Genomic DNA, 72,089 nt, shown 5'->3' on the forward strand with positions numbered 1-72,089 from the left:
TTTCATCATTCAACACTTTCACCATCACTCAAGAAATTATATTTTATTATTACATTGATGGGGAAGTGCTAAACTCAAGGGTAATACAATGGCTGATATTTTTTTTATTATCACACCGGCCGATTCCCACCAAGGCAGGGTGGCCCGAAAAAGAAAAACTTTCACCATCATTCACTCCATCACTGTCTTGCCAGAAGGGTGCTTTACACTACAGTTTTTAAACTGCAACATTAACACCCCTCCTTCAGAGTGCAGGCACTGTACTTCCCATCTCCAGGACTCAAGTCCGGCCTGCCGGTTTCCCTGAATCCCTTCATAAATGTTACTTTGCTCACACTCCAACAGCACGTCAAGTATTAAAAACCATTTGTCTCCATTCACTCCTATCAAACACGCTCACGCATGCCTGCTGGAAGTCCAAGCCCCTCGCACACAAAACCTCCTTTACCCCCTCCCTCCAACCCTTCCTAGGCCGACCCCTACCCCGCCTTCCTTCCACTACAGACTGATACACTCTTGAAGTCATTCTGTTTCGCTCCATTCTCTCTACATGTCCAACCCACCTCAACAACCCTTCCTCAGCCCTCTGGACAACAGTTTTGGTAATCCCGCACCTCCTCCTAACTTCCAAACTACGAATTCTCTGCATTATATTCACACCACACATTGCCCTCAGACATGACATCTCCACTGCCTCCAGCCTTCTCCTCGCTGCAACATTCATCACCCACGCTTCACACCCATATAAGAGCGTTGGTAAAACTATACTCTCATACATTCCCCTCTTTGCCTCCAAGGACAAAGTTCTTTGTTTCCACAGACTCCTAAGTGCACCACTCACTCTTTTTCCCTCATCAATTCTATGATTCACCTCATCTTTCATAGACCCATCCGCTGACACGTCCACTCCCAAATATCTGAATACGTTCACCTCCTCCATACTCTCTCCCTCCAATCTGATATTCAATCTTTCATCACCTAATCTTTTTGTTATCCTCATAACCTTACTCTTTCCTGTATTCACCTTTAATTTTCTTCTTTTGCACACCCTACCAAATTCATCCACCAATCTCTGCAACTTCTCTTCAGAATCTCCCAAGAGCACAGTGTCATCAGCAAAGAGCAGCTGTGACAACTCCCACTTTGTGTGTGATTCTTTATCTTTTAACTCCACGCCTCTTGCCAAAACCCTCGCATTTACTTCTCTTACAACCCCATCTATAAATATATTAAACAACCACAGTGACATCACACATCCTTGTCTAAGGCCTACTTTTACTGGGAAAAAAAATTTCCCTCTTTCCTACATACTCTAACTTGAGCCTCACTATCCTCGTAAAAACTCTTCACTGCTTTCAGTAACCTACCTCCTACACCATACACTTGCAACATCTGCCACATTGCCCCCCTATCCACCCTGTCATACGCCTTTTCCAAATCCATAAATGCCACAAAGACCTCTTTAGCCTTATCTAAATACTGTTCACTTATATGTTTCACTGTAAACACCTGGTCCACACACCCCCTACCTTTCCTAAAGCCTCCTTGTTCATCTGCTATCCTATTCTCCGTCTTACTCTTAATTCTTTCAATTATAACTCTACCATACACTTTACCAGGTACACTCAACAGACTTATCCCCCTATAATTTTTGCACTCTCTTTTATCCCCTTTGCCTTTATACAAAGGAACTATGCATGCTCTCTGCCAATCCCTAGGTACCTTACCCTCTTCCATACATTTATTAAATAATTGCACCAACCACTCCAAAACTATATCCCCACCTGCTTTTAACATTTCTATCTTTATCCCATCAATCCCGGCTGCCTTACCCCCTTTCATTTTACCTACTGCCTCACGAACTTCCCCCACACTCACAACTGGCTCTTCCTCACTCCTACAAGATGTTATTCCTCCTTGCCCTATACACGAAATCACAGCTTCCCTATCTTCATCAACATTTAACAATTCCTCAAAATATTCCTTCCATCTTCCCAATACCTCTAACTCTCCATTTAATAACTCTCCTCTCCTATTTTTAACTGACAAATCCATTTGTTCTCTAGGCTTTCTTAACTTGTTAATCTCACTCCAAAACTTTTTCTTATTTTCAACAAAATTTGTTGATAACATCTCACCCACTCTCTCATTTGCTCTCTTTTTACATTGCTTCACCACTCTCTTAACTTCTCTCTTTTTCTCCATATACTCTTCCCTCCTTGCATCACTTCTACTTTGTAAAAACTTCTCATATGCTAACTTTTTCTCCCTTACTACTCTCTTTACATCATCATTCCACCAATCGCTCCTCTTCCCTCCTGCACCCACTTTCCTGTAACCACAAACTTCTGCTGAACACTCTAACACTACATTTTTAAACCTACCCCATACCTCTTCGACCCCATTGCCTATGCTCTCATTAGCCCATCTATCCTCCAATAGCTGTTTATATCTTACCCTAACTGCCTCCTCTTTTAGTTTATAAACCTTCACCTCTCTCTTCCCTGATGCTTCTATTCTCCTTGTATCCCATCTACCTTTTACTCTCAGTATAGCTACAACTAGAAAGTGATCTGATATATCTGTGGCCCCTCTATAAACATGTACATCCTGAAGTCTACTCAACAGTCTTTTATCTACCAATACATAATCCAACAAACTACTGTCATTTCGCCCTACATCATATCGTGTATACTTATTTATCCTCTTTTTCTTAAAATATGTATTACCTATAACTAAACCCCTTTCTATACAAAGTTCAATCAAAGGGCTCCCATTATCATTTACACCTGGCACCCCAAACTTACCTACCACACCCTCTCTAAAAGTTTCTCCTACTTTAGCATTCAAGTCCCCTACCACAATTACTCTCTCACTTGGTTCAAAGGCTCCTATACATTCACTTAACATCTCCCAAAATCTCTCTCTCTCCTCTGCATTCCTCTCTTCTCCAGGTGCATACACGCTTATTATGACCCACTTCTCGCATCCAACCTTTACTTTAATCCACATAATTCTTGAATTTACACATTCATATTCTCTTTTCTCCTTCCATAACTGATCATTTAACATTACTGCTACCCCTTCCTTTGCTCTAACTCTCTCAGATACTCCAGATTTAATCCCATTTATTTCCCCCCACTGAAACTCTCCTACCCCCTTCAGCTTTGTTTCGCTTAGGGCCAGGACATCCAACTTCTTTTCATTCATAACATCAGCAATCATCTGTTTCTTGTCATCCGCACTACATCCACGCACATTTAAGCAACCCAGTTTTATAAAGTTTTTCTTCTTCTCTTTTTTAGTAATTGTATACAGGAGAAGGGGTTACTAGCCCATTGCTCCCGGCATTTTAGTCGCCTCATACGACACGCATGGCTTACGGAGGAAAGATTCTTTTCCACTTCCCCATGGACAATAGAAGAAATAAAAAAGAACAAGAGCTATTTAGAAAAAAGAGAAAAACCTAGATGTATGTATATATATATATGCATGTGCGTGTCTGTGAAGTGTGACCAAAGTGTAAGTAGGAGTAGCAAGATATCCCTGTTATCTTAGCGTGTTTATGAGACAGAAAAAGAAACCAGCAATCCTACCATCATGCAAAACAGTTACAGGTTTTTGTTTCACAGTCATCTGGCAGGACGGTAGTACTTCCCTGGGTGGTTGCTGTCTACCAACCTACTACTGTATAAAAAATTAAATGCAAAATTAGAGGTCATTCACTGTTCAAGCAAGCATAATTATGAGTAAATTCACAAGATAGCATTTCACCCATAGGGGTCAAGTAGTACCTGAGAAATAGAAGGTAATCAGGTTTCATTTAAGGAATGTAACTCCAATTCCCTAGATCAAGAGCCCTTCACTAACATCAAGGCACCCCCTTCCCTTTCCTTGATTCTGACAAACACAAGTGTACCCTTTCATTGTCAACATAAGATAAATCTTACAAGTTACCATGCAATCTAAAGTAATATCAGATCTGTTATTCTTTGGTGAATTATATATAATACAAGATCACATGATGTCCATTATTATAATAATTATGACGGAAAAGCTAAACTCGTAGGGATCATACCATGCTTGGAAATGGAAGGTAATCAGGTTTGACCTAGGTTAGATCCAACTCCCCATGTTATTATTTTCACAAAATGTGCTAAACCCATGTCCAGTCTCTGTTTAGGAGTTCTTCATGATGCAAAGTTTAAGAATAATTAATATACTATCCTATCTTATCCATCAGTTGTCGTATTCATTAGCAGTTATCATCTTGACTGTTACCTTCTCATGTGGCTCATATTTGATATGAACACATCCTTCACCAACAACACCTGCTAAAACACATCCTTCATCAACAACACCTGCTAAAACACATCCTTCATCAACAACACCTGCTAAAACACATCCTTCATCAACAACACCTGCTAAAACACATCCTTCATCAACAACACCTGCTAAAACACATCCTTCATCAACAACACCTGCTAAAACACATCCTTCATCAACAACACCTGCTAAAACACATCCTTCATCAACAACACCTACTCAAACACATCCTTCATCAACAACACCTGCTAAAACACATCCTTCATCAACACCTACTAACACATGAAACACCCAAGGCAGCTTAACTGGCTGACAATAGATCTAAATTTTGGTAAATGTTTTCCTAGAATTAAACTGTAATATGTATAAAACACAAGACAATGGTAGAACAAAATATAGTAAAAACATTTTATAATCAAAACTAAAAGTATTAAAATTCTGCTGCTGCTGTTTTTTTTTTTTATCAGTAACTACTGTAACTGTAAGTCTTAAGTCGGGAAACCATGGTAAACTGCTCCAAATGTGGTAAAAATGAAAATCTTGAAGGTAATGAAGGTTCATGCAGCTTATTTTTCATTTTTTTTAAATTACTTTATTGCATATAATACATACTTTTCAGCTTGTATGACTGTATTCTCCAGACAAATGGATTCAATAAACTAGTATTTTGAATTTGAATGCTCCTTGTGTTTTCCAGATTCTGTGGACTTTCAAGTCTAGTGGGTAATTTTGCTGTATATAAATTTGTTTTGGAGTAATAGCCAAAAAAGTTTGCCGACTTCTGCTGTAAGTTATAGGTACTGGCCAGTCAACTGATGGTTCTACCCTTGAATGACCACACTAACAAGGTCCCCATGAGAGTGAAGCACCAGACAGGCTGTGCCTCCACAGAATTAACATAGCCCTTCACTGGTTTCTAATTCAAATGCTTCAAAAGCTGCTGTTCTCTTGTCTCACTTTGATAAGTGTGAACAGTTACAATAGCCTAGCTAGCTACTAACTATATTTGATATTTCATGTATTTAATTGAAAATAAGTGTTAGACCTGTGGGCCTCACAGCACTGGCTACTAATTACAATACTCTCATTTTTATCAAAAAATAAATACAGCTTCTCCTCACTTAATGACTGAGTTCCGTTCCTAAGACCACGTCAGTAAACGAATTCATCGCTAAGCGAGGAGCATACTACAGTGGTACCTCAGTATACGTCCAGCTCCCAACTCGAACAATTAGTATGTACAGTGGACCCCCACTTAACGATCACCTCCCAATGCGACCAATTATGTAAGTGTATTTATGTAAGTGCGTTTGTACGTGTATGTTTGGGGGTCTGAAATGGACTAATCTACAGTGGACCCCCGCTTAACGATCACCTCCCAATGCGACCAATTATGTAAGTGTATTTATGTAAGTGCACTTGTACGTGTATGTTTGGGGGTCTGAAATGGACTAATCTACTTCACAATATTCCTTATAGGAACAAATTCGGTCAGTACTGGCACCTGAACATACTTCTGGAATGAAAAAATATCGTTAACAGGAGGTCCACTGTACTTCACAATATTCCTTATGGGAACAAATTCGGTCAGTACTGGCACCTGAACATACTTCTGGAATGAAAAAATATCGTTAACCAGGGGTCTACTGTAAGTGTATTTTTGTAAGTGCTTTTACAAGTGTATTTTTGGGGGTCTCAAATGGATTAATTATTTTACATTAGTCCTTATGGAAACAAATTCGTTCGGTACTCAAAAAGATCGGCACTTGAACAGCCTTCTGGAATTAATTAAGGTCGTATACCAAGGTACCACTGTAGTACAATGTTAGTGGGTTTGTATCAACCATCTTTGATACTGTTTTAATGTCACTTCTGCACCGGTTATAACATTTTTAGTATATTTTGTATGTTTACACAGTAGTGTACTGTATATTGCAATAAACAGAATAGAGAAAATCAGCTCTAATATACATTATTTTATGTATGCATACTGGTCAGAGAGCCCATCATAAGTCCGAGTTGTCAGTAAATGAGTACATATTGTTAAGTGAGGAGAGGCTGTAACTGTACTGGTTTTTAGGTAAGGTTCTACTTTAAAAAGTGCAAACACAAGCAGTGAACAAGGCAATAAAATATTATATGAGAACCACAGCCATTAATTGAAAGCAGCCTATGTATAAAAAACACACTAGACTCAAAATAATTTTTTTTTAACACACTGGCTGTCTTCCATTGAGGTAGGGTGACCCAAAAAGAAAACACACTTTCACCATCATTCAATTCTATCACTATCTTACCAGAACCATGTAGATGCTACAGTTTAGATGCTTCTCCAAACTGCAAATCTGTACAGTATATAAAAAAAAATTATGCAATAAAGATATTAAAATAGAAATAGTATTCATAAAAAATTGTGCAAAATTTTTTCCATGATTATTATTATTCTGTCATATTGGCTGGTAGGATGACTGGAGAAGAGCATGACGGTCAATATTGGATCTGAAATAGTCTTCTTGCACAAAGTGAAGTGGAACAAATGTTGCTGCAGACACACCTAGCAGCAGGTATGTCATCCACTCGTAACCTGCAATGAAAAAATAATCAAATTTGACAACACATACATATCTTTTGTATTTTTAAGAGGACTATTAAAAGGTTGTTAAAAGTAGATCTCCTGAGTTACTGTTTAAATAAAATATCCCACAAATAGATGGAAAATTAGGTTATAGCAGCTTTACCTTTAATACCAATATAATGCAGACATTACCCATAAATGACTTCAAGAGTGCATCAGTCTGTAGTGGAAGGAAGGCAGGGTCAGCCTAGAAAAGGTTGGAGGGAGGGGGTAAAGGAGGTTTTGTGTTCGAGGGGCTTGGACTTCCAGCGGGCATGCGCGAGCGTGTTTGATAGGAGTGAATGGAGACAAATGGTTTTTAATACTTGACATGCTGTTGGTGTGTGAGCAAAGTAACATTTATGAAGGGATTCAGGGAAACCGGCAGGCCAGACTTGAGTCCTGGAGATGGGAAGTACAGTGCCTGCACTCTGAAGGAGGGGTGTTAATGTTGCAGTTTAAAAACTGTAGTGTAAAGCACCCTTCTGGCAAGACAGTGATGGAGTGAATGATGGTGAAAGTTTTTCTTTTTCGGGCCACCCTGCCTTGATGGGAATCGGCCAGTGTGTTAATAAAAAAAAAAATATATTACCCATAGTACAATGCAGACACAAGTTCCAGAACCTGTAACTTGTCTATCAGTCAAGACTATGCCACAATACTGAATGACCAGATAATCCAAAACTAGCACAAAAATTAGATAAGAAAAGTGGACAATGCTTCAGATGATCCTCGGCCATTGTATGCGCTGTATGACCCTTATGACTTTGGCACTTGGTTGAGATTATAAAATTAATTCTAGGTCATTGTCAGGTCTTGAGTGAATTGAAAAAAGTCTATGACGGGTGGAAATTTAATCCAGCTTTCACTTCTAAAATGTAGGTTGGTTGTAAATTCTGAGCAAAGTAGTGCATTGTAAGAGTGGAAGCTGATCATGTCAGACAAGAGCACTGTAACACAACCTTTTTTTCACTTTCAAATGCATATGAAGGCCTGATAGCATTTTTACACTATCATATAGTAAGTGAGCAATAGAGCTAGGCCAAAAAATATTTTTGTCCTCAGCTTATAATGAGTGATGAATATATTTATTGTAGGAAGTCTGTATTAATGAAGAATATGTATAACTGAAAATCTCTGCATTAGTGAAGCACTGTCAAGCGGGGTCCACCTGTATTATTATCATTGCATCTCTCATTATTTAGTACTTATTACCTAACTTCTTTCTACCACCTCCAGCTTCAAGTGTCTAAACACTGCCACTGCACAAAATTCATTCATTAGATAAAGAATATCTGATATGATTCTTACCAATGTTGGGAATGAAGAATATGAAGAGGAATAAGAGCCCAATGAAATTATTGGTAGCAGTAAGGAGACCACCAACGATGACTTCTGAGCATGGATATGCACTCTCTACAGCCAGCTCGAAGAACAGGGGAACCGAGGCAAAGTTGAACGACAAGCCTCCCACCAAAGATATGTATATTTGCCCTAAAAAATTACACCATTATTAATAACAAATATATCAAGTATGGATTATTTTGTGACCCTATTCATGATATCTCAGTACTGTTCTTCTGAATGAAAGCTGTATTGCCAGTTCAGTACCAAAAGTTCAGATGGATTGGGCCAGAGGCATTCTGAACTTATGGTCCATCCTCCTTAACAGACTGAAAATTTAAAGGAATAATGTTCAATATAAAACATTACAGTACAAATCAAAGACCATGGTTGTGAATGAGTGCCAAAGCAATCTTTTAAAGCCTCTCAAGTACATTACTATTATAATCAAGGGGGCGTTAAACCCGTAGGATTATGCAGCTCTTAAGTACAGTATCAAATTATTTAGTTAAACTGACACATGCAAAATTCCAAGGCTTGACGAAGCTCCTGGCAAGTGAAACACCCTAAAAATATAATACTCAGAACATTTGTAAAGTAAAAGAACACAAGTGCAACTAATGTGACATTTTATTGTGGCAATGTTTCGCTCTCCAGGAACTTTGTTGCCACAGTAAAATGTCACATTAGTTGCACTTGTGTCCTTTTACTTTACATATTGTCAGTAATTCTACCAACATATATACACTCAGAACATCGCACATACATCTGTGTCAATATTTTTAAACCTTTCTTCTCAACAATATTTCATCTAGTGTTTATAATAATGACTTCTATCCAGTTACTAAACCAGTGAATAGACTACTTAAAAACTTGCACACCTACAAAATTGAAAGATGAAAATGCCCAAGGGCTGGACTGATGGGAAATCACTTCAACTCTCCTGCCATCTTGCACATAATTACATTTGAATAAATATTTCTTGCTCCAATATGCAAAGTTAACACCTCAACTCTATCATTCCATCTCTTATATTTGATAGCCTCCTGGTACCATACACCTTCTAAACAAATGAATAACAGAGTTATTGCAAGACAAGTTCCTTACATTAAGAGTTCAGGGTTGACATCACATTCACTTACATTTTGTGACAGTAATGGAGCCCCAGGTCAAGAGGAAGAACCAGTAAAAGCAAGTCAGGTTTCCAGTTAAGGTCACAATAAGTGACAGCTTCACATGACCGTATACCAGATCTGTCACCCGGCCAGATAACAGACCACTTAGTCCCGAAGCTAAAACACTCGTGACTCCTACCCATGCAGCTTCACCCTGGTGAAAAAACTGATACCTTAAATATTTAGCTTTATTTTTATATGCACATTATTCTCTTAAAACTCCATGGAGAAGTGGAAAAGAATCCTTTCATAAGCCATACATGTCATAAGAGATGACTAAAATGCCGGGAGCAAGGGGTTAGTAACCCCTTGCTCCCATTTATTTTTTTGTTCACCCTGCCTTGGTGGGAGATGGTGGTGCATTAAAAAAAAATTCTTATACTTATGTCCTACTCTTCCATAATATTTATAATAATTCTACAAGTAAAATGACCTTGTCATAGATACAAATTCATAAATGACCTTGCCATGGATACAAATTCATTGTGTGTAGACTTCACAGAAATCTGTATTAGAGGACAATGGCCAGTGACATTCACATCTTATGTATAATCTCTTATGATAGATCCCATTGGAAATAAGTCACTCTGACTTTTTTTTAGAGTATCCTAGGTTCTCTACACTTTTCTTTTTTTTAACAAGTTGGCCATCTCCCACCGAGGCAGGGTGACCCAAAAAGAAAGAAAATCCCCAAAAAGAAAATACTTTCATCATCATTCAACACTTTCACCTCACTCACACATAATTACTGTTTTTGCAGAGGTGCTCAGAATATAACAGTTTAGAAGTATATACGTATAAAGATACACAACATATCCCTCCAAACTGCCAATATCCCAAACCCCTCCTTTAAAGTGCAGGCATTGTACTTCCCATTTCCAGGACTCAAGTCCAGCTATATAAAAATAACTGGTTTCCCTGATTCCCTTCACTAAACATTACCCTGCTCACACTGCAACAGCTCGTCAGGTCCCAAATACCATTCGTCTCCATTCACTCCTATCTAACACGCTCATGCACGCTAGCTGGGAGTCCAAACCCCTCGCCCAAAAAACCTCCTTTAACCCCTCCCTCCAACCTTTTCGAGGACGACCCCTACCCCGCCTCTACATATATGCTGCTATATAATCTACGTAACTGTATTTGTGTATACTACCTGAATAAGCTTACTTACTAATAGGTTACAGGGAGCAACTATTCTATACATTATAGGCTATAATGTGCAATCTCTTTAGTTGTGAGAGTTAGATTAAACAGTAGCTAGTCTACACATTATACTGTAAATTAAAATGATTTGCAACATTCCAAATCCATGCATCATACCCACATAAAAGTGTTGGCATTTTTTTTTTTTTTTTTTTTTTTCAAAAAGTCGGCCGTCCCCCACCGAGGCAGGGTGACCCAAAAAAGAAAGAAAATCCCCAAAAAGAAAATACTTTCATCATCATTCAACACTTTCACCACACTCACACATTATCACTGCTTTTGCAGAGGTGCTCAGAATACAACAGTTTAGAAGCATATACGTATAAAGATACATAACATATCCCTCCAAACTGCCAATATCCCAAACCCCTCCTTTAAAGTGCAGGCATTGTACTTCCCATTTCCAGGACACATCCTTGTCTAAGGCCTACTTTTACTGGGAAAAAATTTCCCTCTTTCCTACATACTCTAACTTGAGCCTCACTATCCTCGTAAAAACTCTTCACTGCTTTCAGTAACCTACCTCCTACACCATACACTTGCAACATCTGCCACATTGCCCCCCTATCCACCCTGTCATATGCCTTTTCCAAATCCATAAATGCCACAAAGACCTCTTTAGCCTTATCTAAATACTGTTCACTTATATGTTTCACTGTAAACACCTGGTCCACACACCCCCTACCTTTCCTAAAGCCTCCTTGTTCATCTGCTATCCTATTCTCCGTCTTACTCTTAATTCTTTCAATTATAACTCTACCATACACTTAACCAGGTATACTCAACAGACTTATCCCCCTATAATTTTTGCACTCTCTTTTATCCCCTTTGCCTTTATACAAAGGAACTATGCATGCTCTCTGCCAATCCCTAGGTACCTTACCCTCTTCCATACATTTATTAAATAATTGCACCAACCACTCCAAAACTATATCCCCACCTGCTTTTAACATTTCTATCTTTATCCCATCAATCCCGGCTGCCTTACCCCCTTTCATTTTACCTACTGCCTCACGAACTTCCCCCACACTCACAACTGGCTCTTCCTCACTCCTACAAGATGTTATTCCTCCTTGCCCTATACACGAAATCACAGCTTCCCTATCTTTATCAACATTTAACAATTCCTCAAAATATTCCCTCCATCTTCCCAATACCTCTAACTCTCCATTTAATAACTCTCCTCTCCTATTTTTAACTGACAAATCCATTTGTTCTCTAGGCTTTCTTAACTTGTTAATCTCACTCCAAAACTTTTTCTTATTTTCAACAAAATTTGTTGATAACATCTCACCCACTCTCTCATTTGCTCTCTTTTTACATTGCTTCACCACTCTCTTAACCTCTCTCTTTTTCTCCATATACTCTTCCCTCCTTGCATCACTTCTACTTTGTAAAAACTTCTCATATGCTAACTTTTTCTCCCTTACTACTCTCTTTACATCATCATTCCACCAATCGCTCCTCTTCCCTCCTGCACCCACTTTCCTGTAACCACAAACTTCTGCTGAACACTCTAACACTACATTTTTAAACCTACCCCATACCTCTTCGACCCCATTGCCTATGCTCTCATTAGCCCATCTATCCTCCAATAGCTGTTTATATCTTACCCTAACTGCCTCCTCTTTTAGTTTATAAACCTTCACCTCTCTCTTCCCTGATGCTTCTATTCTCCTTGTATCCCATCTACCTTTTACTCTCAGTGTAGCTACAACTAGAAAGTGATCTGATATATCTGTGGCCCCTCTATAAACATGTACATCCTGAAGTCTACTCAACAGTCTTTTATCTACCAATACATAATCCAACAAACTATTGTCATTTCGCCCTACATCATATCTTGTATACTTATTTATCCTCTTTTTCTTAAAATATGTATTACCTATAACTAAACCCCTTTCTATACAAAGTTCAATCAAAGGGCTCCCATTATCATTTACACCTGGCACCCCAAACTTACCTACCACACCCTCTCTAAAAGTTTCTCCTACTTTAGCATTCAGGTCCCCTACCACAATTACTCTCTCACTTGGTTCAAAGGCTCCTATACATTCACTTAACATCTCCCAAAATCTCTCTCTCTCCTCTGCATTCCTCTCTTCTCCAGGTGCATACACGCTTATTATGACCCACTTCTCGCATCCAACCTTTACTTTAATCCACATAATTCTTGAATTTACACATTCATATTCTCTTTTCTCCTTCCATAACTGATCATTTAACATTATTGCTACCCCTTCCTTTGCTCTAACTCTCTCAGATACTCCAGATTTAATCCCATTTATTTCCCCCTACTGAAACTCTCCTACCCCCTTCAGCTTTGTTTCGCTTAGGGCCAGGACATCCAACTTCTTTTCATTCATAACATCAGCAATCATCTGTTTCTTGTCATCCGCACTACATCCACGCACATTTAAGCATCCCAGTTTTATAAAGTTTTTCTTTTTCTCTTTTTTAGTAAATGTCTACAGGAGAAAGGGTTACTAGCCCATTGCTCCTGGCATTTTAGTCGCCTCATACGACACGCATGGCTTACGGAGGAAAGATTCTTTTCCACTTCCCCATGGACAATAGAAGAAATAAAGAAGAACAAGAGCTATTTAGAAAAAGGAGAAAAACCTAGATGTATGTATATATATATATGCATGTGCGTGTCTGTGAAGTGTGACCAAAGTGTAAGTAGGAGTAGCAAGATATCCCTGTTATCTAGCATGTTTATGAGACAGAAAAAGAAACCAGCAATCCTACCATCATGCAAAACAGTTACAGGTTTCTGTTTCACAGTCATCTGGCAGGACGGTAGTACTTCCCTGGGTGGTTGCTGTCTACCAACCTACTACCTATTATTATTATTATTATTATTATTATTATTATTATTATTATTATTATTGTATTTATGGAGAAATAATAAGTAATACATATTTTATGAAAAAGAGGATAAATAAATATACAAGGTATGATATAGCACGTAATGAAAGTAGTTTGTTAGATTATGTATTGGTGGGTAGGCTTCAGGATGTACACGTTTATAGAGGGGCAACTGATATATCGGATCATTATCTAGCTGTAGCTACAGTTAGAGTAAGAGGTAGATGGGATAAGAGGAAAATGGCAACAACAAGTAAGAGGGAGGTGAAAGTGTATAAACTAAGGGAGGAGGAAGTTCAGGTGAGATATAAGCAACTATTGGCAGAAAGGTGGGCTGGTGCAAGTATGAGTAGTGGAGGGGTTGAAGAGGGTTGGAATAGTTTTAAAAATGCAGTATTAGAATGTGGGGCAGAAGTTTGTGGTTATAGGAGGGTGGGTGCAGGAGGGAAGAGGAGTAATTGGTGGAATGAAGAAGTAAAGGGTGTGATAAAAGAGAAAAAGTTAGCTTATGAGAGGCTTTTACAAAGCAGAAGTGTTATAAGAAGAGTAGAGTATATGGAGAGTAAAAAAAAGGTGAAGAGAGTGCAAAAGGAGAGCAGATGATAGAGTGGGAGAGGCACTGTCAAGAAATTTTAATGAAAATAAGAAAAAATATTGGAGTGAGTTAAACAAGTTAAGAAAACCTAGGGAACAAATGGATTTGTCAGTTAAAAATAGAGTAGGAGAGTTAGTAGATGGGGGAGATGGAGGTATTGGGTAGATGGCGAGAATACCTTGAGGAACTTTTAAATGTCAACGAAGACAGGGAGGCAGTAATTTTATGCACTGGCCAGGGAGGTATACCATCTTTTAGGAGTGAAGAAGAGCAGGATGTAAGTGTGGGGGAGGTGCATGAGGCATTACGTTGAATGAAAGGGGGTAAAGCAGCTGGAACTGATGGGATCATGACAGAAATGTTAAAAGCAGGGGGAGATATAGTGTTGGAGTGGTTGGTATTTTTGTTTAATAAATGGATGAAAGAGGGGAAGGTACCTAGGGATTGGCGGAGAGCATGTATAGTCCATTTATATAAAGGGAAGGGGGACAAAAGAGATTGTAAAAATTATAGACGAATTAGTTTACTGAGTATACTAGGAAAAGTGTACTGTAGGGTTATTATTGAAAGAATTAGAGGCAAGACAGAATGTAGGATTGCGGATGAGCAAGGAGGTTTTAGAGTGGGTAGGGGATGTGTAGATCAGGTGTTTACATTGAAGCATATATGTGAATAGTATTTAGATAAAGGTAGGGAAGTTTTTATTGCATTTATGGATTTAGAAAAGGCATATGATAGAGTGGATAGAGGAGCAATGTGGCAGATGTTGCAAGTATATGAAATAGGTGGTAAGTTACTAAATGTTGTCAAGAGTTTTTATGAGGATAGTGAGGCTCAGGTTAGGGTGTGTAGAAGAGAGGGAGACTACTTCCCGGTAAAAGTAGGTCTTAGACAGGGATGTGTAATGTCACCATGGTTGTTTAATATATTTATAGATGGGGTTGTAAAAGAAGTAAATGCTAGGGTGTTCGGGGAAAGGGGTGGGATTAAATTATGGGGAATCAAATACAAAATGGGAAGTGACACAGTTACTTTTTGCTGATGGTACTGTGCTTATGGGTGATTCTAAAGAAAAATTGCAGAGGTTAGTGGACAAATTTGGGAGTGTGTGTAATGGTAGAAAGTTGAAAGTGAACATAGAAAAGAGTAAGGTGATGAGGGTATCAAATGATTTAGATAGAGAAAAATTGGATATCAAATTGGGGAGGAGGAGTATGGAAGAAGTGAATGTTTTCAGATATTTTGGAGTTGACGTATCAGCTTATGGATTTATGAAGGATGAGGTTAATCATGGAATTGATGAGGAAAAAAAAGGTGAGTGGTGCGTTGAGGTATATGTGGAGACAAAGAACGTTATCTATAGAGGCAAAGAAGGGAATGTATGAAAGTATAGTAGTACCAACACTCTTATATGGGTGTGAAGCTTGGGTTGTAAATGCTGCAGTGAGGAGGCAGTTGGAGGCAGTGGAGATGTCCTGTCTAAGGGCAATGTGTGGTGTAAATATTATGCAGAAAATTCAGTGTGTGGAAATTAGGAGAAGGTGTGGAGTTAATAAAAGTATAAATCAGAAGGCTGAAGAGGGGTTGTTGAGGTGGTTTGGTCATTTAGAGAGAATGGATCAAAGTAGAATGAGATGGAGAGTTTATAAATCTGTAGGGGAAGGAAGGCGGGGTAGGGGTCATCCTCGAAAGGGTTGGAGGGATGAGGTAAAGGAGGTTTTGTGGGTAAGGGGCTTGGACTTCCAGCAAGCGTGCATGAGCGTGTTAGATAGGAGTGAATGGAGACAAATGGTATTTGGGACCTGACGAGCTGTTGGAGTGTGAGCAGGGTAATATTTAGTGAAGGGATTCAGGGAAACCAGTTATTTTATATAGCCGGACTTGAGTCCTGGAAATGGGAAGTACAATGCCTGCACTTTAAAGGAGGGGTTTGGGATATTGGCAGTTTGGAGGGATATGTTGTGTATCTTTATACATATACATGCACGTATACTTCTAAACTGTTGTATTCTGAACAACTCTGCAAAAACAGTGATTATGTGTGAGTGAGATGAGAGTGTTGAATGATGAAAGTATTTTCTTTTTGGGGATTTTCTTTCTTTTTGGGTCACCCTGCCTTGGTGGGAGATGGCCGACTTATTAAAAAAAAAAAATTTGGAGAAGTACTCATAAAGGTCACACACCACTTGGGAAATGGGAGGGGTGGAGGCTTATCAGATCTGGGCCAAGGAAGGAAAGAGTAATTCTGATTCCTTGGAAGAAGAGCCCTTGTCCAGCATCATAGCACCCACCCTGGCTGGGAAGCATATTAGAAACATTGGGGTATGTGGTGAAAAATAGTTACAAATAAAGGCACTAAAGCAATTTTTAAACACTGGTCGTTTCCCACTAAAGTATATAGGGTGACACATAAACCAGCAGCAAAGCATTATGAATATGTACAGATGGGTTTATGTTAGCTGTACTAAACTCAATCAGAACATCAACACTTGATTCCATATGAGTCTTCAGCATGTTTTGGAAACCATATATACAGGGTGTTCTATAACACTGGAACTATAGGTTACTGACACATGTAACCATCACTCCTAATACCACTTGCCGTGAACTTGTCGATTGGATATCTCAACTGCATTGATGTATTAATAATAACAGTGAATGTTAAATATGTCTTATGAATAAAAGTCTTCTTACTGCCATGTTTCTAATTTTTCCTCTTAGTTCCAGACTTACAGCACACCCTCCATATTGCTTATATGGAATTTATGATAGCAATCAGACTCGCGTTATTGCAATATTCACGAATCAGAAAAGGTACATCGCATAATGGCAAATTCACGTAAGAGAATTGGCACAAAATGAGGGGGGACTTGTACTAGAGCATCAATGATATGTATACCTGGTGCATGCCCAGATCATGGAGGGAATAGTTGAGCACGCTCATCCAGGCAGAAGGCATTCCAACACAGAGGCCATATGATAAGGTGACCAGCATGAGATCACGGTTCCTGAAACATGAAAGTCCTTAAAGAACAATTTATTTTTAATACAAAGGCCATTTCCCACCATGGCAGGGTGACCCAAAAAAGAATGAAAAAACACTTTATAAAGTTTTTCTCCCTTTTACATTTAGTAATACAGGAGAAGGGGTTATTAGCCCCTTGCTCCCGGCATTTCGGTTGCCTCTTACAACACACATGGCTTATGGAGGAAGGATTCTTTTCCACTTCCCCATGGAAATGAAAGAAGTAAATAAGAACTATTAAGAAAATTGATGAAAACTCAGATGGGTGTATACTGTACATATATTAGTACATGCATGTGTAGTGTGACCAAAGTGCAAGTCGAAGTAGCAAGATGTACCTGCTATCTTGTGTATTTATGACACAGAAAGAAAAGACACCAGCAATCCTACCATTTTCAAGAACAAATATTATTATTATTATTATAATATTCAGAAGCAGTGCCCATAGAACCCCCCTCAGTGAGGGGGGGGCTCCTCATCCAAGGAAATGGACCTGTCCTCCCTTTCCTTTGATCAAGCCCAAATACCTCCCATTTCCCAAAGTGCTATATGACCCCTATAGGTTTAGTGCTTCCCCATTAATGTAATAAATGTACCAGTAGGGGTCATGAAGGTCCAAGAACAAATATTAGAAAACAAGCCAACATATTGCAATGAAGGTACCATACAACCATCCATAGTTGCATTCTTCACCAGATATTTTTATTGTACCAGGTATATTCATTATTAAGCTCCTGTAAAGCTCCTGTATATACACAAATAACCCACACATAGGAGAGAGAGAAGCTTACAATGATGTTTTGGTTCGACCTGGACCATTTACAAGTAACAAGTGTATGTACACTTGACTTAAAGGGTTTAAGTCAGATCAAAATGTCGTTGTAAGCTTCTCCTATAAGTGGATTATCTGTGTGTTGTTCCAGTCATAGTATTGTGCCTTTTTGCTCCTCTACATAGTGTACTAACAGTCCTCTTAGGGCAATAGTAGGTAGTGATCCTATACATGGGATGTACAACCTAACCAGGAGTAAATTGAACCACCCATTCTTGTTATTTGTTTGCAATTGTGGTGTTAGGATTTCATTAGTCACTAACTGGGGTAAGCCAGCATATGCTTAGTCAGTCTTGGGTCACCATTTGACAGGCCTGCATCAGGAGACGCAGCCCTCTTCCCTGATGAACAAAATACCGCTACCTGTATGTCATACCTGAGCATCTTCCTTATACTAGACTTGAAATTAAGCCTTTCTACTGAGGAAGTGATAGAAGGTGGAGTGGGAGGCACAGTAGGGAAGTACACCAAGATTGCTGCCAGTATTGCTACTCCAACACCAGCATCTGAAGAGACATTATCTTCTAGAGCACACTCAATCAGTTAACATTTACAGAATGTAATCAGAGTATTTCTAATTAGATTAAGTATAATAAATATTACTGGATTATTATTATTATTATTATTATTATTATTATTATTATTATTATTATTATTATTATTATTATTATTATTATTATTATTATTATTATTATTATTATTGTACAATATTAAAATGAAGTGCTAAACTTGTGTGGGTTACTCAGCACAAGTTGTGATGGATGCTCAAACCTCCATCTGCTAATCACAAGACACACTACTACCTAAGCTAGCCAACATTAATTATTAGTTTCATATCTCACACAGAAGACTGAAAACTGATTTTAACTGGTATTCCATCACACAGATGTAGAAGTTACTCTTATCTAAAATGTATGTAAAGGAATGTCTCTCACAAAACTTTTAGTTTTATGAGAGACATTCACACAAAGTTTTTGTGAAATGTCATCTACACTATTTAACGGAAAGTGTGCATGTTGCAAATAGAAAATGACAAAAGTTAACATGAAGCCAATCATGGCAGAACACTTCCTTTAATACTCCAGTAAATGCCCTGAGCTGTACACAAGCATTCCTTTCCCCAGACTGTCAGTACCGTATTATCACACTATTTACAATCTAGAGGTAATAATTAAAATACCAATCAGTATAATTATATATTCATGGGGAAGTGCAAAACTTGTAAGCATCGTATAGTACCTACGAGATGGGAGATAATTAGGTTTGATCAGAGGAAAGGAAGCATATAGTACCTCCAATTCAATGGATCAAGAGTCCGTCACTAGCAACAAGCCCCCTACTCCCCTTGAAGGGCCTGAAAAGTACAATAACAAATGCGTATGTAAATTGTCACACGATGAAAAATTTACACTTTCAGTTACTTACATATAAGCTTACAACCACATTTAGTATTTACAATATTTAAAGGCTGTTGAGCCAAGTAAATAGAGCTACTTTCCTCTTTTTCAGATCAAACCCATTACCCCCACCCCTTACAGTCCCCAGATGCTGTAAGATCCTTACAGGTTTAACACTTTCCCATTAAAAAAATTTGATAATTCCCTTAAAACATCATTTTTTTTTTAGTACTACATATGCCATTTTAGTACTACATCTGCCCAAATATAAGGAAATGCATTCACCATCATTCATTCAACAGCTGTCTTGTCAGAAGTGAGAGAGTATCGCGATTCTTTTTTTTTTTTTTATCAGGCTGGCCATCTCTCACCAAGGCAGGGTGACCCAAAAATGAAACACTTTCACCATTAATCACACTATTACTGTCTTGCCAGAGGTGCACAGACATGGCAGTTCAGATGTTCCTCCAAACAGCAAATATTTACAATTCAAATAACTCTCCGAATTGCAACAGCACCATCCACCCTTCATTGGCCATATTGAAGGTACACAACAGCACAAGGACTGGAATTCCAAAATAATTTTAGGTTTCACCCCCACAGTGGTGCTTTATCAAGTTAGAGGGAGAGAGGTAAAGGAGGCTTCAAGTGCTAGGGGCTTCCACTTGCAATAGGTTTGTTTGACCACATTAGATTTGAGTGAATAGACATGTGGTTTTTATGATGTGATGTGCTTTTGGAGTGGAGCAAGGAAACTTTTCTGAGGGGATTTAGGGAAAACAGGTTAACCATACTTGAGTCCTGGAGGTGGGAAGTATAGTGCCTCCACTCTAAAGGAGGGGTGAAGATACTGCAGTTTGGAGGACCATCTGAACTGAGATTTTCAGCATGCTTCTGAGAAGGCAGTGATTGAATGACTAATTGTGAATATATTTGCTCTTTTTTGGGGGGTCATCCTACCTCAGTGGGAGATGGTCAGTATATTTAAAAAATGTACTGTACTCAATAAACTCTCCACTGTGACTGAATTAGCATTTGTACTCTTTTAATTTTCACATTTCCATGAACAGTTAGGTAGCGTGTGTCTCGCAAACAACAGGTGGAGGACCAAGCCTTCATCATTCATTATAGTGAAGGACTATCATAAGTTCAGTGCTCCATAATAACTGTTCTATAAATTCTTAAATGAACACTAAATACAAAATACTACTTACATATAAACATAAGTCTCTTAATGTCACTTCTGATCTCATCAGATGTGGTGCTGTTACTAGGAGAGCGCACCAAAAGAGGTTCTAGATAGCTGCCGGCTGAGCCAAGCTGGTTAAAGGCCTGGCTTATTACTGTAAGTAAGAGTTGTGGCATATAGCTTATGGGTTACTGCAAATTAGGCATACACACAAAAAAAACTATAGGTACAGTATATTTGGTGTAAAACACATGCATGTGTGGAAACATGCACATACAGGTGTCCCACACTTTATGCAATAGATGCATTTCAAACCTATGGAAGCCATATCAAGCTCAATAGAGCCCTCATCACTTGATTGCACATAACACAAAGCTTCAATGTGTTTTACAAAGTGCACTGATCACATACAGTGAATGCATATCATACATACAAAATTACCAATAGAAATGGTATACTGCATACCTTTATTAGCAAATTTGTTTAAGTGAATCTGTATAAAGCAAGGGAAAGCTGTGACCATGCCTGTGATTCGTGAGTCTATATTTATTATGTTTGTGTGAAACAACTAACTCTCCAAGGATCATAAAGTATCTGGGAAATGAGAGGTACTGTAATCAGGTTCAATCCAAGTAAGGGAAGGGTAGCTTCAATTCTTCAGACCAAGATATGAGAGTGCCATGTCCTTCAGGAATCAGAAGTGTTTTACCAGTATCTAGGCACATCCCCCCATCAACAGATATAAGACAATTGTGTATGATGAACAACAGTAGAAAAAAAAAAAAAGGATGACCTCTCTCTACACGAAACTATGAAGTCATATAACTGACATGTGTGGAGAACTGATCATTTCCCAGAGGTCAAATTCTTTGGCATAAAATTAAATTCTAGAGAACCTCCTCTGCTGAATGCACAATTAAGGCAGGATTCAGGACTACTCTGTTACTGTATATTAATTATTATTATTATTATTATTATACCTAGGTAGTAGGGTGCTAGACAGTAACCACCCAGGGAGATACTACCATCCTGCCAAGCGAGTGTAATTGTTTTACATGATGGTAGGATTGCTGGTGTCTTTTTTCTGTCGCATAAACATGCAAGATTTCAGGCACGTCTTGCTACTCCTACTTACATTTAGATCACAATACACATGCATGTACAAGCCTATATACACACACCCCTCTGGGTTTTCTTCTTCCTTACTACTTCTTTTTGATTATAATAATAATTCTTCCCTACTAGTTCTTGTTTATTTCCTCTTATCTCCATGGGGAAGTGGAACAGATTCTTCCTCCATAAGCCATACGTGTCGTAAGAGGCAACTAACATGCTGGGAGCAAGGGGCTAGTAACCCCTTCTCCTTTATACATTACTAAATTTAAAAAAAGAAACTTGCTTTTCTTTTTGGGCCACCGTGCCTCGGTGGGATGCGGCTGGTGCATTGAAAGAAAGATTATTATTATACATATTTGCAGAAAAAAAAATAAAAGTCATAAGGGTCAATCAGCACTAGGCTACTCTCTTAACCCCTTAACTGTCGCAACCCCCCAATCCTGAGGTGTCTCCTGGTGTCGCAAAATTTCAAAAAAAAAAAAAAAAAAAAAAAATTCTTATGAAATGACAGAGAATCTTTTCCCCGACTGTAATGACACCAAAAAAAATGAAATTTGATGGAAAACTGACGGAATTACGCTCTCGCGAAGTTAGCGACCTCAGCGATATTTACAAATCGGCGATTTCGCCCACTTTGAGCGCTATTTTCGGCTCATTCCATTGTTCCAATAGACCAAACTCATAGCTATTTCTTCAGAACTCCATTTTTTCTATCGATAGAGTACAAGAAATTGCCCATTTACCAATTTCAACTACCCAACAACGTGGTCAGAAATTTGCAATTTGGCCAATTTCACGAAAATATGACAATTTCAAAATAAGGTCCAGAATGAACAATGCAGACATTCCTGGCTCTAAAATAACATTTTCTTTGTTCATCAGTCATGTCTCCAAGCCCCTCTGATATTACTCTTGCTTTCTATTTTGAATTTTTATTCAAACAAAAAATAGAAAATTTACTGTTATGCAGACTACTGCAGTATTGTAATAATTGTACAAATAATGTCAACCCATTCATGACTGCATATTAGAATGGCTAGTTGGACATTTATTGGACAATGACATCATTTGTTTACTTTTGAACATCGGCAAAAATCAAACATTTTCCCCTACTTTGAGCTCCATTTTCAGGTTCTTTTTATAGTAACACCAATCAAAATCACTTCTATTTCTATAATATGTTTTCCATTCTATCAAATGAGACCAAGAAAACGAGAATACAACCATAAATACTATATGAAAATAGACCACAAAGTCGTCATTTTAATTAAAAAAAAATGGTCAGTTTTTTTTTTTTTTTCATTATGCACTGCGTGCTCCAGGATTTTTTTTATATGGTGCACACTGACCACACAGACCCATTCTCTCACATGTGGGCCTACCAATTTTCTCCTGCTTGATTTGAAGCCGCTAGAATTTATGAGTATATATATACATCAAACACTGTACCTCGTAAGACGTATATATACGACCAAAACAGTCAAAGGGTTAATAAAACAGAATGCCATCAAGAGTTACTCTGTCTGACTTTTTTGGGTTATCCTAGGTTCTCTACACATATGCTGCTATGTATGATAATCTATGTAACTGTATTTGTGTATACCTGAATAAATTTATTAACCAGAAATGCACACTAGAGTCATCTGAATCAGGTCAGATGTACTTACCTGTGGCTGTAGTTCTCTCTCTGGGTGGGAACCACACAGCTGCAATCAGGGGTGGTGCAGCCATCACCAGTGTGCCAGCTATGCCTACCATGATGGCACAAATGTGACACATGCTGTAAAAAACAATACATACGGCATAAAATGGTGACATCATAAAAATAACAGCACTAGTTGAATTACATCCAGTCTAAGCTTACCCTTATGACTTAAATGTGACACATTCTATTAATGAATAAATTTATTCAGTTGCATAAATTGGTAACATTGTGAAGATAGCTGCACAAGAGTCAAATCACTGGTATATTAACTGCTATAACTAATAGAAGCCTTGAAAAATTTGAAGATAGACTAGCTTCTAAAGAAAGAGCACTGTGAAGTAAGCTCTATTCCTGTAGCCTTCAAGGTAATGTACCCTGATGCTTGTAATGGCTAAATCAAAGCAATCAAACCTACTCTTCCCTTCTTTGGATCAAACCTGATTACCTACCAAACCCCAGGCACATGACACTGTCCCATGAATGTAATAATAATTTACACTATCTTTCCTCAGTAGTCTGCTATACACTATTACTGATATACTGAGCTATGAGTTACAACTTTAAATTAATTTTATGAACCAGACTAGCTTCAAGAAACTGAACCAATACCCAGAATACTGAAATAACAATAAACCTTTAACCCGTAAACGGTCCAAGCAGATCTACGTTCACATGCATAGTGCTCCAAAAGTAGATCTACAGGTTTTTTACATATTTTCAAATATAATGAAAAAAAAAACGAAGATAAAAGTTTTTTACACGTTTTCAAATGTAAAAAAAAAAAAAAAAAGATCTACTTTTTTTACATACTACAGTATCAAATGTTGAAAAAACGTATATATACGTTTGGACCGTTTACGGGTTAATAGTACAGGCGGTCTCCTCATATATAGCAGGTTAGGTTCCGGGCCACCGCTGTAAAGCGAAAATCACTGTGAAGTGAATCATAAAATTTTTTCACAAATGCACATAAAAGCCTGATAACATATTTGCACTATCATCCTTAGCTTTTAGTGAATGGTGATTATATTTATTGTAGGAAGTCTGAATAAATGAAGTACAGTGGACCCCCGGCTTACGATATTATTTCATTCCAGAATTATGTTCAGGTGCCATTACTGAACGAATTTGTTCCCATAAGGAATATTGTGAATTAGGTTAGTCCACTTCAGACCCCCAAACATACACGTACAAACGGACTTACATAAATACACTTACATAATTGGTCGCATTGGGAGCCGATCATAAAGCGGGGGTCCACTGTATTGATATAACTGAAAACCACTGTACAGTATTAGCAATATGATGTAAACTGAAGTGCTGTGAAGTTGGGTTCCTCTGCATACCTACAATAATATACCTGTAACAATAATCAGACACTGTTTAACAGTGTCTTATTAAAAGCAATAAAATGGTATGTGTCATTCAGCACCAACCAAAATGCATTGCATGCCAGTGACTTTCTTTTGTGCCTAACAATATTTTATTACGTGTAAACTACATTACCTATACACTGCATAAAAGAAATAAAGAATTTAAGTCTAACAAGGTGAGAAAGGTGCAGTAAGAGAGAGAGAGAGAGAGAGAGAGAGAGAGAGAGAACACATTCCTCACCGGCAATATGTGACAAAGCCTACAGATCAGCCTTGGTTTGGCTTTCGTTGTAGAGAGGCTGCTACTGCTAAGTACAAAGCATGGCGAAGGTATAAGAGACATCCTACCACCTATAACAGGAACTTGCACATGCAAGCCTGTAGGCATATGGGTGATGTTCAAAAGTGGGCCATTGCTAAATGGGAGTTGGACACTAAAAGAAAGTTAGCATCAGGTAGGGTAGGCTCCAAAACCTGGTGGTCCCTGGTCAAGGACAGACAAGGTTATCTGCCTGATGAACTTATTCCACCTCTAAATCGACAGGATGGGACCACCTCTACTAGTAGTCAAGAGAAAGCGGACCTCTTTGCTGAACACTTTGCTACCAAAATGCAAGTTCCTGATCCAGCAAGGGACCCTCCTTGGCTAGCTGCAAGAACTGTGTCAAAACTGTCAGGGGTGACAATAAGGCAGGAGGAGGTGCATTTCCTTCTTAAATCACTTGACCAAGAAAAGGCTGTGGGCCCAGACAAGTTGAGCCCAAGATTGTTGAGAAGATGTGCAGACCAGCTAGCAGCACCTCTAACTCGCATCTTTCAGCACTGCCTAGTACAGTGTAAATGGCCCTCTCTATGGAAAGAGGCAAATGTAGTCCCTGTTCACAAAAAGAAGAGCAGAGCAGAAATCAGCAACTACAGACCAGTGTCACTCCTGTCAATCACTGGTAAGATCCTTGAGACAATAATCTCAAGACAAATGACAGAGTTTTTTGACTACCACTCACTACTTTGTGATCGTCAATATGGCTTCTGGAAAGGTTACTCTGCTGCTGATCTGTTGTTAAACCTCTCCACTAAGTGGCACCAGTCACTGGATGAATCCAAAGTCAGCTGTGTGGTAGCACTGGACATTGCTGGCGCTTTCGACCGGGTGTGGCACCAGGGCCTCTTAGCAAAACTTCAAGCACTGGGAATTGCAGGCTCTACGCTATGTCTCCTCAGTGATTACCTTCATGGTAGATCTCTAAGTGTAGTCCTCAATGGAACGGAATCAGCAAGGCATCCTATTGGGGCAAGTGTTCCACAAGGAAGCATGCTGGGTCCATTGTTATGGAATGTCTACTTCAACAACCTTCTTCATCTCATCCCAGAATCACATGCATATGCAGATGACTGTACACTGACATTCACTTATCCAAGAGAAGAAATGCCAGCTGCTCTAAGCTACATCAATCACCAGCTGAGAGCTATATCAGCTTGGGGAAATAGATGGCAAGTAACATTTGCACCTGAGAAAACGCAAATGATGATCGTCTCTAGGCACCATGATGGTAATGCTGGTGCAGTAGTAAGGATGAATGGGAGGACGTTGGCACCTGGAGAAGAAGTTGATATCCTTGGGGTGAAATTTTACTCCAAACTAACCATGAAGAACCATGTTGCAAATCTTGCAAACAAGGCAGCCAGGAAGCTTACAGCACTTCGCCGTATCTCGCATCTGCTTGACAGTAGGGGTTGCAAGATCCTGTACGAGGCACAAGTACGCTCACACCTTGAGTATGCTCCACTTTCTTGGTTTGCCTGCCCCCCCTCTCATCTGCGACTGCTTGACAGAGTAGAGAACAGAGCAAGATGTCTCATCTCTCGCCTGGACCCATCCTGGATAGATCTGTCATTTCAGCAGAGCCTTCAACATAGGAGGGATGTGGGTGGCCTTACTGTTATGTACAAGTCCAATATTGTCAAAATACCACACTTGGATCCACTTCAAGGACAGAGTGAAACAAGCTTTTATGCCACAAGAAGGGCAGAAAGCAGCAACTTCACTCTGGCTGTACCCTTCTCCAGAACATCACTCCATCTGAGATCATACGTACCCAGGATGACTCGAGTATGGAACACATTCGTACAGCATAATGATGTCAACGAGATAAAGTCAGTTGATCAAATGAAAATGCTGGCCCACAGATGGCTCCAACTTCATCCTGTTCCCTACTTGTATGTCTCTTAACAATAAAAATGCTTTCAAATGAGCTGATGTAGGTAACAGCTCTTAGCTTGCCAATAAAGTTAGGAATCCTTAACCTGTAAATAGCTGTCAATAAAGCTAGGGATCCTTAACCTTGTCAAACCCTGTGTAAAAAAAAGATTATTTTATATATATAATATATATAATATATATATATATATATATATATATATATATATATATATATATATATATATATATATATATATATATCTTCTTTCTTTCTTTCAACACACCGGCCGTATCCCACCGAGGCGGGGTGGCCCAAAAGGAAAAACAAAAGTTTCTCCTTTCACATTTAGTAATATATACAGGAGAAGGGGTTACTAGCCCCTTGCTCCTGGCATTTTAGTCGCCTCTTACAACACGCATAGCTTACGGAGGAAGAATTCTGTTCCACTTCCCCATGGAGATAAGAGGAAATAAACAAGAACAAGAGCTAGTAAGAAAATAGAAGAAAACCCAGAGGGGTGTGTATACATATGCTTGTACATGTATGTGTAGTGTGACCTAAGTGTAAGCAGAAGTAGCAAGACGTACCTGAAACCTTGCATGTTTATGAGACAGAAAAAACACCAGCAATCCTACCATCGTGTAAAACAATTACAGGCTTACGTTTTACACTCACTTGGCAGGACGGTAGTACCTCCCTGGGCGGTTGCTGTCTATATATATATCTTTCTTTCAACACATCAGCCGTATCCCACCGAGGCGGGGTGGCCCAAAAGGAAAAACAAAAGTTTCTCCTTTTACATTTAGTAATATATACAGGAGAAGGGGTTACTAGCCCCTTGCTCCCGGCATTTTAGTTGCCTCTTACAACACGCATGGCGTACGGAGGAAGAATTCTGTTCCACTTCCCCATGGAGATAAGAGGAAATAAACAAGAACAAGAACTAGAAAGAAAATAAAAGAAAACCCAGAGGGGTATGTATATATACGCTTGTACATGTATGTGTAGTGTGACCTAAGTGTAAGTAGAAGTAGCAAGATGTACCTGAAATCTTGCATGTTCATGAGACAGAAAAAAGGACACCAGCAATCCTACCATCATGTAAAACAATCACAGGCTTTCGTTTTACACTCACTTGGCAGGACGGTAGTACCTCCCTGGGCGGTTGCTGTCTATATATATATATATATATATATAGATATAGAGATATATATATATATATATATATATATATATATATATATATATATATATACAGTGGACCCCCGGTTAACGATTTTAATCCGTGCAAGAGGGGTAATTGTTATGCGAAATAATCGCTATGTGAATGAATTTTCCCCATAAGAAATAATGGAAATCAAATTAATCCGTGCAAGACACCCAAAAGTATGAAAAAAAAAATTTTACCACATGAAATATACATTTTCCCACACACAAAGAGAAGGATACATGCACAATAGTAGAGTAGTACATGCACAGTATATATTGTGCATGTACTAGTCTACTAAATGAAGAATAAATGACACTTACCTTTATTGAAGATGCAGCAATGACTGATGAGACACTGTGTCCTGGGAGTGCCTTTTCCTCCTGAGTACTGTAGGTCCTGTTTGGCATTTTCTTCCAGAACAGGCCTTATCACACTGTGTATGCCACTACGATTCTTAAATCTCTCAAACCAACCTTTGCTGGCTTTAAATTCACCAATATGAGCACTAGTTCCAGGCATTTTTCACTGTTCACCTGGGTGTTAGTCGACTTGTGTGGGTTGCATCCTGGGAGACAAGATTAAGGACCCCAATGGAAATAAGTTAGACAGTCTTCGATGACACTGACTTTTTTGGGTTATCCTGGGTGGCAAATCCTCTGGGGTTAATTGTTTCTTGGTATTCTCAATAAGCCACACCAACAACGGTGCTACAGCAGCAGCAGCAGCTGACAGTGCAGCAGCAGCTGACAGTGCAGCAGCAGCAGCAGCTGTACCACCAATAGTAGCGCTATTGGGCCGTGCGGACGTGCTGCGCAGTAGCTCCTGATTGAGTTGGCATTTGCGCAGTGTTGACGTGTACTTGGCTCTGTGAAGACCTGTTTGCGCGCTCTCTAGAATTGAAGCAAGATGCCCTCCATCGAGCAACTTTACCAACAGCTTAAGGAAGAATTGAGGTTGGCTAATTTGGAAATTAGGCGATTGACCGAGGAAAACAAGAAGATTCGTAGTAGTCCTCCTGTTTTGAGTCCTCAGGTCAAGAAGGGAAACTGGTCAGTGGCTGGACAGCAGGGAAAGAAGTTGACGATCAAGAAGACGAATGGAAAGGTAGAAACGATGAAGAAGAAAGAGACTGCCATGGAAACTGTTGTGGAAACATCCAATACATTCTCAGTGCTACCCGACGAATGTGAGTTGACTACTGGGAACGACACGACGAAAGACATTAAGGAAGGTAAGAATATTGTTGTTGTTGGGGATAGCCAAGTTAGGTATATGGATAGGGCGTTCTGCTTGAAGGACAGGAGTAGGAGACAGAGAGTTTGCTTTCCTGGGGCTGGGATGGAGGATATTGTTAGCCGTCTGGATGACATCATGAGAGGTAATGGGAGCAATCCTATTATCTGTCTCAGTGCTGGAGGCAACGATGTTGGCAGACGTAGGAGTGAGGACCTGATTAGCAGGTATAGGTCAGCAATAGAAATAATTAGAAGTAAGGGTGGGAACCCTCTCATATGTGGTATTTTGCCAAGGAGGGGAGTTGGAAGTGAATGGTTGTCCAGGGCAATTGGTGTCAATTGCTGGCTGGACAAATACTGTAAGGAAAATGCGGTAACATTCATTGACAACTGGGACCTCTTCTATGGCAGAAATGACATGTATGCTAGGGATGGGGTTCACTTATCTAGGTGTGGGGTGGGAGCACTGGCAACTGCAGTGGAGGGAGCAGTTAGGACTTTAAACTAGGAATAGTTAGTGGTATGGGTTTTGGCAGGAAAACAGTGAAGTCCCAGTGTAGTAATATTACGAGTTCTATTAAAACTAGTAATAATAAGAACGAGATAGATATTGAAAAGCCAGGGACCTTGGGTGATAAGGACAGTAATAGGTTTAGTAGAAAAATAGAAATGAGCAGGAAGGGTAAAGAGAAAGGAGAGTCTTTCAATGTTTATTATGCTAATTGCCGTAGTGCTAGGAATAAGATGGACGAGTTGAGATTAGTTGCTAGTGTAGGTAACATTGATGTATTTGCCTTAACTGAGACGTGGTTTAATTCAAAAAGTCGGGACATGCCTGCGGAATGTCATATTCAGGGTTTTAAATTGTTCCAAGAAGATAGAAGTATTGGGAGGGGGGGTGGGGTGGCATTGTATGTCCGAGATCGCTTGAACTGTTGCATAAAAACGGGTATTAAGTCTGAAGTAACACATACAGAGTCTGTTTGGATAGAATTTTCAGAGGGGCATGAAAAACTGATTTTAGGAGTGATATACCGTCCCCCTAACTTAGATAGGGACCAAGGGAAACTACTATGGGAGGAAATTGTTAAGGCCACAAGGCACGATAATGTAGTAATTCTAGGAGACTTTAACTTTAGTCATGTTGATTGGAATTTCTTGACTGGGAATTTAGAATCGTACGACTTCTTAGAAGTATTTCAGGATTGTTTTTTGAAGCAGTTTGTGACAGAACCTACAAGGGGAAATAACCTGCTTGACTTAGTTATGGCAAACAATGAATCCCTTGTTAATAATTTAGAAATTTCAGAGGAACTGGGTGCTAGCGACCACAAATCAATTACATTTAGCATTGAATGGAAGTACGATAGTAGCGATAACTCAGTAACAGTCCCAGATTTTCGCTTAGCAGATTACGATGGGCTTAGAGAACACTTATCATCTGTTGACTGGGGTAACGAAGAGAGCTATCAATATGACAGTTTTCTGAACACTATACATGCTGCTCAAAGAGCGTTTATCCCATATAAAGAAATTAGATCAAATAGAAATGACCCAAAATGGATGAATAATAGGCTCAAATATCTACTAGGGCATAAGAAAGGAATTTATAGGCGTATCAAAAGAGGTGAGGGTCATCTTATGAATCAGTATATTGACATTAACCCTTTGACTGTTTCCGACGTATAAATACGTCTTACGAGCCAATGTTTCTGACGTATTTATATGCATAAATTCTAGCAGCTTCAAATCAAGCAGGAGAAAGCTGCTAGGCCCACATGTGAGAGAATGGGTCTCCATGGTCAGTGTGCACCATATAAAAAAAATCGGGGAGCCAGTGGTGCATTGTGGGAATGCCATTTCAGTTGTCATTTTTCAGCATGTCTAGTGGTAAGAAATATGTGATTCCCCAGCAAATCTGGGACTCTTCTCTTCCCAAGTGATGCTCTAACACAGATGGAAGTGTCAGTGAAGATCAATTTCATGATTTGGAGGAGTTTGAGACCAAAAGCAATGGAGGAGGAGGAGGGGGAGGAGGGGAGGAAGAGGAGGAGGAGGAGGAGGAGGAGGGAAGGAAGAGGAGGAGGAGGAGGAGGAGGAGGAGGAGGAGGAGAAGAGGAGGAGGAGGAGGAAGAAGAAGAAGATGTAATAATATTGTTCCCTTGAAGCAAGAAAAAAAAAAGTTCACCCCATGACAGTGACAAGATAAGGGGAGATAACATCTGATAAGAGCTGACTTTGATGAGCGTAAAGGAGGGTAATATTACATGACCATCACCTCCCTTTGTTTTTGCTGGTACACAAACATTTCTGTCTGTCTATTTGTCTGTCTGTCAAGCTCCCTGTCTGTCCATCTAGCTCTCTGTCTCAGAGAGAGCCACAAGACTGTGTCATCACGTTTACTCACATCTTCAAGCAGAGTATAGCACTTTGTCTGGATTTCTTGGGTTATCCTAGGTAATTTACACTATGTATACTTGTATTTATGTGTACCTGTGAGACAGAGATAGGCAGACAGAAAGAGAGACAGATTGAAAGATATAGAATGAGGGAGAAAGATAATTAGATAGAATGGAGGAGGGGAAGCAGCATCCGACCCCATTGTTTTGACAGGGGTAGGGGTAGTGACTAATGAGATAATATGTCACTTTGACAGCTGCCCACTTCTGACTCAAAACAATTATAAGCCACACACTCGCACACAAGGAGGAGGAGGAGAAGGAGGAGAAGGAGGAGGAGAAGGAGGAGAAGGAGGAGAAGGAGGAGGAGGAGGAGAAGGAGGAGGAGAAGAAGGAGGAGGAGAAGAAGGAGGAGAAGAAGGAGGAGAAGAAGGAGAAGAAGGAGGAGAAGAAGGAGGAGGAGAAGGAGGAGGAGGAGAAGGAGGAGGAGAAGAAGGAGAAGAAGAAGAAGGAGAAGAAGAAGAAGGAGAAGAAGAAGGAGAAGAAGGAGAAGAAGAAGGAGAAGAAGAAGGAGAAGAAGAAGGAGAAGAAGAAGGAGAAGAAGAAGGAGAAGAAGAAGAAGAAGGAGAAGAAGAAGGAGAAGAAGAAGGAGAAGAAGAAGGAGAAGAAGGAGAAGAAGAAGAAGGAGAAGAAGAAGAAGGAGAAGAAGAAGGAGAAGAAGAAGGAGAAGGAGAAGAAGAAGGAGAAGAAGAAGGAGAAGAAGAAGGAGAAGGAGAAGAAGAAGGAGAAGGAGAAGAAGAAGGAGAAGGAGAAGAAGAAGGAGAAGGAGAAGAAGAAGGAGAAGGAGAAGAAGAAGGAGAAGGAGAAGAAGAAGGAGAAGGAGAAGAAGAAGGAGAAGGAGAAGAAGAAGGAGAAGGAGAAGAAGAAGGAGAAGGAGAAGAAGAAGAAGAAGAAGAAGAAGAAGAAGAAGAAGAAGAAGAAGAAGAAGAAGAAGAAGAAGAAGAAGAAGAAGAAGAAGAAGAAGAAGAAGAAGAAGAAGAAGAAGAAGAAGAAGAAGAAGAAGAAGAAGAAGAAGAAGAAGAAGAAGAAGAAGAAGAATTGTTTGTTTGTTTGTGTAAACAAGTTTTGTAAACAATATATTGATAATTATGTTTGTGTGCTTATTGTGTTGTATACAACGAGTGTATATATATACATTGCACCTTACTTTGGTCTCATAGGCCACATAAGTTATGTGAAAAAATAAAATAGTGAAAAAAACAACAAACCTTCAAATACAAGTAAACTAAAATTTACCGGGTGAGCGGCAGTCGCCGCTGTTGCCATACGCGGCTCATTTTCTGCAAACTTCACGGCTCTATATCTCGGTAAGTACCAATGGCAAAAATTTTTTTTTTGGACTAAAACACTCAGAAAAATAATCTTAACATTTTCATAAGAAAAAATAATTTTTTTTTTTTTTGAATATTTGGCGACATAGAATGACAGTTTCAGAGAGGGGCCTGAAACAGTCAAAGGGTTAAGAGGGACATTAAAAAGGGGATAAGAAAAGCTAAAAGGGAATATGAAATTAAAGTTGCTAGGGATTCTAAAACTAACCCAAAAAGTTTTTTCCAGGTCTATAGAACAAAAGTTAGAGATAAGATAGGTCCCCTTAAAAATAACTATGGGCACCTTACTGACAATGAGAATGAAATGTGCTTGATTTTAAATAATTATTTTCTCTCAGTTTTTACACAGGAAGACACTAACAATATTCCAGTAATTAATTTTTACAGTGGGCTAGAAGAAGATAAATTATGTAACATCACAGTCACTAGTGAGATGGTTGTGAGGCAGATAGACAGACTGAAGCAAAATAAGTCGCCGGGTCCTGATGAGGTTTTTTCAAGGGTTCTTAAGGAATGCAAAATGGAACTCTGTGAACCATTAACTAATATTTTTAATTTATCTCTTCAAACAGGTGTAGTGTCTGATATGTGGAAGATGGCTAATGTAACTCCTATTTTTAAAACAGGGGACAAGTCGTTACCGTCAAATTACCGCCCAATAAGCCTGACCTCAATTGTAGGCAAATTACTAGAGTCAATTATAGCTGAGATTATAAGAAGCCATCTCGATAAGCATAGCTTGATTAATGATACTCAGCATGGATTCACAAGAGGCCGGTCTTGTCTAACTAATTTATTAACTTTCTTCAGTAAAGCTTTTGAGGCTGTTGACCACAATAAAGAATTTGATATTATTTACTTAGATTTTAGTAAGGCTTTTGATAGAGTTCCGCACCATAGACTGTTAAAGAAAGTGGCAGCTCATGGCATTGGGGGAAAAGTGCTCTCGTGGATCGAGTCATGGCTCACTGACAGGAAGCAGAGAGTGTCCATAAATGGGGTTAAATCCGAGTGGGGATCTGTAACAAGTGGCGTTCCACAGGGATCAGTCTTGGGCCCGTTGTTATTTATAATATATATCAATGATCTTGATGAGGGAATTACTAGTGATATGAGCAAATTCGCCGATGACACAAAGATAGGTAGGATAATTGATTCAAACGTAGATGTTAGGGAACTTCAGGAGGATTTAAACAAACTCTATTCTTGGTCAGAAAAGTGGCAGATGCAGTTCAATGTAGATAAATGCAAGGTTCTGAAGCTTGGGAGTGCCCATAACCCTAGTACTTATAAATTAAATGATGTAGAACTTAGCCATACAGATTGCGAAAAGGACTTGGGGGTTATGGTGAGCAGCAACCTTAAACCAAGACAGCAATGCCTAAGCGTACGTAATAAGGCAAATAGATTACTGGGATTTATATCAAGAAGTGTAAGCAACAGAAGTCCAGAGGTCATACTGCAGCTTTATACATCATTAGTAAGGCCTCACCTTGATTATGCAGCTCAGTTCTGGTCTCCGTATTACAAAATGGACATAAATTCGTTAGAAAACATTCAGCGTAGGATGACTAAATTAATACATAGCATCAGAAATCTTCCTTATGAAGAAAGATTGAAGACTCTTAAGTTACATTCACTTGTTAGACGAAGAATGAGGGGAGACCTGATCGAAGTGTATAAGTGGAAGATAGGTATTAATAAAGGGGATATTAATAAGGTCTTGAGGATGTCTCTCCAAGAGAGAACGCGCAGTAATGGATTTAAATTAGATAAGTTTAGATTTAGAAAGGACATCGGAAAGTATTGGTTTGGAAATAGGGTAGTTGATGAGTGGAACAGTCTACCTAGTTGGGTTATTGAGGCTGGGACTTTGGGTAGTTTCAAATCTAGGTTGGATAAGTACATGAGTGGGAGGGGTTGGATTTGAGTGGGACTTTCACATCAGAGCTTATTTCTTGGGTGGCATTGAAAATTGGGTTGGGCAAATGTTTTGTTAGTGGGATGAATTGTAAAGGACCTGCCTAGTATGGGCCAGCAGGCCTCCTGCAGTGTTCCTCCTTTCTTATGTTCTTATGTTCTTATGGTTGATTGGGGTTTATTATACAACCTGGCCAGCTCGGAGACATGCACTCCACTTTCATACTTATCAATGATCTTTTTCTTCATCTCTATTGTAATTCTCACCCTTATTGCTGTAGGGTTGGCACTAGAAGCTTTCTTGGGGCCCATGGTCACTTATTTTCCAGAAAAAGCACCGAAAACACTGTAATAATACGAAATATTCCGATTGTATGCTTGGATGTTACCGCGGAGGCTGGCTGGTAAACAATGCCACCAGCGGAACATGTGAGCGTGGCTCAGGCCGCACATTGGACGCGTCTCGGACGAAAATCGGTAAGCGGGTTTTTAAGCGGTATGTGAGGCAAAATTTTTGCAATTAAAGTAAGCGGTATGCGAAATAATCGCTATGTGATGCCATCGTTATGCGGGGGTCCACTGTATATATATAATGAAATCAGGATTAATAACACAGTGTCAGATTACAATTTTTTCACTCTTCCCTGTCAATTCTAGCTTACTCTTAAGTGTCCTCAGAAACATATTTTTTATTTATTTTGTAGCTAAAACTTTATTTTATAAAAACTGGAATCAGCTCAGGTTTAGTGATGTAGCTGAGATATGTCTAATAATGCCTTGGGCAGGACAAAATAAAAATTAATCACACAGTATTTTACCCAGGCTGAATAATACAGCCTCTCCTCGCTTAGCAACATACTCGCTTACCGACGACTCAGACTTATGACGGGCTTTCTGACCAGTATGCATACCTCAATAATGTATATTAGAACTGATTTCCTCTATTCTATTTATTACACTATAGTATAGTACAATACTGTAAACACATTTAAAAATATATGAAAAATGGTATAAATGGTGCAAAGGTGACATTAAAACAATATCAAAGGTGGTTGATATAAAGCCACTACCATTATAGTATTTTCCTTGCTTAGCGACAAATTTATTTACCAACGTGGTCTTAGGAACAGTACTCCATCATTAAGTGAGGAGAGGCTTTAATGTGTCAGGAGACTGCCACACTATAATATTAACAACTGCAAGTAAAAATTTAGAAAGGCTAAAAATTTGTAACCAAACATTTATAAAAGTGTGTATTGATATGGCACAAAGATTTTGCAAAACACTGCAAAGAACAGATAGAATACAGCACTAGCTTTATTAATATGTTTTAATAAACAGTTTTACTAAGACCAACTCAAATAGTTTGGAAGTACTCACACAGTGAAGAACTTTGCAGAGGTGGTGGCAAAGGGGATAATTCTGACAACAGTGCCACAAGCAACTAAAAATGCACAACACAGCACTCCTACTCGCAGCCCTTTTTTATTCATGAGCCAGCACATGGGAGTGACAAAAGCCACAAATGTTATTGTTCCCCAGTTAGCCATCATGGCCACTGTCTCAGAACCCCAGCCTGGGAATGCTGCATTCACACTCTCGCTCAAAGGACCCCAAGTGTTCCACTGTACACACTGAAAAACCAAGAAATTCATCCATAAACTATTAGTCAAAACTAGTGTAATTAAAGCCTGCATTATATCCAAGTTATTACAGTATAAATAGAGAGTAAAATTTATATTACAAACATTTCTAAACCTAACTAGAAAAACATTTTTAATAAGAGTAAAATACTATGATATACAATAGTAATTTTTACTTCCAATAATGCTAACCTGGAACCAGGCAAGGATTGAAAATACAAATAAAATCCAAAAACGGCTTAGATAGGTTGCAGTTTTGACTTCCTTGTCAACCAGAACCTCTGAGAATGGGTCTTCTGTATCTGGATAATATGACCATCCATTTGCTGGAATAATACCATCCACCAGATCATGAGAGTCTACCGGTGAGTGTGTTTGTGGTGTAGAGTTCTGATACGACGGGGGTACTGTCGGGGCAATAGGTGACGGAAGCTTTGTCCATGCTGTTGAGCCCAGGTCTGCTACAGGTTCAGCCAGGTCTACAGGAGATGGATTGGTTGGGGAGTGTGTTTTTAATGTAGGTTCCTGGCATAGTATAGGTACAGTCACAGCAACAGTAGATGGCCTTCCTGTTTTCTGAGAAATATCTGATGCTTCTAATAAAGGAGTGTGCTCTGAAAAATAAAATATGGCAATTATGTTTCCACTGCACTACAGTTCTGTAAAAACCATTAAACTAATTTGAATTTATTTTGTCATGAAAACATAATAAAAAGCCTAATTAGCCCTCAGATTATAATCAGTACTGTACAGCCTCTCCTCACTTAACGACGGAATTCCATTCCTAAGACCACGTTGGTACATAAATTCATTGCTAAGATTTAGATTTTAGATTTTGCCACCAAAGTGGCTAGTTTATTGTGCACCCCATATCCATCCTGTGGACAGAAGCGCAAGAGCACATGGATACACAAAAGGCCCAGGAACTAGGCCCCAAGGGGTTAACATGATTACATATGGATTTATATTTACATATCTATAGTTCACTTATCTGTTACAAGCAAATTTAGGAAATTTGCTTAGTACATATATCTGGTATCTTATTTTCATTAATAAGATATCTTGACATGTCACATAGGTTATTATACTGTTTATCTCTGTATTCCTCAATAAGTGGACAATTAAGCACATAGTGTTCAAGAGAGTGACCATATGCCTGATCACATAATTTACATTTAGTTTGATCATCATCTGTGTGTCTCCCAAACTGCCAGAAGTACTTGTAACCAAGCCTAGGCCTGGCTAAGTGAGGAGCATACTGTGGAAAATTTGCTATATTATAATTTTCCTATACCCCCCCCCCAAAAAAAAAACTCGCCAATAACCAAACATGCCCTGCGAAAGGGCAAAATTCTAAAATTATTGCCATAACATCTGAACAGCAGTCTGGATATGGCAGAAGGCAGAATCAAACTTGGTGCGTACTTTAGTGTACCGGTTGGCCACTAGGAGCCAAGCTTTTCGCATAATGGCGGTGCAGTCCAGAAGCGAGTTTGGGGCCTTTCTGGGGGGTTCCACTCCTCCTTTTAGCATTATTACAGCAGTGTTTTGTCCTAGCTATCTTGTGTATGGCACCAAAGAGAGCCAGGAATGTCCTAATTCTAAAAAAAAAGAGGGAAATACTATTGTCTCATGTGGATGCAGGTTTGTCCAAGGCCGGGGAAAAAAACTACAGAAGACAATGTGCAGGACTGGCTAAAGTGTGACAAAGACAACCCTGGTGTGCAATCTCTGATAGATGCAGAGATTGCACCTGGAACATTCCGAAAGTGACGACAACCCAATGCCTCCAAGACCAAAAACTTCAGCAGCAAGGGCAGGTGTTGAAACACTTATGGAGTATTTGGAGCATCCACTGTCCACAGCCCATTTGAAAAGTTATGGTCCTGTGGTCCATGAAATCCGGAAGGCTGTTATTTGAGCCCAGAGTGTCTGGTCCCACAGCCAGACGACGTTGAACTCGTTTTTTTAAACCTACAATTCTGCCACTGATGGAGATATGACAGTACAGATGCTCATCTTTTCCCCCTCACATATCTGGAAACTCTGTTTCCAAACCGGTCTTGGCCCATATATATGTAGTTCGGATATGAGAGTTATAATTAGTAATATGTATGTGAAGTGCTAATATAATGTAATGTAAATATGAAGTGTTAATGGTAGTCACAAACTACCAAACTACTTGTGAGGAAGTGAGGGAGTGCTTCAAACTGAGTCAGGGAGGAGGGGTTAGGCAGATGGCAAGGGGCAGTGCTGGTGACACGGGTGTGGAAGGCTGACTGCTGGTCATCTCGGCTCTTTATCTGACCCAAGAGGAGAGGTCATAAAAGGAAAACCGAATCTGAGTGATTATTGCCCGGGTGGCCGCCCTGAGTGGATTTAGTTCTCTCGAGGAATTTGGAAATTGGCCAAATCTTCAAAAGAAATTAACTAAGGTGCAACAGAAGTGGTATTGTCAGAAATTGACAAAGTTCACACTACATGTAATGTACAACTCCCAGTGTATTAATTCTCACTGCAGATATGTTAATTTATATTGGCCAATATGTGAAAGGGAGGCATTAGGATATAACACCAAAGTCTTAATTTACTAAGTAATCTTAAATGTCCTTTATATTTTTAATCATGTAATTGATTTGTTTTTATATAAAATTATCCAAGCAAATTACACAGGTTAAGTAAATGATATTACCAAATATATACAGTCCACATATAATTTGTTAGTGTTACTGGCATAATTTTTTTCAAATAATTTTGAGAACTATATGTTCTAATAATAATACTTTAAGGTCCAGACGTGTGAGACATGATGAACTGAGAAGGTGGGCACGAAGGAGGGATATTATTGTGACCTGGTGTCCTCCAAGTCCCACTTGACTCTGAGGTACAGTGGAACCTCGAGTTTTGGCCGTAATCCATTCCAGGAGCTAGGCCTAAACTCGAACTGGCCGAAAGTCGAAGAAATATTACCCATAAGAAATAATATAAATACAATTAATTCATTCCAGACCCACAAAAAATACATTTTTTAAAGAATAACTATAGTTTAACTTACATATAGTACTTAAAACATACACATACACCTACCATCCGACTTATGACCGAGTTCGGTTCCGAGAAACCGGTCGTAAGTCGAAATGGTCATAAGTCGAACTTTACTACTGAATATCAACAAAACATTTTTATAATGACTTTATTTTATTGTTTTATTTTGGTATTTCACGTTTTACTTTACTTTTTATGCTGTTAGTACTGTATTTTATACTGTAAGGTTTAGGATAAACACTTTGTACAACACAAATAGTTGTTTATTTCCCAGAAATTTGGCATAAAAAACACAGTCGTAAGTCGAGTGGTCGTAAGTTGAGCAGTTTGTAAGTCGGATGGTAGGTGTAGTATTAAATGAGTCATACAATACATAAATAAACATTTAAAATCACATTTACGTACCTTTATTGAAGACTCTTGTTGGCATCTGGAAGATAGGGAGGAGGAGAGAGAGGGAGGACTTATTATTGCCTCAACCACTGCCTCCACCACTGCCTCCACCACTGCCTCAACCACTGCCTCAACCACTGCCTCAACCACTGTCTCAACCACTGCCTCCACCACTGCCTCCACCACTGCCTCCACCACTGCCTCCACCACTGCCTCTGCCATTACCTCGACCACTGCCTCAACCACTGCCTCACTACCACTATGAAGTTTCTTTGGGCCCATGGTGGCTTATTTCACAGTCACAATCAATAAACAAGCACTAAACACAACGAATTTATTGTGAAATGTTCGAATGAACGCGCAGGGTAATGTTCACTCAAGGATAAACAAAGCTAGACTGGCTCATGACGCCTGTGCGGGGAAGTGCGCAGGTGCAGGTAGGCGGACAGGTCTGGCACATTGGCCAAAACACAGGGCAATGGCTGAAACTTGGGAAAAAAATTTAGCCAAAAAGAGGTCGAAACTCGAAGCGGCCAATACTCAGGGCGGCCAAAACTCGGGGTTCCACCGTACATCAATACCAGTAAGTGTAAACTGTTTGATGTACCAAAGTTTCATAACAATTATGGGGTGAACTGTTAATTCAGGACACTGTCTGTAAAATTTTCCCACATAATATCTCACACATACTATAATGGTAGTGGGTTTGTGTCAACCATCTCTGATACTGTTTTAATGTCACCTTTGCAACATTTATAACATTTCTGGTATATTTTTAAATGTTATACAGTAGTGCACTGTATACTGTAATAAACAGAATAGAGGAAATCAGCTGTGCTATCTCTTATTATTATTTAGGTATGCATACTGGTCAGAGAGCCTGCCGTAAGTCCAAGTCATTGGTAAACGAGTACGTCGCTAAGTGAGGAGAGGCTGTATTTATTTATAGTTACTCCACAAAAAGTGTGCAATTTCCTACACTATTCACCACTATGGGAACTGTAATATTAAAGAGCTCTGCTATCTCTTATTATGCACCATCTTTCCAAACACTTAAGATCCATGGACCCAGTCCCTGGACCATTATGCACCTCACTGATCTATTGACTACCAACACAATTGGTATGGGGTGTACAATAAAGATATTAAACTATAACTTAAGATCCAGCTTACTTGTCAATGTGACTTTTTAACATGCTGATTGTCTCCCACCGAGGCAGGGTGACCCGAAAAAGAAACACTTACAGTGGAACCTCAAAAATCGAACTTAATCCGTTCCAGGAGCTAGTTCTAATTTTGAAAAGTCTGAAATTCGAATCAATATTTCCCATAAGAAATAATGGAAATACAAATAATCCATTCCAGAAACCCAAAAATATTCACACAAAAAATACATTTTATAGAGATTAATTACAGTTTTACATACATATAAAATAACATACATATAAAATAATACATACATATAATATAAAATATAAAATAACATTTTTACTTATCTTTATTGAAGATTGGTGATGGCATCTGGAAGACAGGGAGGAGGAGAGAGGGAGTTGAGGTTAGTGTTTGGAAGGAGAATCCCCCTCCATGAGGACTTCAGGTACAGCCCTCTCTGGGGTTACTTCCCTTCTGTCTTTTAATGCCACTAGGACCAGCTTGAGAGTCACTGGACCCCTGTCTCACAAAATAACTGTCCACAGTCCTCTGTTTCTGGCGCCTCTTTAACATTTCCCTAAAATGGGACAAGGTTCTGTCACTGAACTTGTTGCAAAGATGGCTTGTTTCAGCTTGCTCAGGGTGGTACTTCTGCACAAATATTTGGACATCATTCCACTTGGCACAAATCTCCTTAATCTTTGAAGAAGGCACCTCATCCACTCCCTCTTCCTCCTCCTCTGAAGCAAGTTCCTCAGCTGTGGTCTAATACTGCTCCAGATGAAGCTCTTGCAGCTCTTCAGTGGTTAGCTCTTCCCTGTGGTCCTCCACTAATTCTTCCACATCCTCACCACTCACCTCCAACCCCAGAGTGTTCCCCAATGCCACAATAGAGTCCACAGCAGGCAGAGGGTGAGCTGGGTCAGGGTCAGGGTCAGCCTCAAACCCTTCAAAATCCCTCTTTTGGACACAATCTGGCCACAATTGTCTCCAAGCAGAGTTCAAAGTCCTGGAAGTCACTCCCTTTCAAGCCTTAAGTATAAGGCTTATGGAGTTGTAGATGTTGAAGTGATTCCTCCAGAACTCTCTTAGGGTCAACTTAGTGTCTGTGGCCACTTCAAAGCACTTTTCAAACACTGCTTTTGTGTAGAGTTTTTTGAAGTTAGAAATGACCTGCTGGTCCATGGGCTGGAGGAGAGGAGTGGTGTTAGGAGGCAAGAACTTCACTTTTATAAAACTGAAGTCCTTAGACAAGAGGTCTAGTAAGTTTGGAGGATGAGCAGGAGCACTGTCCATTAACAGGAGGCACTTGAGTGGCAATTTCTTTTCCTGGAGGTATTTTTTCACACTGGGGCCAAACACTTCACTGATCCACTCTTTGAAAATTTGTCTTGTGACCCATGCCTTATGATTAGCTTTCCACAAGACACATAACTTCTTCTTAAAGACATTGTTTTTCTTAAACACTCTGGCTTCACTTTAAAATCACCACTAGCATTAGCACAGAATAAAAGAGTAAGCCTGTCTTTCATAGGCTTGTGTCCTGTCAGTGTCTTTTCCTCCTGTGTGATGAAGGTCCTTTTTGGCATTTTCTTCCAAAACAAGCCTGTTTCGTCACAATTAAACACTTGTTCAGGTTTGAATTCTTCACTGTCTATGTACCCCTTAAACTCCTGAACAAACTTCTCAGCTGCCCGTTTGTCTGAACTGGTTGCCTCACCGTGTCTTACAACATTGTGTATGCCACTACGCTTCTTAAATCTCTCAAACCAGCCTCTGCTGGCCTTAAATTCACTATCAGCACTGGTTCCAGGAGTTTTCTGTACCAGATCGGCATGCAACTTCCTTGCCTTTTTGCAAATAATCGTCTCTGAAACACTATCACCTGCAATCTCTCTATCCTTGATCCACACCAGCAACAACTTCTCAACCTCTTCAACTATTTGTGGTCTTTTTTTGGTTAGCATATTAACACCTTTCGCGCAACATCAGCTTCCTTGATTTGTTCTTTCTTTGCCAGGATAGAACCAATGGTCGACTTGTTTTTCCCATACATCCTGGCAAGCTCAACAAGTCTCACACCACTCTCATACTTCTGTATTATTTCCTTCTTCACATCTATAGTGTTTCTCACTTTCTTTACCACAGGGGTACCACTAGCAAGTTTCTTTGGGCCCATGGTAGCTTATTTCACAGTCCCACAAGCACTAAACACAACGAAATAATCATAATATGCGTGAATGAGAGCGCAGGTTAGTGTTCACTCAAGCATAAACAAAGCTAGACTGCTCACGGCGCCTGCGTGGGGACGCGGACAGAGCGGGCCAGCGGACAGGTCCCGTACCTGGCGGTCCGAAATTTGAAACGCGTTCGATTTTTGGTACACAGTTTGTCCGAAAAAATGGTCTTATTTTCGAAACGTTCGATATTTGGTACATTCAATTTTCAAGGTTCCACTGTACCATTATTCACACTATCACTGTCTTGCCAGAGGCAAGCAGATACGACAGTTTAGATGTCACTCTAAACAGCAAATATCCCAAATCCCTCTTTTAGAGTGCAGGCACTGTACTTTCCTGGATGTGGGAAGATGACTTATATATACTTTTAATAAATTGACTTGTGCTTCAAGTTACATTTAATGACAAAACAAAGTCAAACATACAATGACGCATTTTCCCTTTCTGCACTCCCCATGCCTTTGTTATGCTTATAATTAATTACCTGTATGTATACTATATCAATTATCATTTATATTTTCCTCCTTTCCTGCAACCACAGATCTATTCACACGCTGGTATATATTATAAAATACTATTCCTACTTTAAAACACCTACATAAAGAACAGCATAAACATCTGGCTTTTCTCCTAAATACCTACACTACACACCTCACTATGTAAAGAGTACCAAGGACCAATCTACCAGCCTCGGTCACCACAGACCACCATTATACCAATTATGAGTACAGAAAGTCTTCCAAATCTAATTTTATAGAAAGACCAACACCATACAGGCTTTTTGAACACATTTTAGATCATAAGTTCATCTCCACAAAAGGAAAATTTCTCAACATCGATCAGGCAATTTGTTTCTTTTACGATACTGCATTATGGAACTTTATCTGGGCATTACTCATCTATACAGTAATGATAACCTCCCCCATACCACCCCTTAGCATCTGATTTATCTGCTACCACAGACTGCATTACCATACATGTACACACCTGAGGAGTCCATAGTAATGATCCACAATGAGCGAGAACCTTTGGTGGGGAGGCTCACACCAATTTAACAATGACCTGAAACATCAAATACTTTTATCAAATAACATACATGCAGCATACAGTGAATCCTCGATTTAATGGACCTTGAGTTAAAAGATTTGAAATGTGGGATAAAATCTGCTTGTTCAACTGATTTGGAAACAGTAGACAAAAAGAAAAAAAAAACCTATACCATGACTGCAACAATATACAAATATACATGTATAATAATCTAAATCACTATAAATATACATATATGTATTCATCTTAGGGATGGGACAATACCAGATTCTCTGACAATGCCAATACTGTACTCAGTTTTAGGTTGATACTTATAATGATACCATCAAAATTAGCTGATACCCACCAATATTGGCAGAGAATTCGTAGTTTGGAAGTTAGGAGGAGGTGCGGGATTACCAAAACTGTTGTCCAGAGGGCTGAGGAAGGGTTGTTGAGGTGGTTCGGACATGTGGAGAGAATGGAGCGAAACAGAATAACTTCAAGAGTGTATCAGTCTGTAGTGGAAGGAAGGCGGGGTAGGGGTCGGCCTAGGAAAGGTTGGAGGGAGGGGGTAAAGGAGGTTTTGTGCGCGAGGGGCTTGGACTTCCAGCAGGCATGCGTGAGCGTGTTTGATAGGAGTGAATGGAGACGAATGGTTTTTAATACTTGACGTGCTGTTGGAGTGTGAGCAAAGTAACATTTATGAAGGGGTTCAGAGAAACCGGCAGGCCGGACTTGAGTCCTGGAGATGGGAAGTACAGTGCCTGCACTCTGAAGGAGGGGTGTTAATGTTGCAGTTTAAAAACTGTAGTGTAAAGCACCCTTCTGGCAAGACAGTGATGGAGTGAATGATGGTGAAAGTTTTTCTTTTTCGGGCCACCCTGCCTTGGTGGGAATCGGCCAGTGTGATAATAATAAATAATAAAAAAAAACATTGACCCCCCAAAACCCTCTCCAGACATAGATATCAATACTACTAAAATTGGCCATTACCACCAATACTGATACTACTCTGGAACACCCCTAAGCCATTTATTTTAATGCGCAGAATGCTATGCATGCTACAGACTTTGCAATATTACAGGACTCTTTGCAATGTGGTTATATTTACATGAAAGACTAAACACTCATGGGTCGTTCAATGCAAGGAGGGTTGGAGGCTTAATCCTCCATCAGACAAGCCCAAGACAGACACACTAAACCCATTAGGGTCATACAGCACCTGGTGAATGAAAAGTAACCAGGTTTGATCTGAGGAAGGGAATGGTTGCTTCGGTTCCTTGGATCACAAATCCTTCATCAGCATTATGGCATCCTCACAAACAGAAAATAATGTATTTTATTAGGATTATTAACTCAGAGGAATCTCAATAAAGCTACTGTCTGGCTTATTTCCATTAAATTTTTTTTGTAATGTACTCTCAGTGTCTCAGTTATAAAATTATTTTTTTCTCCTGTAATTGAAGAAGAGGAAAAAAAGAAATGAAAAATGAGAAGAGAAAAAAAGAAGAAAAAATATTAAAGACAAGAAAAGAAGAAACAAAGAAAAGACCTAATAATAATAATAATAATAATAATAATAATAATAATAATAATAATATAATATGAAAATATTTATTGCTATATGGTTTTTGAGAGGGGTCTTAGTAGAAACACCCCACCTTTAATAATAATATAATATCTTTATTTACTACAAGTACATGTACAAGATATACAGCCCTAGCTGGCATCAGTGACATACTACTATATAGAAAGCCGCTTGTTATGCAGAGCATTTTGGGCAAATTAGGTCAGTTTTGTCCCATGATGTGACCCACACCAGTTGACTAACTCCCAGGTACCCATTTTACCGATGGGGAACATAGACAACTGGTGTAAAGAAATACACTCAATGATTTTGACAGATGTGCAACACTTGGGTATCTTTAAAGAGAAAACGTTTCGCGAAACGCTTCCTCATTAAAGATACCCAAGTGTTGCACATGTGTCTAGTTTATCAACTTGTCGGTTCTCTGAACCATTCATGTACAACACACCCAATTTTCTACCCTCGCTGGGAATCGAACCCAGACTTCACCATTTGAAGCGAGAGCTTTAACCACCACACCAGGACTCGGACTCCCTCGAAGACTTTTTGACAGCAACTGATTTACTACACAAACTTTGATGATACTTCCTCTAGCACTCCTCACAGACCTTCCTAGGTTCTCTACACAATGCTGCTGTGTATACCTGAATAAACTTACACTATCCCTTGCCCTGTTGTGCTGTATGACCCTTGTAGGTTTAGCACTTCTCTTTGATTATAATAATAATTAGTACTAACATTCAAATTTCACAGATATAAATGAAATTATGTAATTTTATTTAGGCACAGTTACAGAGTTTCTGGAGGAGTACAGTTGTCTTATATAGTAACGTATGTGTAATTTATGAGTCAAACAAAAGACTTATTTCCATTGTATCCTAGGTGGCCCGGTGGTCTGGTGGCTAAAGCTCCCGCTTCACACATGGAGGGCCCGGGTTCGATTCCCGGCGGGTGGAAATTCCGACACGTTTCCTTACACCTATTGTCCTGTTCACCTAGCAGCAAATAGGTACCTGGGTGTTAGTCGACTGGTGTGGGTCGCATCCTGGGGGACAAGATTAAGGACCCCAATGGAAATAAGTTAGACAGTCCTCGGTGACGCACTGACTTTCTTGGGTTATCCTGGGTGGCTAACCCTCCGGGGTTAAAAATCCGAACGAAATCTTATCTTATCTTATCTTATTAAGTGCGGTAAAAAAAAAAGTGAATCAATTGCATGAAAATGCATTACAATAAAAATAAGTGAACCAGATGCAGGAAAATAAATTACAATAAAATCAAGTGAATCAGATGCATTAAAATAAATTACAATAAAAATAAACACAAAAGGAATAAAATAAACTGATTACATGAGCATTAAAAAGAAAAAATGGGTGAATATGAATTACATGGATGTAACTCTGTCTTGACTTTTTTGGGTTATCCCAGGTTCTCTACACATATGCTGCTGTGTATGATAATCTATGTAACTGTATTTGTGTGTACCTGAATACACTTACTTGCTTACTTATGTTCTTTTTGTTTGGTTTGTAAGGGCCACTGACAGCCTAAGTTGTACCGAGCCCAGACTCCCTCTAGGATGTTACTGCCACCTCCCTAGTAATAATAATAATTTTATTTCTACAAGTACATGTACAAGGTATACAGGTATACGCAGCAGTAAGAATGATAACAAATTCCCACTCCCACCAGCATACTCCACCAATTTTCAAAAGTCTGAATCTGCTCACCATTAAGAACATCCATACTTATTCATGTGCCTACTACACACACAGAACAATACACGCAAATATAAACCCTCCACTCAAACTTCTCCTCACCAACCTTAACAAGACATATGACCATAACACAAGACACAGATCTCTTTTTGATGTACCTCGTGTCCATATCACACTGTGTAAAAACTCTATGCACATAAAGGGCCCCAAAACATGGAATTCATTACCAGAAGATATTAAAGTAACCCGGTCTGAAAATCAATTTAAGACTCTTCTCAAAAGCCACTTAACCACCCTAGACTAAATGCTAAATACTCAGTACACACTTACTCACCTATGTTCTCCCACATCATAACCGAAACAATCACTTTGAACCTATTATCCATTGTTGACAGGAATATAATTGAATCATTGTTTACACAAAAAACATTTTCGAATATAAATATATCTTTGTATTATACAAATTTTGATTCATTTGTAGTTAATATTCTACTGTACAACTATGAAATAATTACTATCCTACTGTACAACTATGATATACTCCTTAGTGTTAAGTAGACTGTAAGCCAATAATGTTAAGTTGGCCCATAATGTCTAGACATAATAGAGGCTCTCTTTGCATTGAAACACACTATTGTAAATATAAAATCTCAATGTACTGTTTGCAAAGATATAAAATAAATAAATAAATAAATTACCACTGGTATACATGTAGATAGTTCATCACCACTGGTATACATGTAGATAGTTCATCACCATTGGTATACATGTATAGTTCATCACCACTGGTATACATGTATAGTTCATCACCACTGGTATACATGTATAGTTCATCACCACTGGTATACATGTATAGTTCATCACCACTGGTATACATGTATAGTTCATCACCACTGGTAAGATAAGATAAGATTTCGTTCGGATTTTTAACCCCGGAGGGTTAGCCACCCAGGATAACCCAAGAAAGTCAGTGCGTCATCGAGGACTGTCTAACTTATTTCCATTGGGGTCCTTAATCTTGTCCCCCAGGATGCGACCCACACCAGTCGACTAACACCCAGGTACCTATTTGCTGCTAGGTGAACAGGACAACAGGTGTAAGGAAACGTGTCGAAATGTTTCCACCCGCCGGGAATCGAACCCGGGCCCTCCGTGTGTGAAGCGGGAGCTTTAGCCACCAGGCCACCGGGCCACATGTAGATACTTCATCACCATTGGTATACATGTATAGTTCATCACCACTGGTATACATGTAGATAGTTCATCACCACTGGTATACATGTAGATAGTTCATCACCACTGGTATACATGTAGATAGTTCATCACCACTGGTATACATGTATAGTTCATCACCACTGGTATACATGTAGATAGTTTATTACCACTGGTATACATGTAGATAGTTTATTACCACTGGTATACGTGTAGATAGTTCATTACCACTGGTATACATGCAGATAGTTCATTACCACTGGTATACATGCAGATAGTTCATCACCACTGGTATACATGCAAATAGTTCATCACCACTGGTATACATGCAGATAGTTCATTACCACTGGTATACATGTAGATAGTTCATTACCACTGGTATACATGCAGATAGTTCATCACCACTGGTATACATGTAGATAGTTCATCACCACTGGTATACATGTAGATAGTTCATCACCACTGGTATACATGCAGATAGTTCATTACTACTGGTATACATGTAGATAGTTCATCACCACTGGTATACATGCAGATAGTTCATTACCACTGGTATACATGCAGATAGTTCATTACCACTGGTATACATGCAGATAGTTCATTACCACTGGTATACATGCAGATAGTTCATTAGTTTTGCAGTACAAAAGTAATGAGTTTGCCTGAAATACATGTAATGTATTTCAGGCAAACTGATTCTAATGCTTAGAGACTACTTAAGAATTTAGACAAACTATTTAGTAGGATTTCTTATGCAATTAATTACAATTATATGTACAGTAAGAAAGGTAGCTGATGAACAAATGGTACAATTTTAAAAGTATGACTTATTATTTCGAACTGATTCAGTGATCCTGTTGTGTGGAGTGATTGAATAGAGACGGTGAAGATACAGCAAGTTAGTTACAGGAGAAATATAATGGGAGATGTATAACCAGTTTTCGATGGGAGTTGAAGGAAGATTGGAAGAAGAACAGGGACGGAGTTAGATGAGCTGGTTTTGTCTGACATAACGTATTGCTGCTTTGTTGTAAAATGTGAAATGACTAATATTTTTTTAAGTGATGTAACAATGCTCAGTGGGACCTGACAGACCCACTGAGACCTCTAATCCTATTTTTTTTTTTTTTTTTGCGCTACCTACACAGCAAGGAAATGAGTGAGCTACTCAAGTCCCAATATGACTCAGTTTTTAGCAAGCCGCTAACCAGACTGAGAGTCGAAGATCAAAATGAATTTTTTATGAGAGAGCCACAAAATTTGATTAACACAAGCCTATCCGATGTTATCCTGACGCCAAATGACTTCGAACAGGCGATAAATGACATGCCCATGCACTCTGCCCCAGGGCCAGACTCATGGAACTCCGTGTTCATCAAGAACTGCAAGAAACCCCTAACACGAGCCTTTTCCATCCTATGGAGAGGGAGCATGGACACGGGGGTCGTCCCACAGTTACTAAAAACAACAGACATAGCCCCACTCCACAAAGGGGGCAGTAAAGCAACAGCAAAGAACTACAGACCAATAGCACTAACATCCCATATCATAAAAATCTTTGAAAGGGTCCTAAGAAGCAAGATCACCACCCATCTAGAAACCCATCAGTTACACAACCCAGGGCAACATGGGTTTAGAACAGGTCGCTCCTGTCTGTCTCAACTATTGGATCACTACGACAAGGTCCTAAATGCACTAGAAGACAAAAAGAATGCAGATGTAATATATACAGACTTTGCAAAAGCCTTCGACAAGTGTGACCATGGCGTAATAGCGCACAAAATGCGTGCTAAAGGAATAACAGGAAAAGTCGGTCGATGGATCTATTATTTCCTCACTAACAGAACACAGAGAGTAGTAGTCAACAGAGTAAAGTCCGAGGCAGCTACGGTGAAAAGCTCTGTTCCACAAGGCACAGTACTCGCTCCCATCTTGTTCCTCATCCTCATATCCGACATAGACAAGGATGTCAGCCACAGCACCGTGTCTTCCTATGCGGATGACACCCGAATCTGCATGACAGTGTCTTCCATTGCAGACACTGCAAGGCTCCAGGCGGACATCAACCAAATCTTTCAGTGGGCTGCAGAAAACAATATGAAGTTCAACGATGAGAAATTTCAATTACTCAGATATGGTAAACATGAGGAAATTAAATCTTCATCGGAGTACAAAACAAATTCTGGCCACAAAATAGAGCGAAACACCAACGTCAAAGACCTGGGAGTGATCATGTCGGAGGATCTCACCTTCAAGGACCATAACATTGTATCAATCGCATCTGCTAGAAAAATGACAGGATGGATAATGAGAACCTTCAAAACTAGGGAGGCCAAGCCCATGATGACACTCTTCAGGTCACTTGTTCTATCTAGGCTGGAATATTGCTGCACACTAACATCACCTTTCAAGGCAGGTTAAATTGCTGACCTAGAAAATGTACAGAGAACCTTCACGGCGCGCATAACGGAGATAAAACACCTCAATTACTGGGAGCGCTTGAGGTTCCTAAACCTGTATTCCCTGGAATGCAGGCGGGAGAGATACATGATTATATACACCTGGAAAATCCTAGAGGGACTAGTACCGAACTTGCACACGAAAATCACTCACTACAAAAGCAAAAGACTTGGCAGACGATGCACCATCCCCCCAATGAAAAGCAGGGGTGTCACTAGCACGTTAAGAGACCATACAATAAGTGTCAGGGGCCCGAGACTGTTCAACTGCCTCCCAGCATACATAAGGGGGATTACCAACAGACCCCTGGCAGTCTTCAAGCTGGCACTGGACAAGCACCTAAAGTCGGTTCCTGACCAGCCGGGCTGTGACTCGTACGTTGGTTTGCGTGCAGCCAGCAGCAACAGCCTGGTTGATCAGGCTCTGATCCACCAGGAGGCCTGGTCACAGACCGGGCCGCGGGGGCGTTGACCCCCGGAACTCTCTCCAGGTAAACTCCAGGATGATCACGGGATGCACAATAAATTAATTGCTTAGGCAGCACTAACGCAACAGTGTCGAACCCATTTCCAATGAGTAAGAGTGGTAGGATCAAGGAATATATCTTACACGGGCGCAAAGCCACACGGAGGAGGGTTCAAGCCGAGTAGTATTGGGGGACCACAGCAGAAGTCCTCTACGGTTACCGGCTGAGAAGGAAACCATTGGTTAGATAACGAGTCCGTTAGCCTGAGAGGCTGTAGATGAATTATAGTGATATCTTTATTTCTACAAGTACATGTACAACTTATACAGGCCTAGCTGACATCAATGACATACTACTATATAGAAAGCCGCTTGTTATTCAGGGCATTTCGGGCAAACTAGGTCAGTTTTGTCCGAGGATGCGACCCACACCGGTCCACTAACTCCCAGGTACCCATTTTACTGATGGTGAACATAGACAACCGGTTTAAAGAAACACACCCAATGTTTCTACCCTCGCTGGGAATCGAACCCCAGACCCATGGTCTGGTGACCCAATGGCCACCAGACCATGGGTCACCTGAACGCCCCACCCGGAGTCGGGTTAGAGCTACATCCATTGACCAACCGAGGTGACGCACGCAAGGGCAAGGATCATCGAAAGACCGGTAAATTGGTAATATAAGTGTACTTATATGTACCTGTGCATAAGTAAACTTGCGTACTTATTCACTTCCCGGACTGAGTTCAGAGCTGAGGAACAGAGAGAACCTCACATTAGTAAGTTTATTGAGACAAAAATAATTACACCTGTAAAATGCTTCATGTACTCCACATGAATATCATATTCTGTGTATTAATATTATGGACTCTATCAGAATATTCGGCGCTGTATGACCCTTGTAGGTTTAGCGCTTCTTTTTTTGTTATAATAACACTCTTATCAGTTACACGGATATAGGCCGTTTTATCCCCTTCCATTTTCAGTGCTAATACAAAATAGTATAAATGAATGCACCCAGTGGGCTCTATTAGAAACATTCTTCTAGTACCAGATAGAGCCTTTTCCTACCTAGTAGTAGAAGGCAGGGAAAGGCCCAGATCAGCCTGAATTCGTCGTGGCATGGATTCAACAAGGTGCTGTAAACATTTCTTAGAAATTCAGGTCCATGGTGACATGATAGCATCACGCAGTTGCTGCACATTTGTCGGCTGCACATTCATGCTATGACTCTCCCGTTCTGCCACATCCCAAAGGTTTACCCCAAAATTCTGACCCTACCATCTGCATGTCGCAGTGGAACTCGCGATTCGTCAGACCAGGCGATTTTTTCCAGTATTCAACTGTTCAGTTTTGGTGAGTGTGTGCCCACTGTAGCCTGTTTCCTTTTCTTACCTGGATAGAGTTCCGGGGGTCAACGCCCCCGCGGCCCGGTCTGAGACCAGGCCTCCTTAGCTGACAAGGGTTGAACCTGATGTGGTCATCTGCTGCTGTAGCCCACCCACTTCAAGGTTCGATTTGTTGTGTGTTCAGAGATGCTCTTCTGTATACCATTGTTGCAACGAATGTTATTTTTTGTTTAATTACTGTTGCCTTCCTGTTGGCTTGAACCAGTCTCCTCTGACCTCTCTCATTAACAAGGCGTTTTCGCCCACAGAATTGCCACTCACTGGATGTGTTGTGTTTTTCACATCATTCTCTGTTAACTCTAGAGACTGTTGAGAGTGAAAATCCCAGAAGATGACCAGTTTCCGAGATACTCAAACCACCCCGTCTGGCACCTACAATCATTCCACGGTCAAAGTCACATGACCATATCTGCATGCTGTTAGACATAGAGGTTCTGCCACGTGATTGGCTGATTATATATTTACATTAACGAGCAGTTATACTGGAGTATCTAATAAAGTGGCCACTGAGTGTATATTAGATCGAGGTTACACTATAAATATTTTATGAGTACAAGATATCACTCTCATCCCGCTCTGATGCTCCTTTCATTAAATATACTTAAGCTTTAACAGAACTGGTATGGTGATGCTAACAAGTTGTAGGTAAAAGACACGCATGAGCTGACCAAGACGTTTATTGAGGAAACGTTTCGCCACGACTTACTTATTTTGCACAAATCAGTTTTACAGGCTAAGAGCTGTTAACATGACTCACGAAATCGTAATGACACGATTGCAAACAAACCATACCACGGGTGGGGTTTGAACCCGCGGTCAGAGACTGACTGCGGATTCAAACCCCACCCGTGGTATGGTTTAAGAGCTGTTGTCCTACCTCAGCTCACATCAAAACTCAGCTCTATCTAAGGTATACTGCCACCCCCCAGGATGCGACCAACAACAGTCGACTAGCATCCAGGTATCTGCTTACTCCTAGGTGAACAGGAGGAGCAGGTGCAAGGAAACACCCAGTGTTTCCACCCATGCCGGGAATCGAACCACGGACACTCAGTATGTGAACTGAGTGCGCTGCCAACAGAGCCTCTTCAGTGCTAATAGAACTGAACCCACTTGTGGCTTCAGCTCTATTAGAAATGTCTTGATCGGTGTACACATCTTCTACCTACTGTCTTAAGCTCTGTTATACTGATTTATATTAATTAACACTGGCCTTGAAATTATCAGGTAAACCATTCCAGTCCTTTACTGCTGTATATTAGACGACTGAGGGCTCCAATACACACACTTCTTGGTGTAAACATGGAGCGATAAACACAATTCTGGTGGCCCGGTGGCCTGGTGGCTAAAGCTCCCGCTTCACACACGGAGGGCCCGGGTTCGATTCCCGGCGGGTGGAAACATTTCGACACGTTTCCTTACACCTGTTGTCCTGTTCACCTAGCAGCAAATAGGTACCTGGGTGTTAGTCGACTGGTGTGGGTCGCATCCTGGGGGACAAGATTAAGGACCACAATGGAAATAAGTTAGACAGTCCTCGATGACGCACTGACTTTCTTGGGTTATCCTGGGTGGCTAACCCTCCGGGGTTAAAAATCCGAACGAAATCTTATCTTATCTTATCTTATCTTATCTTATGTACACTGAGCTACATATCCATTGACGTACGTGTTTAAAGCGAGAGATATATACCCTCATTGTATGTACAAGCCCTTCGGTGTATGTCCAAGAAATATGCGCACTTCGTGGTGAATGCACACAGGCACACACCCCAGAACTAAGGGGTATGTGTTATGAGGAGAGGTTGAGAGAGTGTAACATTATGATATTAAATAATAGACGGACTACGGGTGACATAACAACGCACAGGATACTGAGGAATTGATAGGGTGGACAGGGAAAGGCTGTTCGAGAGGAGGGAAACAGCATCACCAGGGCACAGCTGGAATTTTAAAACACACATGAGTCACAGCAGTGTTAGAAAGTATTTTTTCAGCCTTAAATTGGTCAGGAAGTGGAATAGTTTGAACAGTGGAGTAGAGACATGATCCGTACATATCTTTGAGAATAGGTACGATGGTACGATAGAGCTCTCGAAACCAGGAGAGAGAGAACCCAGTAGCGGCCAGCAAACGGACGAGGCCAGGGGCTGACTCGACCAATACAACCACATTTGGATGAGTACCTCTAATAGTCTTGGTGAATGTATACCGATAAATACAAGCCTTTCGGTGCATATATTGGTGGAAATCTAACAATAATAGGGCACCTGATTAAACAGACTACGATCCATAAAACCTCACAAACTTGTTTCACAAAAAGTACGCTGGAACAATCATATAGACAAGCCTCACCTGGACCGTAGTGGAGAGTCAGTGGTATTTAAACCTCCCACCAGCGCATCTGATAGCGGAACCAACCCATGGTTGAGATTAAGCAGACAATAGATCGAATCGCATCCGTGACCATGATTTCCCTGAAGAGGTTTAAACCCCAAACTAACACGTGATAGATATCTAGCAGGTACTTGAGGTATCTGGTGATTGTGTAATGTTTAGTTTGGCTGCAGGTAACAAGGTATTTGATAAAACTTTTGGTTTAGTTAGTCTGATAGGACCCACAGGTTCGTCTACGTGACTAGTGTGTATATGTCGCCCTGTTTATTTGCGTTTTTGTCACCTTGTTTATTGTGTAAATGTCACCTGAGTATTAGTCTTCACAAACCTGTTCATCTAGTAATAAATAGGAACTAGGTCCTAGAGGGACTAGTACCGAACTTGCACACGAAAATCACTCACTACGAAAGCAAAAGACTTGGCAGACGATGCACCATCCCCCCAATGAAAAGCAGGGGTGTCACTAGCACGTTAAGAGACCATACAATAAGTGTCAGGGGCCCGAGACTGTTCAACTGCCTCCCAGCACACATAAGGGGGATTACCAACAGACCCCTGGCAGTCTTCAAGCTGGCACTGGACAAGCACCTAAAGTCAGTTCCTGATCAGCCGGGCTGTGGCTCGTACGTTGGTTTGCGTGCAGCCAGCAGCAACAGCCTGGTTGATCAGGGGCTGATCCACCAGGAGGCCTGGTCACAGACCGGGCCGCGGGGGCGTTGACCCCCGAAACTCTCTCCAGGTAAACTCCAGGATGCTCCTTTTCACCAAGCAATAAATGGGTCCCTGGATACTAATCTCCCTACACCTGCTCCTCTTCACCTACCGGTAAACAGGTACATGAGTATTAGTCTCCTTACACCTGTTAGTCTCCATACATCTCTTGGTGTATATACACAGAGAAATTACACCTTTCAGCATATGTATATACAGTGACAGACATAAACCTTCTTCTTCATCTTCTTGATTCGCCGGGACTCCCCCGGCCTTGGCGCCTAGTCTTGAGAGTGTCTGAGACCTATGTCTCCTATGGGAGGAGGTACAAGTACCTCCTCATCTTCTGGGACCAACTGTCCCCAGGCCTAGCCCTATTACCCGCCCTCACGGGGCTCACAGGGAGAAGCTAGGCCTCTGGTCTGCCATCTGCCCCGCCCCAGGGGATCTCGTCAGCTAAGGTTAGGTAAGTTCCCATCTTATAAATTTAGCCTAGAAAAGAAATGCAACCTTACAGTTTAAACGTGATTTATTTTTGTTGCATACACTTTTTAATATTTACACATTTATCAATTTTTTACATTTTCTCCCATATAGACCGGGCCACGGGGGCGTTGGCCCCCGGAACTCTCTCCAGGTAAACTCCAGGTAATATAAAGAATTACATGTGTTTGCATTTTAATACATTATTCATATATTTTGCAAATATTTTTGATACGTGTTTATTTTTTTAAGGGGGAGGAAGAATCTTATTCATTAATTCTCAACATAAGTCGCATAAAATATATATTTATAAGTTTACACGAGTTTTTCTGAATTATACGACTACAGCCAAAATATTATTTTTTTTTAATTTACACGAGTTTTTAAGTTATCCATCCAGCTACAACTAAAATATATATTTTTTTAATTTATATGAGTGTCCCTTAAGTTGTCCATCCAGCTACAACAACAAAAAAAATTTAATTTATATGCGTTTCCCTTAAGTTATCCAGCTACAACTAAAATTCCTTCAATATTACCTTGTTTTCTTCTTAAAGCTAGAGCTAGAGCTAGAGCTAGAGCTAGAGCTAGAGCTAGAGCTAGAGCTTCACACACAGAGGGCCCGGGTTCGATTCCCGGCGGTTTACCTGGAGTTTACCTGGAGAGAGTTCCGGGGGTCAACGCCCCCGCGGCCCGGTCTGTGACCAGGCCTCCTGGTGGGTCAGAGCCTGATCAACCAGGCTGCTACTGCTGGCTGCACACAAACCAACGTACGAGCCACAGCCCGGCTGGTCAGGAACCGACTTTAGGTGCTTGTCCAGTGCCAGCTTGAAGACTGCCAGGGGTCTGTTGGTAATCCCCCTTATGTATGCTGGGAGGCAGTTGAACAGTCTCGGGCCCCTGACACTTATTGTATGGTCTCTTAACGTGCTAGTGACACCCCTGCTTTTCATTGGGGGGATGTTGCATCGTCTTCCAAGTCTTTTGCTTTCGTAGTGAGTGATTTTCGTGTGCAAGTTCGGTACTAGTCCCTCTTGGATTTTCCAGGTGTATATAATCATGTATCTCTCCCACCTGTGTTCCAGGGAATACAGGTTCAGGAACCTCAAGCGCTCCCAGTAATTGAGGTGTTTTATCTCCGTTATGCGCGCCGTGAAGGTTCTCTGTACATTTTCTAAGTCAGCAATTTCACCTGCCTTGAAAGGTGCTGTTAGTGTGCAGCAATATTCCAGCCTAGATAGAACAAGTGACCTGAAGAGTGTCATCATGGGCTTGGCATCCCTCGTTTTGAAGGTTCTCATTATCCATCCTGTCATTTTTCTAGCAGATGTGATTGATACAATGTTATGGTCCTTGAAGGTGAGATCCTCCGACATGATTACTCCCAGGTCTTTGACGTTGGTGTTTCGCTCTATTTTGTGGCCAGAATTTGTTTTGTACTCCGATGAAGATTTAATTTCCTCGTGTTTACCATATCTGAGTAATTGAAATTTCTCATCGTTGAACTTCATATTGTTTTCTGCAGCCCACTGAAAGATTTGGTTGATGTCCGCCTGGAGCCTTGCAGTGTCTGCAATGGAAGACACTGTCATGCAGATTCGGGTGTCATCTGCAAAGGAAGACACGGTGCTGTGGCTGACATCCTTGTCTATGTCGGATATGAGGATGAGGAACAAGATGGGAGCGAGTACTGTGCCTTGTGGAACAGAGCTTTTCACCGTAGCTGCCTCGGTGTGGAAACATTTCGACACGTTTCCTTACACCTGTTGTCCTGTTCACCTAGCAGCAAATAGGTACCTGGGTGTTAGTCGACTGGTGTGGGTCGCATCCTGGGGGACAAGATTGAGGACCACAATGGAAATAAGTTAGACAGTCCTCGATGACACACTGACTTTCTTGGGTTATCCTGGGTGGCTAACCCTCCGGGGTTAAAAATCCGAACGAAATCTTATCTTTTATCTTCACAGAGGGGAAGGGGAAGGGGGGGATGGCAGAGAAGGGTTCTTGATCCAAGGAATTAAAGTTGACCTTCTCTCAGATAAGTCATTACATTCCATTATTATTATTATTATTATTTTTATCATTATTATTATTATACCTACGGGTTTAGGGCTCCCCATAATTATAATATAACAATAATAATACTGTAAAAATACATGTATTTTCATTATTATTATTGTTCATAATAATTGCAATAAGAAAATGGTTGGATGGAAGGAAGGAATAATGAGAGAGTGGAATAGTTGACCGTGACTTAGTGAGGTTAAGTACCCACATATCCTGCCATCAGGAGAATGGGTGACCTTCACTTAACTCGTGCCCGGTGGACTTCCCCCACTACCAGTCACTGTCTGACATAATGACAGTAAATGTCACAGGTTACGAAGAGCAGATCAAAGCTTTTATTTTTTAAGCCACAGAAACACCGAAGGTTTCCACTGACGACACTGTCAGATGTGAACAAAAAAAAAGGTGAATTGTTAGATTTTGAGGTTTCACGCATTGTTGACTCTTAGTGGATGTGTATTGTGTGTGGAGTGGAGGGAGGGAGAGAGAGAGAGAGAGAGAGAGAGAGAGAGAGAGAGAGAGAGAGAGAGAGAGAGAGAGAGAGAGAGAGAGAGAGAGAGAGAGAGAGAGAGAGAGAGAGAGAGAGAGAGAGAGAGAGGGTAATCCTACCACCTCATCGTATAAAATTATTTAATTTCGGGAATAAAAGGAAAGGTTAGGTTAGGTTAGGTTAGGTTAGGTTAGGTTAGGTTAGGTTAGGTTAGGTTAGGTTAGGTTAGGTTAGGTAAGGTTTATCAGGAAACAGGACAAGTGTTTTATAACGGGGTTTTAGTCATATGATGACCCGCAGTTGGAGCTTTTGGTCACCTGACCGAGGTCTTCAGCTGGCTTACCGGTCCACCCCTTTAAAAATTATGGTAATTGTAGGTAGTAGGTTGGTAGACAGCAACCACCCAGGGAAGTACTACCGTCCTGCCAGATGACTGTGAAACAGAAACCTGTAACTGTTTTGCATGATGGTAGGATTTGCTGGTTTCTTTTTCTGTCTCATAAACACGCTAGATAACAGGGATATCTTGCTACTCCTACTTACACTTTGGTCACACTTCACAGACACGCACATGCATATATATATATACATACATCTAGGTTTTTCTCCTTTTTCTAAATAGCTCTTGTTCTTCTTTATTTCTTCTATTGTCCAGGGGGAAGTGGAAAAGAATCTTTCCTCCGTAAGCCATGCGTGTCGTATGAGGCGACTAAAATGCCGGGAGCAATGGGCTAGTAACCCCTTCTCCTGTAGACATTTACTAAAAAAGAGAAGAAAAAAAACTTTATAAAACTGGGATGCTTGAATGTGCGTGGATGTAGTGCGGATGACAAGAAACAGATGATTGCTGATGTTATGAATGAAAAGAAGTTGGATGTCCTGGATCTAAGCGAAACAAAGCTGAAGGGGGTAGGGAAGTTTCGGTGGGGGGAAATAAATGGGATTAAATCTGGAGTATCTGAGAGAGTTAGAGCAAAGGAAGGGGTAGCAGTAATTTTGAAGGATCAGTTATGGAAGGAGAAAAGAGAATGTGAATGTGTAAATTCAAGAATTATGTGGATTAAAGTAAAGGTTGGATGCGAAAAGTGGGTCATAATAAGCGTGTATGCACCTGGAGAAGAGAGGAATGCAGAGGAGAGAGAGAGATTTTGGGAGATGTTAAGTGAATGTATAGGAGCCTTTGAACCAAGTGAGAGAGTAATTGTGGTAGGGGACCTGAATGCTAAAGTAGGAGAAACTTTTAAAGAGGGTGTGGTAGGTAAGTTTGGGGTGCCAGGTGTAAATGATAATGGGAGCCCTTTGATTGAACTTTGTATAGAAAGGGGTTTAGTTATAGGTAATACATATTTTAAGAAAAAGAGGATAAATAAGTATACAAGATATGATGTAGGGCAAAATGACAGTAGTTTGTTGGATTATGTATTGGTAGATAAAAGACTGTTGAGTAGACTTCAGGATGTACATGCTTATAGAGGGGCCACAGATATATCAGATCACTTTCTAGTTGTAGCTACACTGAGAGTAAAAGGTAGATGGGATACAAGGAGAATAGAAGCATCAGGGAAGAGAGAGGTGAAGGTTTATAAACTAAAAGAGGAGGCAGTTAGGGTAAGATATAAACAGCTATTGGAGGATAGATGGGCTAATGAGAGCATAGGCAATGGGGTCGAAGAGGTATGGGGTAGGTTTAAAAATGTAGTGTTAGAGTGTTCAGCAGAAGTTTGTGGTTACAGGAAAGTGGGTGCAGGAGGGAAGAGGAGCGATTGGTGGAATGATGATGTAAAGAGAGTAGTAAGGGAGAAAAAGTTAGCATATGAGAAGGTTTTACAAAGTAGAAGTGATGCAAGGAGGGAAGAGTATATGGAGAAAAAGAGAGAGGTTAAGAGAGTGGTGAAGCAATGTAAAAAGAGAGCAAATGAGAGAATGGGTGAGATGTTATCAACAAATTTTGTTGAAAATAAGAAAAAGTTTTGGAGTTAGGTTAACAAGTTAAGGAAGCCTAGAGAACAAATGGATTTGTCAGTTAAAAATAGGAGAGGAGCGTTATTAAATGGAGAGTTAGAGGTATTGGGAAGGTGGAGGGAATATTTTGAGGAATTGTTAAATGTTGAAGAAGATAGGGAAGCTGTGATTTCGTGTATATGGCAAGGAGGAATAACATCTTGTAGGAGTGAGGAAGAGCCAGTTGTGAGTGTGGTGGAAGTTCGTGAGGCAGTAGGTAAAATGAAAGGGGGTAAGGCAGCCGGGATTGACGGGATAAAGATAGAAATGTTAAAAGCAGGTGGGGATATAGTTTTGGAGTGGTTGGTGCAATTATTTAATAAATGTATGGAAGAGGGTAAGGCACCTAGGGATTGTCAGAGAGCATGCATAGTTCCTTTGTATAAAGGCAAAGGGGACAAAAGAGAGTGCAAAATTTATAGGGGGATAAGTCTGTTGAGTATACCTGGTAAAGTGTATGGTAGAGTTATTATTGAAAGAATTAAGAGTAAGACGGAGAATAGGATAGCAGATGAACAAGGAGGCTTTAGGAAAGGTAGGGGGTGTGTGGACCAGGTGTTTACAGTGAAACATATAAGTGAACAGTATTTAGATAAGGCTAAAGAGGTCTTTGTGGCATTTATGGATTTGGAAAAGGCGTATGACAGGGTGGATAGGGGGGTAATGTGGCAGATGTTGCAGGTGTATGGTGTAGGAGGTAGGTTACTGAAAGCAGTGAAGAGTTTTTACGAGGATAGTGAGGCTCAAGTTAGAGTATGTAGGAAACAGGGAAATTATTTCCCAGTAAAAGTAGGCCTTAGACAAGGATGTGTGATGTCACCGTGGTTGCTTAATATATTTATAGATGGGGTTGTAAGAGAAGTAAATGCGAGGGTCTTGGCAAGAGGCGTGGAGTTAAAAGATAAAGAATCACACATAAAGTGGGAGTTGTCACAGTTGCTCTTTGCTGATGACACTGTGCTCTTGGGAGATTCTGAAGAGAAGTTGCAGAGATTGGTGGATGAATTTGGTAGGGTGTGCAAAAGATGAAAATTAAAAGTGAATACAGAAAAGAGTAAGGTTATGAGGATAACAAAAAGATTAGGTGATGAAAGATTGGATATCAGATTGGAGGGAGAGAGTATGGAGGAGGTGAATGTATTCAGATATTTGGGAGTGGACGTGTCAGCGGATGGGTCTATGAAAGATGAGGTGAATCATAGAATTGATGAGGGGAAAAGGATGAGTGGTGCACTTAGGAGTCTGTGGAGACAAAGAACTTTGTCCTTGGAGGCAAAGAGGGGAATGTATGAGAGTATAGTTTTACCAACACTCTTATATGGGTGTGAAGCATGGGTGATGAATGTTGCAGCGAGGAGAAGGCTGGAGGCAGTGGAGATGTCATGTCTGAGGGCAATGTGTGGCGTGAATATAATGCAGAGAATTCGTAGTTTGGAAGTTAGGAGGAGGTGCGGGATTACCAAAACTGTTGTCCAGAGGGCTGAGGAAGGGTTGTTGAGGTGGTTCGGACATGTAGAGAGAATGGAGCGAAACAGAGTGACTTCAAGAGTGTATCAGTCTGTAGTGGAAGGAAGGCGGGGTAGGGGTCGGCCTGGGAAAGGTTGGAGGGAGGGGGTAAAGGAGGTTTTGTGTGCGAGGGGCTTGGACTTCCAGCAGGCATGCGTGAGCGTGTTTGATAGGAGTGAATGGAGACAAATGGTTTTTAATACTTGACGTGATGTTTAAGTGTGAGCAAAGTAACATTTATGAAGGGGTTCAGGGAAACCGGCAGGCCGGACTTGAGTCCTGGAGATGGGAAGTACAGTGCCTGCACTCTGAAGGAGGGGTGTTAATGTTGCAGTTTAAAAACTGTAGTGTAAAGCACCCTTCTGGCAAGACAGTGATGGAGTGAATGGTGGTGAAAGTTTTTCTTTTTCGGGCCACCCTGCCTTGGTGGGAATCGGCCAGTGTGATAATAATAAAAAAAAATATAAGAATTAGAAGTTTTTGAACGGGAAAGTCAGGGAAAAAAAGCTTTGGTCACAGGATCAACAGTTGTTCTGAGTGGTTCATTTTGTGACAGACCCAAAATACTTTATCCTGCGTGACATTGAGACTTGTGATCCTTATTTGCAGAGAAACCTACGGTAGTTACGAGAAAAATAGTATGGATTATAAAGTCTAATGGAGGGTTATTAATTTTTAGCATTTCAAGGGTGGTAGTTAGTTGTGTTGTCTGAACCACTAGTTTATTGTACATCTCGTCCTTTGAACGATAGCACAAAAAAAAAGATTACATATGTCACAGTTATGTTGAAAATGGTATAAAATACCGAAAATTTTATGAGTAAGACATGGGGCTGAACTCGACCCTAGGCTAAGGGACTGACCACCTTAAATAATATTTCTCCAAGGTTAATGAAGTGATTGCATTATCTTTACGTCGCTGTTGGTCCTGCTGACTGTTTGACTGAAGAAGCCTATTGTGTTGGTGAAACGTTTTAATAATAAAAATACCCAACTGTTGCACATGTGTTACTCATCAGAGGTCAGTGTATCGGACCCCAACCGTATTAAAGAACAGGTCTTCCAGTATTATGATCCCGGCATTGATGTCTTGAGTAAGCTGCTACAGATGCGTAGTTATGTCCTCACTCGTTGATAGGGAGTCACTTCGGTCAGTTTTTAGGTGATAGGGTGATATCTTGTCCCTTTGTTCATAACACCTGAACGCATACCGCGACACAATCTGTACGGATCCACACAAGGCAAAGGTGTACCGAATTGTGTCGCAATATTTTAAACTGTACATGGGAACAAAAGTTATTTTTATATGAATTAGCGACAATTATAATAGGTGTTCCGGTTTTACTAGTGATTTTGATTGCTACACTCCATATACCGGTTCAAAGCGACGGGAAAACAATAAATAATTTATGTTATGAGCTAAACCCATGTGGGTCAATCAGCACACGAAATGGTAGAGGCTCGATACCCCGTCTGCCGAGTGCGAGATAGACGCCTCGTCCCATCCACTTGTACTCGTATGTATACGTCTTCTCTTGCGTGACCTGGACCATCCTCACAGCCAGGTGAGGATCATCACACTCACTCGTTGAGATCACAACCACGGGTGACTGCTCTCATCCCGAGGTAGGCTACTGTTCCACCACCCACACACGAAGCTGACAGCTCCCTGGCTAGGGTAGACCTCTGCCGCTGCTGCTGTTGGTTGTTGTTGCTGTTGGTAGTTATGTTCTTGTCACAGTGCCACTCTCTGGCTCCTCCTCACCGGCAGTTTGCACACCTCTCTAGAACAACCTCATCTACTGAAAGTTGGTCTTGTCAAACTCTGGAGTTGTACGTGAATGGTATACAATACAAACAAGATGAAAATTAGACACATGTGCAACTTCTGCGTGAAAGTTAAGACACTTGTGCAACATCTGGTTACCTTTACTGTAGACGTTTCGCCATCCAGTGGCTTTATCAATACAAATTCTTTGGACATAATAAGAAAACTGAAGAACTATATACAAAAGATGAGGTAATCAGTCCCTCAGCCTTGGAGGTGGTGTTTAGAGCACCGTGGTCGTAGAGATTAAGCCACTGGATGGCGAAACGTCTACAATAAAGATAACCAGATGTTGCACAAGTGTCTTAACTTTCATCTTGTCGGTATTGTATACCTGTCTTGCACAACTTCTGGGTATCTTTATTGTAGACGTTTCGCCATCCACTGGCTTTATCAATACAAATTCAAGGACATGAATGGAAGACAGTAGAACTATGTACAGAAGATGAGATAATCAGTCCCTCAACCTTGGAGTTGGTATGAAGAGCACCGTAGTCGTGAAGATTCTGGAGTACAGGCAAGAAGGCTGACCTCGTCTGCTACCCGTCCCTTTCAAACCTGACACCAGTATATAAGCCTCCAGCATTCTTGCCTGTACTCCAGAATCTTCACGACTACGGTGCTCTTCACACCAACTCCAAGGTTGAGGGACTGATTACCTCATCTTCTGTACATAGTTCTACTGTCTTCCATTCATGTCCTTGAATTTGTATTGATAAAGCCACTCGAGGGCAAAACGTCTACAATAAAGATACCCAAATGTTGCACATATGTCTAATTTTCAAACTCTGGAGTGTCTGTGCAGAGCTTCACACCAGTCGACTAACACCTAGGTACGCATTTTACTAACAGGTGAACATTGGACATGTCTTAGGGAACGACGTCCTAATGTTTTCACCCGCACCGGGGATCGACCCCCGGACCTCACTGTATAAGCTGAGTGCACTAGCGATCTAGCTACGAGATAAATGGTTCACAGAATCGACAAGTTAGTGAAAGAGACACCTGAGAATCTTTATTGTGGAAAATAAAGATTCCCAATTAATGAAAAGGTTTCTTTCATCACTGCCTGTTGATATAAGGGTTCTCACCTGCTCACAGTATGTATAACTTCACATGATCTCTTGTGTTTTTTTCCCTGTGTCTCTTCATATATCACTTTTATTTGTTCCTTACTTCCCCCCTCTAGGGAGGTTCCTTGATGCTGGTGAGAGGCTCTTGATCTAGGGAATTGGATCTGTGTTCGAGGTTCCTGAATTGAGCCTAAATGCTTTCCGTCCCCATCCAGGCGATGTATAATCCCTGTGGGTTTAGTGCTCCCCCACAATAATAATACTAATTTGTTTCTTTCATTTTCACATTCATTTTATCTTCCAAGCCTTCACTTAAACATTCATGTCACGAATTTTGGAGACGCCCTCCTGTGTTATCCTGTTTTCTTTGCTCATCTCTATCTGGGTCCCTTTTTATATTTTTTTTTTTTTGGTGTGTGTGTGTGTGTACTCACCTAGTTGTACTCACATAGTTGAGGTTGCAGGGGTCGAGTCCTAGCTCCTGGCCCCTGGCCCCTGGCCCCTGTGTGTGTGTGTGTGTGTGTGTGTGTGTGTGTTGGTCTGAATAAGCAATCGGTAGTAACAACTCCCATCGTATTACGAATATGAACAACATAGCCCCTCTCCCCAAGGCCATGAATTTCGACAAACCCTTAGTAGTTGAGAGACTGACTGGGCCAGGAGCCAAGACTCGACACCCATCAACTACACCTAAGTCAATACAGAGAGAATACAATTTGAAAACAGAAACTCAGACGCTCCACTTGTGGGTGTTGAAGAGAGCAATGACCTAGTATCTTTAACCCCGCACCAAGCTGCATGCATGTAGTGAGTTGTGTCGCCCTAATGTCTGTCTGTCAACAAACACTCCTGCACACTACCCTGGTATACTCTCAACTTACTGTCTGCCCCATAACAGTGACAGAGAAAAGAGACAGACACAGACATATTCTACAAAGGCGGACGGGCTAATTTGAAACACAAGTACACACACAAAGATACATATACACAAGCTCAAATAAATACATACAAAAACACACACCCTGTTATTTATTATTATTATTATTATTATTACTGTTGTTGTTACTGTAGTTATCACTTTTGTTGTTTTTATAATTTATTTGTTTGTTAATATGAAGATAAAATGCTAATACATGGAGATACCAGTCAAGTGATACCACAAGTTATCGCTAGGTTATCTTAGTGATAACACAGTGGCAAGTTGCTGACTACAAGTCTGTCATCTGAGTGGCTATGAGAAAAAAAAAAAAAATATATATATATATATATATATATATATATATATATATATATATATATATATATATATATATATATATATATATATATATATATATATATTGTGTAGCTCTAGGCCTTATGTGTTGTAATCAACACATCAGGAACTCGCAGTGTTGTCGAAAGGAGTAGGAAGTTCAAGCACATTCGTTCAGGGGAACGTTCTAGCTAGAACGTTCCCCTGAACCAATCTGCCTGAACTTCCTACTCATTTCTGCAATACTGCAAGCTCCTGATGCGTTGCTTGCAACATGAAAGACCTAGAGCTATCATTCAACTACCTCCCTCCCCCCCGTGGTTGTTTTTCGTATCATGTACATACACTAATACACACCTCTTAGTGTATATACTCTGAGGAATATACGCTATTCAAGTCTTTTCGTGAAGGGTTCAACTTTGCTAAGAAGGCAATCAAGTTTTCTTAAGAAAAGGTTCAAGTCTCTTAAGAAAGGGTTCAGGTTTTTTATGAAAGAATTCAAGGCTCTTAAGAAAGGGTTCAGGTCTCCTAAGAAAGGATTCAAATCTCTTAAGGATTCAGGTCTCTTAAGAAAGGGTTCAATTCTCTTAAGAAAGGGTTCAGATCCTGGCGTGGGGTCTTGGGTCTCAACATCGACCTCTCTCAGAATCACCACACGGAATAGCCTCATTAGGATGTGCGGTGGTTTGGGCTCGTTTGGGCGTCGTTAGTGACGGTAATGGGTGGCCGGGGAGTGGGTAGAGTGTGGGCGGAAATGGGCGTGGTGTGGGCAGGTGGGGAATGGGCCATGGCAATGGCAGGAAGTACATTCTTGTTCGGTCTCGTGGTAGACTCACTTTTACGAGGCAGTGATGGAAGCAGACTCAGTACACATCTTAAAGAATAGGTACGATAAGGCCCAACGGGCGAAACTACACACACACACACACACACACATGAGAAAATCCTCATTCACCTACGTACTGAAACAGGTGTTACTGGCCCGGTCTCTGGAGTGGTGGTGGGATAAGGGTAGTGGGTGGTGGGTGGCATATGGGTGGTGGTAAGGGAGAGGGGTGGGGGGATGGGGAGAGGTCAGAATATTGACGGTGTTCGGCCGAACTAACGACACCCAGGCGCCGATGTTGAAGGGGGGGAGGAGAGAAGTGGAGGGGGGAAGGGGGAGAAGAGGGGAGGGGAGAAACTGACAAAAAGGTAATGGGAGAAGAGGGGAAGTGGAAAAGAGGGGAAACCATAGCATAAAAACTCAACGTTCTGGGGTCAGATCATCAAAATGAGGATGGAGGGGGGGTTGGAGGGATGGGGGGAATGAGAAGGGCTCTTCATTCAAGGAGCTAGAGTTGTCATCACTATTCTTGGATCAAACCCAGTCTCCTCCCTCAGTATAACCCCCAATAATAATAATAATAATAATAATAATAATAATAATAATAATAATAATAATAATACATTACCGGTGAATTATAGTACACAATTCTAAGTTAAGAGACCAACCGACTCATCAAGAAGAAATAAAAATCACACAATACATTCCGATTTATATCAGATAATTGAATTTATATATTTTTCGTTGAAGATGGACGATGTATATAGATTAGAAATTGATTTTGAAAGTTGTGTGATTTGTGTACACCAGGAAGTGAGTTGGAATTTGTGCGATGTATATAGATTTAGACATTTTTACGTATGTATATAGATATAGACATTGATTTTTACGTATGTATATAGATATAGACATTGAATTTTAAGTATCTATATAGATTTCGAAATTGATTTTAAGTTTGTATATAGATTTAGAAATGGATTTTTAGGTATATAGATTTAAAAATTTATTTGAAATTTGGCCAGTGAAACCCAGGGAGACTTACGGATTAAGCGATTCTTAATAATAATAATAATAATAATAATAATAATAATAATAATAATAATCTTTATTTTTACAAGTACATGATACAACTTATACAGACCACAGCTGACATCAGTGACGTACTATATAGGAAGTCCCTGGTTATGCAGAGCATTTCCCGCAACTCAGATTAATTTTGTCCCCCAGGATGCGACCCACACCAGTCGACTAACACCCAGGTACCTACTTGTTGCTAGGTGAACATGGACGGCAAGTGTCTTAAGGAAACACGTCTAATGTTTCCACCCGTACCGGGGATCGAACCACAGAGCTCAACGTGTGCGCTGAGTGCGCTACCAACTGAGCTACGGGACACAATGAAGTAACGTATCAGGGATTGGTGGAAGCTAGAAATGAAAACACAAATGAAAGGAGACGGAGAGAAAGAGAGAGAGAGAGAGAGAGAGAGAGAGAGAGAGAGAGAGAGAGAGAGAGAGAGAGAGAGAGAGAGAGAGAGAGAGAGAGAGAAAGAGAGAGAGAAAGAGACTATAAAACAAAACAGTAGGCATCAACAAAATGGCACAAAAACCACGCATTCAACTTTGCAAAAAGTGAACTGAATGTCAAAAAGCAAAACACGGAGAATAGACGACGATAGAAAGAAATAAGCGAGGCAGAGGGAGAACACTGTGAAGAATTAAATAGAAAGTTCCAACCTGTGTACACGACGGAAGACATTTTGAATACTGTGGATCCCAAATCAAGGTTGTGCTGCTTGTAAAGTCATCTTATTGTAAGCTCCTATTTGATTATAATAAATAATTCTGTAAGCTCCGTGGCTGACTGGTTACAACACACGACATGATTATGTACAAGTACCCGCTCAGTATTATATATACGTATATATATATATATATATATATATATATATATATATATATATATATATATATATATATATATATATATATATATATATATATATATATATATATATATATATATATATATATATATATATATATATACATCATAGTTTAAAGGAATATAATACGTAATTTACAAAGGTGTATTATCACGTCCATGGGTGTACGTGGATGAGTATACATTCGTGGCATTCCAATACTTGTATATACCAAGGCTTCATGTTAACTGTCAGGTGTATCGAGCCTAAAGTATTGACTGACATACATATACACCACCGATTTACACTCTCTCCGCGAGACCCTTCCCAGCAGAGCGCGACAGGAAGGTCTCAGGGGGAACGCTCGCTTAATGAGCTGCTGTCATTAATGTTAATTACCCCACCTGTCCCCATATTGCTAATCTGCGACCTGTAAACATGAGGATCAACCAGACTGTTAGTGTACGGTACATGCGCTTCCGTGAGACTGACATGTGACCAGATCTCAAGTCTGCACCATGCACCCCACTGTTGCATGAATAATGTTACTTTAACCCTGATATCACCATTCACAGACGGAGGATCGAGCCCTCACAGCCACACAAGGTCGGTAGTCTTACACCGCGTCCTCCTGGCGCTAACGTCGATTTATTTTCGTATTTGCTTAAGCCGATCTTTTTACATAATTTTTTTAATGGAAAATAGCAGGCAATAACAGAATAGGAGATAATAAGAGGAAGATGAAACAGGGAGGAGAATAGAAGAGCTGCGGTATGAACGGTTGGAAAAAATCCCAAGAGACGATACAGGAGGGCTCCGCTTATACAGCAGGTTAGGCTCCAGGCTACTGTAGGGCCCCACTTATACAGCAGGTTAGGTTCCAGGCTACTGTAGGGCCCCACTTATACAGCAGGTTAGGTTCCAGGCTACTGTAGGGCCCCACTTATACAGCAGGTTAGGTTCCAGGCTAGGCCTCACTTATGCAGCAGGTAAGGTTCCAGGCTACTCTAGCCTGGAACCCTAATTTACTTATACAGCAAATTAGAGTATGGGCTACTGTAGGGCCCTACTTATACAGCAGGTTAGGGGTCTGGGCTGCTGTAGGGCCTCGCTTATACAGCAGGTTAGGTTCTGGGCTACTGCCGTAAAGCGAAAATTGCTACGAAGTGAAACGTAGCCATTTTTCACTTTCCAATGCATATAAAAAGGCTGATAACATGTTTACAATATCATATATTAAGTAAGCAATAGAACTAGGCCAAAAACATGCATGTACGGTACACACATTACTTCCCTTAAAATATTTTCATCCCTAGCTTACAGTGAGTGGTGAGTATATTTATTGCAGGAAGTCTGAATTAATGAAGAATTGGTGTAATTGAAAGCTGCTACATTAATGAAACGCCGTAAAGCGAATCACTGTACATCACTTTGGACAGTGAAACAAAGGACACGAAATATATGGAAAAAGACATGTGCAGTTCAGGACATTAGAGGAAACGTTTCGCCATGAGTGACTTCTTTAGTGTCAGTTAATCAATCAAGTTTATTCTCTATAAAGTTTATAATGTGGGGTTTACATATTATTTATAGGATATTGTGGGGTTTACATATTATAAAATACTAATTACAGAGAGGGCCACTATCACACCTAGCATGACTAGGCATTTCTGGCAGACTAAGATTATTTCAAACTGTACGTTGGTACAGATTATGGAGCATGTTGATATTATGGCTAGGTAACTGCATTAAAGTTCGTAAATTTAGTAATGTGAATGGTTTTGTCTTAGTACGATATATAGTTTCTATTGAAGCTCCTATATTGGAGTATCACAGGCGATCTTATGACTAGTTTAAGATTCATTAGGTAATAGTTTATAGTCAATTGGGTGAATGTAATTGTGAATTGTGGGGTCACAGATATCGAGAGTAGGTCTAGGTTGTTTTCTATGCGTGTATGATACAAGATAATAGGCGGTTTTCATGTAGTTAGCTGACGGTGGGGTGTGTCAGGGAGATAAGATGTTTTCTAATGGTAGTTTTGGTAGCG

At 40.3% G+C, this 72,089-nt stretch overlaps 1 protein-coding gene across 6 annotated transcripts; it reads right to left on the bottom strand.

Moving 5' to 3' along the window:
* Window positions 1–3,667: 3,667 nt before the first annotated feature.
* On the bottom strand, window positions 3,668–55,869 carry LOC128698004 (solute carrier family 49 member 4 homolog). Of its 6 annotated transcripts, XR_011393617.1 has the most exons (12): window positions 47,714–47,818; window positions 44,585–44,659; window positions 36,960–37,381; window positions 36,505–36,758; window positions 23,358–23,470; window positions 20,600–20,728; window positions 18,365–18,494; window positions 17,031–17,139; window positions 9,427–9,613; window positions 8,252–8,434; window positions 4,572–6,910; window positions 3,672–4,361 (listed from the first exon to the last, which is right to left on the bottom strand). XR_011393617.1 is itself a non-coding variant. In XM_070097531.1 (11 exons), the coding sequence occupies exons 2-11, from the start codon at window positions 44,595–44,597 to the stop codon at window positions 6,774–6,776; spliced, it is 1,677 nt and encodes a 558-aa protein (XP_069953632.1). In that variant the 5' UTR covers window positions 44,598–44,659; window positions 55,834–55,869; the 3' UTR covers window positions 3,671–6,773. The 6 variants fall into 6 exon arrangements, 5 of the variants coding, with proteins under 5 accessions (XP_069953633.1, XP_069953632.1, XP_069953630.1 ...); XM_070097531.1 differs by lacking the exon at window positions 47,714–47,818 and adding an exon at window positions 55,834–55,869 and having other exon boundaries at window positions 3,671–6,910; XM_070097529.1 differs by having other exon boundaries at window positions 3,671–6,910; window positions 47,700–47,766.
* Window positions 55,870–72,089: the final 16,220 nt, after the last annotated feature.

This window comes from Cherax quadricarinatus, chromosome 58 (genome assembly GCF_038502225.1).
Source record: "Cherax quadricarinatus isolate ZL_2023a chromosome 58, ASM3850222v1, whole genome shotgun sequence".
Classification (NCBI taxonomy): domain Eukaryota; kingdom Metazoa; phylum Arthropoda; class Malacostraca; order Decapoda; family Parastacidae; genus Cherax; species Cherax quadricarinatus.

Bases quoted from the DNA above. Each gene is read 5' to 3' on its own strand.
- LOC128698004 (XM_070097531.1), bottom strand. The intron at 18,495-20,599 runs GTAAGTAGTATT...ATGTCTCTTCAG, and splicing joins TAAGAGACTTATGTTTATAT to ATGCTGGTGTTGGAGTAGCA. The intron at 9,614-17,030 runs GTATACATATCA...TTTTTTCACCAG, and splicing joins ATGATCTGGGCATGCACCAG to GGTGAAGCTGCATGGGTAGG.